General features: G+C 40.4%; 1 protein-coding gene and 1 non-coding gene across 2 annotated transcripts; one reads left to right on the plus strand and one right to left on the minus strand.

Moving 5' to 3' along the window:
* Positions 1-12858: 12858 nt before the first annotated feature.
* Positions 12859-12965, plus strand: LOC127088554 (small nucleolar RNA R71). The gene has a single exon (XR_007790385.1). It is a non-coding gene; the product is annotated as a small nucleolar RNA R71 (small nucleolar RNA).
* A 15201-nt stretch (positions 12966-28166) lies between these two features.
* Positions 28167-28550, minus strand: LOC127079266 (uncharacterized mitochondrial protein AtMg00810-like). Its single transcript, XM_051019674.1, has 2 exons — positions 28385-28550; positions 28167-28312 (listed from the first exon to the last, which is right to left on the minus strand). Exons 1-2 carry the CDS (start codon positions 28548-28550, stop codon positions 28167-28169), a joined length of 312 nt encoding a protein of 103 aa, XP_050875631.1.
* Positions 28551-72089: the final 43539 nt, after the last annotated feature.

Below are 72089 nucleotides of genomic sequence, written 5' to 3' on the forward strand. Positions count from 1 at the left end.
TCCTAGGGTATTCCTCTTGGTTACCTTCTTTAAATGGTCAAGTCCCTCGAAAATAGGGGTGTCTTAAGCAAAGTCCCTTCAAACAGAAAAATCATCAAGTCCCTATAAACTTAAAAGATCAAGTCCCTACGAGGTTGCCTACGATATAATGATCTTGTCCCTTCGGTAAATATGATGATAGTCCCTACGAGTTGCTAAAGACACCCCTTATGTTGCCTTCATTGACCATACGATGACCCTACGCATGTCCCTTAAACACATCCAAGGTAATGACTACCTATTCCTTAATAATAGGGACGGTCTTACCATTGAAAGAATATACGAGAACACGAAAGACTTAATCTAGGGTAGGTATCTCATAGTTACTTGCTCACACTTTTCAAAATTACTTTTACACCTCACAAATTCTAAATTAGGCTTTGTATACACCCATACGAGGGTTATTACAAAGTACTTAAAGAAATTTTTCTAATCACACACTACACTCTTGCAAACAAACAAAGTGAGCTAAGTAACTAAGAGCCCATGGATAACCATGGATATAAAGGGTGCTAATACCTTCCCTTTGTATAACCTACCCCCCGAACTCAAAATCTTTTTAAGGTCTTTCCTGTTCTTTTATGTCCTTTCCTTTTGGATAAAATAAAAGTCGGTGGCGACTCTTGCTATCCGCAACATTTAACTAAAGTCAGTTCTCCCACCGTGTTACAGCAGGGTATGTCTCAGAAGCCGAATGAAGGGTTTAAAGAATACGCACAGAGATGGAGGGAGTTGGCTGCCAGAGTTCAACCTCAGCTGGTGGATCGGGAGATGTCTGATCTGTTCATGGGTACCCTGCAGGGGGTTTTTGCTGAAAGAATGGTTGGATGCCCAGTTACCAATTTTGCTGATATAGTAGTGGCTGGTGAGAGAATCGAAAGCTGGCTGAGAATGGGGAAAATACAGGGAAATGCTCCGTCGTCTGGAGTAAAGAAGCCATTTGGGAATGGTCAGCGCAAGAATGAGGGTGAATCGAGTGCTGTGTATGCCCAAATGGGACACGGTGGGGATCGTTACTACCAGCACACTGCTGCGGTAACAATTCCTGCTGGTAATCAATCGGTACAACAGCAACGTCAGCCACCCCAACAGAGAGCACAGAGAGATGGGTATCAAGTGAGAGGAAAGGGGATTGATCGTCAGTTCGATAAGCCGCCCGTGACATATGCTGTTCTGTTTAAAAAGTTGATGGATCTTGGGTTGGTTCAGCCGAGGACGATGGCTCCAGTAAGATCAGATCAGAGGCCTCTTAATTATGATGAGAATGCCAAGTGTGAATTTCATTCTGGTACGCCAGGGCATAACATCGAGGGTTGTAGAGCCTTTAAGCATGTTGTCCAGGATCTGGTAGACTCCAAGGCCATCAATTTTGCACCATCTCCGAATGTTAATGCCAATCCCATGCCGGCACATGGTTAGGCGTTGGTGGATGCAATTGCTGAAGATTCGGATCACGCCTGTGCGGTAGGTGAAGAGACTGACAGTGACTGCGAGTTTGATGGTTGGATAAAACCGTGCGTACCAGGGATGGAGATCCAGAACTGGAGGGCCTAACAAGATCATCACTGTCACTCTACTTGAAGAGTAATATTTCCTGTTTTCAATTTTGTTTGCATGAAAGCCATACGTTTTGCCCGAAACGTAATGGTCCATTGTAAGGGCCACCTCATGTGTTTCATTGTGCAACATTTTGCATCATTAATAAATGGATGTTTTTCACATTAAAAGTGGTGTTCCCTGTTTTTCATTTATTTTTGCAGTTTAAAAACAAATAAAAATGGCAATGTTTGTTTTCATTTTTTCCCCTTTTTGATTTGTCTCGTTCCGACTTCAAAAAAAAAATTCTCCTGATCTCGTTGATAACAATTTGGTTACACCTCTGTATGACTTCGACAATCCGATCTATCATGCCGAAGAAGAAGGCGAAGAAGATTGTGATCTGCTGGAAGATTAGCCAGGTTGTTGAAACAAGAGGAGAAGGTGATTCAGCCGCATGAAGAGCGAGTTGAGATCGTTAATCTGGGTACCGACGAGGTCGGAAAGGAAGTGAAAGTTGGTTCCGCCTGGAGGCGAGCGTCAAGAGCGAAGGCGATGCCAATCGGTCTCAAGAACGCCAGTGCCTGCCAAAGGGCTATGGTGACTTTGTTTCATGATATGATTCATCATGAAATCGAGTGCTATGTTGATGACATGATAGCAAAGTCCCAAACAGAAGAGGGGCATTTGGTAGATCTGGCCAAGTTGTTGGACCGGGTGAGACAATTCAAACTGAGGTTGAATTCAAATAAGTGCACTTTCAGAGTGCGGTCCGGTAAGCTGTTGGGGTTCATTGTAAGAGAGGAATCGAGGTTGATCCTGCTTAAAAAAAAAAGGGCCATACAAGAAAATGCCTGAACCGAAAACAGAAAAAGAGGTTCGTGGTCTCTTAGGTAGATCAAACTACATTTCATGGTTCACATCTCATCTAACAGCCACGTGGGAACCTACTCAAGTTGTTGAAAAAAAAAAGAGATCAAACGGTCAGGTGGAATAATGATTGCCAAGCGGCATTTGAAAAAATAAAAGAATAGTTGCAGAAACCTCTGATTCTGATGCCTCCTGTGGAGGGACGACCGTTAATTCTGTATTTGACGGCCCTCGAGGGGTCTATGAGGTGCATATTGTGTCAGCATGACGAGTCTGGTCGAAAAGAGCATGCAATTTACCTTAGCAAAAAGTTTACCGACTGTGAAACAGTACATTCACTGCTCGAGAAAACTTGCTGTACTTTGGCATAGGCTGCTCGCCGACTGAGACAGTATATGCTGGTTCGTACCACTTTGTGGATTTCCAAGATGGATCCGATCAGGTATGTGCTTGAGAAGCTAGCATTGACCGGACAGGTTGCAAGAGGGCAAATGATTTTGATTGAATATGATATTCAGTATACCTCGTAGAAAGCAATTAAGGGGAGTGTATTGTCTGATTACCTCGCCCAGCAACCCATTGAGGATTATCGACCAAGGAAGTTTGAGTTCCCTGATGAGGACATCTCGAGGTGCTCAAATCGAAAGATTGTGAGGAACCGATCCCGGAGGAGGGGCCTGACCCTGAATCCGAACGGATTCTGATGTCTGATGGGGTTGTTTATGTGAATGGTAACAGAGTTGGTACCGTTTTGATTGCGCCGAAAGGACCCCACATTCCTTGTGCTGCTAGGCTAACATTTGAATGCGCCGACAATGCGGCAAGTATGAAGCTTGTATCCTGGGTATTGTACCTCGGTGCATCTACTGGGGCAAAGCCTTTCTCACTCGTGTATGGAATGGAAGAGGTGTTACCGGTTGAGTTTCAAATTCCCTCTTTGAGAGTCCTGATGGACGTGAAATTGCAAGAGGCTGAATGGGTAAGGACTCGATATGAAGAGTTGAGCCTGATTGAGGAAAAGAGGCTGGCGGCCATCTGTCATGGACAGTTGTACCAGCAGCGGATGAAGCGTGCTTTCGACCGAAAGGTACGACCTCGTGTGTATCACGTAGGTGATATGGTGCTGAAAAGGATCCTTCCTCCTCAAAACGATCGTAGGGGCAAGTGGATACCCAATTATGAAAGTCCGTTCGTGGTCAAGAAGGTTTTCTCTGGCGGAGCCTTGTTGTTGACGACCATGGATGGCGAGGATTTTCCATCCCCTGTGAATGCGGACGCAGTTAAAAAATACTTCGTATGAAGAGACCCGCTGGACGAAAAGAATAAAATAGTCCAGGCAAAAATGGGCATCCCGGCGAACCGAAAAAAAAATGAAAAAAAAGTTCGGGCAAAAATTAGGGATAAAAAGAAAGAACTGTACACCCGGCAAGTCGAAAACCTGAAAAGGCGGCTTGGGCAAAAAGGGGTATCCCGGTGGACTGAAAACCCGAAAGGGCGGTCCAGGCAAAAGAGGGATTGAAACAAACAACTGCGTCTGGCATGATCGTTTACGCTTTGGATATGACACATGGATAATCCCCGGTAGGGATCAGTCGGAAGCGTCTTGTTCAGAAGGCAAAGAGCACGGAGAGTCTTGAGGACATATGGGGTGTAACCGAGTTGGAACTCGATGAGATCGTGGCTTCACATTGCCGTTAGGATAGATTTTTCCTTTTGTGCGCAATTACCTCTTTTCAGGAATTGCTTCCTTTGTATTGCTCAATTTGAGCCACACTTTTTCAATCAATAAAATGCATATTCAGTCAAATAATTTTGTTTTTTTGTTTTCATTACCGCTTTGATTGCAAAAACATCCAATTATTTTTGATAAAGAATCTTGCATTTTAAGACATATAGGTCCCTTCCAATGCATGTTTATAAGATTGAAAATGTGAAATCTTATTCTGAAGGTTGAGTGACCCAAGTGTTGAAATTTTGGCATACCTGGGGCATGTTTTTATCTGACGATCTCTGTTGCAGGTACTGTTAGATGTTTTCACTCACTTGCAGGTTGTGATGTGGAAGCCTTTTGACAAAAGATCCCCACAGAGTCCAATCAGGGACGGAAGAATTGAAGAATGGTGAAAAGACGACGACGAAAGATGTCCGACGATCCTGGATATTAATCAAGAAGACTCTTCAAAGTCTGAGGACTGAGAAGTTTGTATGAATCCACGGAGTTCGATCTCCGTCGAGTACGAAGAAGGCGAGAATACAAGGTGATGAATCAGAAAAGTCCAGACGAGTCTGGGAGTTCTCAAAATTGGAAAACTGACATTGGATTTGGACGATGAATACCAAGGTTCGACGAGTCGACGGGTGTTCAGCACCAGGCTTTCCTTGCTTCCCCAAGCAGAATTGGGATTGTTACCTCCTCGACAGATTCAAGGTCTGTGTTTCCCCTAGCAGGGTCGGGATGGTTATCTCCCTAGCAAGTTTGAGATCGGTATTTCCTCAGCAACCAGGCCTGAAGGTTGTTACTTCCCAGCAGAGGTATCTGTTGGTGTTGGTTTCTCCAAGCAGAGTCGGGATTATTGTATCCCCAGCAAATCAAAAATCGTTGTTTCCCCACAGAGTGCGTTGGTGGTTTATTCCCCAGCGAAGTCCCCAAGCGGATCGGGTGCAGAGGAGGTTATTCCTGGTAAGGGTGGCCTATTTCCCAGCAGCAGTGTTATTCCCCAGCAGGGTGGAGATCGGAGTGTTGGCAAGTTCCTCAGCAGAGTGCCTCGAGCTCCCCAGAAGAGTCCATTGAGGGGGATACCTTTTATGCATGCATCATTTAGGAGATCATAGCATATTGCATAATAAATTGCGTAGCATTTCCATAATTATGGAGCATTGCGCTAAAAAATCATGCATCATCATTGTAAGCATAAGCTAGTCTCAAGCCGTGGTTACCGTTTGAGAAGTGGTTTCGCTAGTTGGAAGAGCAACATCAGCATTGCAAGCATAAGTTAACCCCAAGCCGTGGTTACCATCCAAGAATGGGTTTTGCCGGTCAGTGAAGATGATACTCTGAGGAGTTTGGCATTGTGACGTTGGGTCAACGGTATTCCCCAGTAGCGCGATACTGGAGGAAGATTTTTGTCGTGCGAGACGGAAGTTTGAAGATGTTACTCTGAGGAGTTTAGCATTGTGACGTTGGGTAAATGGTATTCCCCCCGGTAGTGCGATATTGGAGGAAGATTTCTGTCGTGCGAGATGGAAGTTGGAATGTGTTACTCTGAGGAGTTCAACATCGTGATTTTGGAGCAACAGTATTTCCCAGTTATTCCCCGACAAGCGTCTGCCTGGTTTTGACATATGTGGATGTCATCCTTGCGATACCAGTAAGTGTCATGTCGATCCCTGTAATATCCTTTCTTTGGTGTCAGTAAACATCATTGTTCGATGTCAAGTAAACGTCGAGTTCCCTCCCAGTCATTGGTCAATGTTTGGTCGAGTTTTCTTTGGTGTCAAGTAAACATCATTGTTCGATGTCAAGTAAACGTCGAGTTCCCTCCCAGTCATTGGTCAATGTCTGGTCGAGTTTTCTTTGGTGTCAAGTAAACATCATTGTTCGATGTCAAGTAAACGTCGAGTTCCCTCCCAGTCATTGGTCAATGTCTGGTCGAGTTTTCTTTGGTGTCAAGTAAACATCATTGTTCGATGTCAAGTAAACATCATTGTTCGATGTCAAGTAAACGTCGAGTTCCCTCCCAGTCATTGGTTAATGTCTGGTCGAGTTTTCTTTGGTGTCAAGTAAACATCATTGTTCGATGTCAAGTAAACGTCGAGTTCCCTCCCAGTCATTAGTCAATGTCTGGTCGAGTGTCCTCTGATATGTCGCCATCGGAGTGGTGTTTTGGTGTTATTTCCGGCGTTGCCAGCAGGATTATCACAAGTTTCTGGAGAGCGGGGTTCAAATGGAGAAAAGGAAGTGATGAGGCATTTTCTGGAGAACGGGGTCCAAATGGAGAAAAGGAAGTGTTGAGGCATTTTCTGGAGAACGGGGTCCAAATGGAGAAAGGGAGACACGAGGTGTTTTCTGGAGAACGGGATTCACAATGGCGATCGCAAGTTATCATCAGGCGACTGGGGTTCAAAATGGAGAGTGGGGTTCATTATTTGGAAAACAAGACTACTATGAAGTTGTCGGGGTTCAACTGCGGTGATCCGGGATCATTCGCGCAAAAGAAAATATTTGTTCGGGGTTCAAGAAAACGAAAAGGAGGAAATCATCAGAAAGTTCCGGGGTTCAAGAAAAAGTAAAAAAATAATAATCCCCAGCGGATAGGTGGTGTTCAGGCCATGGTTATCCTTGTGTTACCATTTATTTTGGTATACAGGTCGACATTCTGTTCCGGTGTTCAGGCCGACTTTTCTCCGTGCCAGACGGATTCTTCTTTGAGATTGCTTCTTTGCCAATTCTGACAGGCATGGTTAATTATTTTCCCATCAGAGTGCAAATTGTTCGTCTGTTCTTGGTATTCAATCACTCTTCACCCTGATCATCTGAAAGCCGAGGCTATTCATATCGACAGGTTCATAGTAGATTGAATAGGGGCAGCTGTAACACCTCAAAATTTTCCCTCCTCTCCTGGGACTAGCTTAGCATATTGCATTTCATTTTTTAGGACATTAGGCATTACATCTTTGCATATCATGTGGAAGCAATAAGCAAGTCATCCTCCTAAGTCTTGCTCAGAAGATAAAGAGGTTAAAAGATTCAAGCTTGAGGGTCTCATGGATTGATCATTAATCATCTGAGGATTATGCTTCAATTAGGGTTTCTTGGTTCCTCAAGGAGATTGGTCATTATCTTGGTTGAATTGGTACATCAACATCATCATGGTCTTATCATCACCAAGAGGTTCATTGTGCCTGATCATGTTCCTTGGGATTAGGGTTTTGACCTCTGGTCAACCCTAATCAGTTGTATTATGCCAATCAGGTTTTTTTGCAAGGAGATGGGGTCTTTCATGGAGATGGGGGTCATTATCTGGTTTTTTGGAGCTTGTGTAAGCTAGGGTTTCATTTTGGAGCCATTTCATCAGGAGATTGAGGCTCAGATTCATCTGTGCATGACCAAGTCATCTATCAGTCAACAAAAGTCAACCAAAAGTCAACTGTTGGATTTGGAGGTGGGAAGTGGTTAGAAATACTTCATTCATGTTCAAACAAGTCTCATTTGACATTTCAAACATCAACATTGAGGAAAATAAGGTCAGGACAAAACTTTCCAAAAATAGAAAGTGACTTGTAACTCAAATTTGCCAAAAATGGAAAGGTTTTCTCCTCAGGATTACATCATCAAAAAAGCTTCAAATGAAATTTTGTTGAACATGAAAGTTGTAGATCTTGTTCTCCCATTTCCAAAAAGTCCAAGATCATGAATTTCTCATGTGTGGTTGAAGAGATGTGGTCAAATCTTGGTCAAATGAACATGGAACTTCAAAGGAGCATAACTTTCAAACCATAAGTCCAAATGAGATGGTTCTTTTTGCAACATTCTCCTTTTAACTTCTAGTTTCCAAAATTGGCTTTACATGGCATGCATTCCATTCACATAAAAATTTGGAAATTCAATTCATTTTGGAGGGAAAAAATCAAGTTCAAAAATAATGCATTGTTTTCACATTTTAACATTTCTATTGGTCTTAAAACATTATTTTGAGTGAAATACAAGGCAAAAACGTGCACTATTCACATGCCATGCCATGCATAAGGTGAAAAAATAATTTTTGCAAAACACCTCCAAATTAACCATTTTTCATTAGCATTTGATTAGAACTTAATTAAACATGATTAAGAGAGCATATATAATACAAATCATAACAGAATTTTCACAATTTCCAATTCTAGATCTAGAAATTCTCAAAGTCTCTCAAAATTCTCTCTCACTTTTTCTCAAAATTTCTTCAAACACTTTGCATTTTTCTTGGTTGATTCATCATCCAGCATCATTGTGGAGCAAGATTGAAGCTAGAATCACAGCAATTCGTGTAGTTTGAAGCATGTCCATAGCTTGAGGTCATCAATGGTGGAATCAAAATTTTGTTAAATCAAGTGCAATCAAGCCTCAAGACTTCATCCATACACTCATACAAGCTTGCTAGAACACATTGGAAGCATTGCAAGGCGCTGAAACACGTGGATTCAAGAACTGCACTTCAAGAGGTCACTTTTTCGATCTCTTTAATTCATGAAATTGTTGATATGTTCTTGTAGATCTTTTAATGGTGATGATTCTGCAATTTGAATCGAGTGATTTGGTGGAATATTCATGAAGTTACATGTGTTTAAAGTTTTGATAATGAAACTTGAAACCTTCGATTCTTGCATATGATGTTGTTTTTGGTTAAATTAATTGTGGATTATTGTTATATGATGCAAGATCTAGTTATTCATGTGCTTAATTTGAAGAACTGAGAATTTTGTTCTTGAGATGTTCTTGCTGTTACTGTTCATGGCACGGGTTTGATGAAGAAGATGATGGAAGCTTTTAGGCCACGGTTTCAAAACCGTTGCCTTAGGATGATGGAAGCTTTTAGGCAACGGTTTCAAAACCGTTGCCATAGGTTTAGCTAGGGCAGCGCTGTGATTGGCTGCATGCCAATGCCATGCAGCACACCATTTCCTCATTTGAAAAGGCAGCATGTTCGAATCCTGCCTAGGACAGTTTTCCAAAGCTCATTTCCTTTATTCCTCACATGTTCATCTATGCTCTTCATGCTTATTTTTAATTTTTCTTTAACTTTCAAAAATCATAACAAATAGAATAATGATCAAAAAAATATGTGGTTTTTTTTGTTATGTCACATTTTGTCTCTAGTTTTTTTTTGAATATTATTTTACAAATTGTGCATGGCTGTATAATTTTTTGTGCTAGGGAATGTTAACATGTATGCTTTTTGAACCTTGCCTTGATATATCAATTGTGAAATGCTCAATTCTTATCCAATGCTCATGAAATTTTACATGCTTAAACTAGACATCTTGCTGGACATTTTGGTGTTGAGTTTGCATTTTTATCAATTGCCATTGCTGAGTTATGATTTTTCTAAGTTAGGTGTGACAATGTGTGTCACACCTTGTGATGTTCATCTTGTGCTATGTGTTTACCCTATCAAATGAATTCCAAATGTCCTGATTTTTTGTATGGTGCTTGATATGAATGTTGTGAATGCTCATGATATTTTATGGAATTTTTGGAATCATTTCTGATTTGATTGAGAATTGTCTTTCTGGATGATCATTTGTGAACTTTTGAAGTGTCTTGAACTTCCATGATTTGTGAAATGCTTGTTGTTTATCATATGAATGTAAAATTTTGCACATTGGTTCTAGACATGTTGAAGTTTGTTTTGGCTTTGATTTGAAGTTTTTATCATTTGCCAATTCTGTTTTAGGCTTGTGCTAAGTTGATGTAGCATTTGGTGCTTCATTTGAGCTTGTTTTAATTGCCTTGACTTGATGAATTTGATTACTATGCCTAATCATGTTCAAATGCTCTAATTTTTTGTGTGATGATCATGTTGTGTGTTCTGTTTACCCTTGATTTTTGCCAAAATTAATTGAATCATTTTTGAATTAATGTGCATTTGTTCATTCTGTTGTCACAATGTGGTTACAATGTGCATACCTTGCCATATTTTGTTCATGAAATGAAATTGGTAATTGACATTGATGTGGGATCTTTTGGATGATGTTCTTGATTGTTTGAAGTTGATTCATGTCAATTTTCATGTTCTGTTTTGAATTTTTTCTTTCTCTTTGACCCTAGGCCTTGACCTAGTGGTTTGCCTCTCATGTTTGAGCTTTGATTTCAGGTTGAGCACTCAAGTCCCATAGTTCATGATGCAACTTCACTTGAGCATTTGATGCTTGTTTTTGACTAAATTTGTGTGTTTTGTAGGATTGTTAACTCATTTGAGTTTGACTTGTGGCTTATGCCCTTGATCATTGGGATTGACTGTTGATATTCATGTTATCTGTTTGTCTGTATAATTTAACTGATTTGTGTGATGTTTCAACAGGTACATAAGTTGCTTAAGTTCATTTTGAACTTGCTTTTGCTTGGTTGCTTAACCACATAGGTATGATATTTCTGACTCCATGTAGTCTGGAAGACCTGTCCTGTTACTTGGGCAGGCACCTGTCTGAAGCCCTCCTTAAGAGGCAATGCTTGTGATTGTTTATCTTTGTGCCAAGCAGGAAAAGTCCTTTGATAAGGCAATTGGCAGATAAAAGAGATGTGAAATCCATCTCCTGCTATTGAGTGTGTCATCCACTTTGCTCACACACCTTGTGTTGATGCATTGTGGATATTAACCCAAGATCTTTGTCGTGTCAGTCATATGTGGAGAAGAGTTTCAACTTTCTGAACTCCCACTTTCATGTGTCTGAAGCTCTCCCAGGCCAGGGATAAGAGCTGTGAGGCATACCCCTCACTTCCCATTTCATCTGCTTCACCCTAACTCTCAATGTTAGGGTTAAGAGCTAATTACACCCGATTCCAGTTGGCTTGTGTTTCATAGCCTAACCTTGTGTGAGCCCACTTTGTTTGTATATAGTGTGTGCTAATTGTGCGTATGTTTGCTTTGCTTTTCCTGTTTAGGATAACTTGCTGCCTGTGCAAGTTAGATAGAAAACTCAACCTAGGACCATGGTGGATTACATGATAACTATTAGGCTCGAGTCAGTCTCCCTTCTAGTTTGTCATTTCCTAGTCTCTGGTTAGGAGAAAGTTTCTCCCCTATTAAGGGGAACTACGTTGCCCTGATCCTCATACCAGATGAGGTACGTAGGCAGGAGGTCGTACGAGATCTCTCCGGGCACCCTTTTTCTTTTTGTGTGTGTTTGCTTTACAGTTGCTAGGCTCGAGTTCCAGACTCCCTAGTAACTTGTTTGTGTGTCAACCTTCTTGTGTGTTAGGAGATGGATGTAAGACCAGCGATTGGCATTCCGTATCCTATTGTTGTGTGCTTGGAGTCCGATATAAGTCCAGCAATTGGCATTCGGTTTCCATGTTTGCCTGTTTGTGTGGAGTCTGACATAAGCCCAGCGATCGGTTTCCTGCGTGTGTTTTGTTTAGGCGTGCGTGAGCCGAACTACGGTAGCTCTGATTCTCATTCCAGATGAGATACGTATGCATAGGATGCAATATCCTAGCGAGCCCGTTCCCCTCTTCTTCCACCTGTGTTGTTTCCAGTGCGTGTGTGTGCATTCTTTTGAGCAGTGTTTAGCAACCTTTCTTCTATTCTTTTGAGCGTGGATCCCGTCGAGTACGACGGACGTGAGGGGTGCTAATACCTTCCCCTTGCGTAACCGACTCCCTTACCCTGTAATCTTCGGTCGTAAGACCATGTCTTTTCCAGGTTTACTTCGAGCGTTTCCTTTCCATCTTTGGGATAAATAACGCACGGTGGCGGCTCTATTTATTATGTTTTAGCCCGCCGGTTGTTTTTCGCGGATGCGACAGGGTTCCACCGGTTCCTCTTCTTGGTTGTTAGGTATATTTTCTTTAGAAGCTTTGGACTCGCTCATTGCTGGGTTGTGAGGCCCTTCGTAAGCGGTTCCACTTCGTAATGAGATAGCGTTAGCTTGCCCTCGAGGGTTGAGTTGAGGTTGTCCAGGGAATTGTCCTCTAGGTGTAGTTTGTGGAGGCTTGGTTTTGTGCTACCTGTGAGATATGGGTTTTAAGCATCTTGTTGTGAGTGATTATCTGATCAACCTTGGTCCCTAATTGCGTTATCAGTTTGTTTACGTGAATGTTCTGGTTTAGGAATTCTTTATTTTGCTGAGTCTGGCCTGATATAAAGTTCTCCATGATCTTCTCAAGGTTAGACTTATGGGGCACAGCTTGCATAGGTTGATTTGGTTTTTGGGCTTGATAACCTTGTGGTCTTTGAGGTGCATAATTTTGGATAGGGTTCTGGTTTTTATAGGAAAAATTCGGGTGATTCTTCCATCCAGGGTTGTAAGTGTTTGAAAATGGGTTACCTTGGGCGTAATTCACTTGGTCGGTGTTCAAGTCGTTCAAAAGGTTACATTCCACCGATTCGTGTCCTTTAGATCCATAAAGTTCACACTCTGTGTGGACTACCGCAGCGGTGTTAGTGTTTGTAGAAATACCTTAAGGGCTAAAGCGTCCATTTTCGGCTGCATCATATGCATAGAGCTTATCTCATGTATTCCACCTTGTGTCTCCTTTTTCTCTACTGATGCTCGTTCAGTTCCCCGTTGGTAATGCTTTGGGCCATATCCTCAATTAGGTCACAAGCTTCAGGGTAAGGTTTGTTCATCAACGCGCCACCAGCGGCAGCGTCGATGCTCATCTTTGTGTTATAATGGAGTCCATTGTAGAAGGTATAAACGATCAGCCATTGTTCTAGGCCATGGTGTGGACAAACTCTTAACAGCTCTTTATATCTCTCCCAAGCTTCAAAAAGTGATTCTCCTTGGTTTTGAGTAAATCTAGTTATTTGGTTTCGAAGAACAGCAGTCTTACTGGGGGGAAAATATCTAGCAAGGAATACTCTTCTAAGGTCTTCCCAGGTAGTTATTGAGTTAGCTGGAAGTGAATCCAACCATGAACGTGCTCTATCCTTGAGGGAGAAAGGAAATAATCTTAAACGGATCGCATCAGGTGAAGCACCATTGGATTTAAAAGTGTCGGCCAGTTGGATAAAGACTTTTAAATGTTGATTTGGGTTCTCAGTAGTGAGACCCGCGAATTGGTTCTGTTGCACTAATTGCAGTAAAGATGGTTTTAGTTCGAAATTGTTGGCAGGAATGAGGGGGTTTACTATACTAGAACTAGGTTCCTCGTCAGAGGGTTGGGCAAATTCCTTAAGAGGTCTTCGATCGCGATTCTCGGCTATAGCTTTCTTAATTTGGATGAGTAAGAGGCGTGTACGAGTGTAACATTCGGGTTCCGCTAAAGGATCTACTAAATTTCCGGTACTACGGGTTCTTCGCATTTACCGGCTAATAATGCCTTAGTCTAGACAGTGTAACAATAGGGTACGAAATTTGACGAAGTTGGTCCCCGGCAACAGCGCCAAAAACTTGATCGCTCTATTCGCAAGTGTACGAATCGCGTCAGAGTAATATAAAAGAATATCGATCCCACAGAGACCAAATCGTCAATCTATCGATTACTATCATTACGATGTTTATCTAAGGCGGTATAAAAGAGATATTGATGTTGCAAAATAACAGTAAATAAAGAAAATAATAAATATAGTGCAGATAAAGACAGGTTTGAATGTATTTCACGTCAGTTAAACGATGTTTCGATTGTCTAAATATAACTACTTATGGGGCAATATATTCTACTCTTGAAAAGAATCCATTTAACAGGACTTGTCGCTTTCGTGTATTCAGAACCGAGTTTACCCTTAAATTAAGGCCTTTTATTGTCACTTATAAAAGGTGCGCATAACGCTAAAGTAGTAAACTTATTTTTAAGAAATAAGACTCGTAAACTTAGTTGAAAAATGATTTTGATTTGGAAAGTTTACCCAAGGAGTTTCCTGATTTTAAATCTATCAACGCGTCCGAAAACAGTTTCAAAAATCGTTTTTCCTTAAAGTGATAAAAATTCCTAGTTAACTAAGCCAGGGTGCTTTCGCACTCCTTGAGTAGTTAAAACTAACCAAGTTTGTTTCAGAAAACTCGAATTAAAAATCAAAACATCCTTTAAAGCATTTCTATAGATGCAATATGTGAAACATCTCTTTAACCGCGATCCTTACATTCTAACCTTTGAAAGATTTAGCGAGACATGGTAATACAAACAAACACAACAATATTGATCATGATGAAAAGTTGTTTTAGAATGTAAGGCGTAAAGAACAAGTAAAACGTGTAAAATAATTAAAAACGAGCAATAAAGATAATGGCGAGAAATTTAAATAAAGTAAAGACAATGGCAGGAATTAAATAAAGTAAAGCATGACAAGAAATTAAATAAAGTAAAGCATAGCAAGAAATTAAATAAAGTAAAGCATGACAAGTAAAATAAATAAAAGCGATTAAATTAGAACCTGCTCCAAACGGAGGCTTTAAATCTGGTACAAGGAAGTAAATGAACCTTTGACTTTGAAAATAAACATGACTGCAAAATCAAAGTGATCCAACTCAATATCACTAAGGTGCGATAACCCCTCGATGTGATGGATTACCGCTTTTACAGATGATAATATAGTCTTAGTGTTGTAAACTAAGTTGGATGATTTGGAAATGAACTAGAACGACCTATTTATAGAGGAATTTAGCATCTTGCAAAGACCATGATGCCCTTCAACTTCTCCTTAGTGGGAACATGAAATGCAAAGGTGGCGCCCGCCACCCCTTCATGGCGCCCGCCATGTGTGTGAATGGGAAAGTTCATGGGATCGTGGCGGTTACCTCCTGGTTGAGGGCTTATGTGTCATAGCTTCTCCTATAGCGGCCGCCATGCATAACGCCATGTGTACAATATTTGCCGAAAACCCTAATTTTTGGTCTTTTTGCTTCGTTTCTTCTAAAAGGGTCCCGAAAGAGCTAAATATCTGAAAAAACATAAAAGAGAGCATAACACAAGAAAAATGGTAATAAATACCTAATAAACATGTGAAATCCGAGTCAAAAACGCGGTGTGACTCAGTGTGATCAATACTATACCACTCAGTCACGCCCGGTAGCTTGCGGGGCTTTTCTGATCGAGAGTCTCTATCTTAATGCTCGCTCCACTGTGAGTCCTATACATGTTGGAGGCACGGTAACCCATATAGCCTCCGCCCTAGGACTTGATAGAAAACTATTTCACCTAACATCTTACTGCAACTATACTTTGATGGATATTGACTTCTGTCTGGACCGTGGTCTCATGAGGAGATCTTCCTTACACCCGGATCAATACAGGCTCTTGATCGAGGGTGAGACTATCCACTAATTTACTTTACCGTACCCTCAGGTAACTTGTGTTTATGATCAGGCCAACTGGGCTTATGCCATAGAAGGTCAAGGCGAGACAGTAGATGAGCAGAGAATCGCACCTACCAGAATCAAAGTCCTCACCAATAATCCAAATCTTCAGAGTCCAAGTATGCATTCTGAACTTGTTAAGCTTCGTATGGAGATAGCCTAGCTCCGTCAGGAGCTCGCTGACGTTGCTTTGCAGATCGAAGTATCAGATGTCACACATGCCACTGAAGCCGATATACTGAATAATGAGATTGCTGACCTTAGACACCAGATTGCGGAGCTCCGAGGATCCGAAATTGAGGAGACTCCATTATTCCCTGGACATTGATGATATCATCGACCGAGAGATGCCGTTTGCTTTACTTATTTCCCATTATTAGACTTATTATTTATGTTTGCTTTACTTATTGATTTTATGCTTACATTTCCTTTCCTAGCATCTCTCGACCCGTGACTTATTACTAACTAACTAACTAACTAACTAACTAACTAACTAACTATATATATATATATATATATATATATATATATATATATATATATATATATATATATATATATATATATTATGTTTTTATTTCCTTTTTATTTTTATTTTATTTTACTTTAATTTTTTTTATTTTATTTTATTTTGTTATTTATCAAGCTTAATAAAAAAGACAGCATGTTATAGAATCCTATGTGCACCTCTGTCATACGGTGAACTGACTTTGGAGTTTTTGCTTTGGAAAGCAAATGTCGCGGATAGCAAGAGTCGCCACCGACTTTTCTTTTATCCAATAAGGAAAGGCGGAAAAGAACAGGAAAGACCTTGATTAGATTTTGGGTTCGGGAGGTACATTATACAAAGGGAAGGTGTTAGCACCCTTTGTATCCATGGTTATCCATGGGCTCTTAATTGCTTGATCACTTATGTTTTTCTTGTCCGAAAAAGTGTTTGAGAACTGTTTAGAAAATGTTTTGAAAAGAGAGTTTAACTTTGTAATGATTCTTGTACGAATGTATACAAAGTATTTATCTCGTTTAATTTTGAAAGCTGTTTAGAAAAATATAACTTGGCAATGATTCTAGCATAAATGTATACCAAGTGGTGATTTTCTAATAGGTGTTTTGCAAAGTGTGAGGTGTGAAAAGTATTTTAAGTTGTGAGTCAGCATTTAAGAGTTATACCTACCCAAGGTCTTTATGGGTATTTCCTATCCTTATGAAGGTAAAACTGTCCTTACTATTGAGAAGTAAGTAGTCTTATCCTTTGGATGTAAGGGACATCGTAGGGTCATCGATTGGTCATGGAAGGCAACATTTGTAAGGATACCTTAGCATTCGAAGGGACGATCATCATTTAACCGTAGGCTACCACGAAGGGTCATCGAGGGACAAAATCATGTATTCGAAGGCAACATTCGAGGGACTATGATGATTTAACCGAAGGGTCTTTGCTAAGTGTATCTCCACATTCGCGGGACATGGCCATAATATCGTAAGGCAACAAAGAGAGGGTCAAGATCATATATTCAAAGGCAATATTTTATAATCAATTAGGTAATTAGGATGAATCTCCACAGGGGTATCCCACAAATAAAGTGGAATACCTAGCAAGCTACCTTTTCCAGGAGTATGTGAGCCCTTACAATATTCAGCAAACAGGTCAGAATACCAAATCAGGATGCAATCGAGAGTTGCACCAAACCAAAAGGAATCACAACAGTAATAATGTCAGGTAAACCATGCATGGTTACAATAAAACATGTCAGATTAGCAAAAATCAGAACAGAAAAATCAGCGACTGTCATGTTCGCTGCTACCTCGCCTAGCGAGGGCCTGGCGAACCCTCGCTACATGTTCGCTTAGCGATGTGCTAGCGAACGGCTGCGGGTTTTGAATTTAAGAACAGTGCGATTTCAGCATGCTCCACACCCTATGGCATCTATTACAGAAATTTTATGGTTAAACATTCAAGATATCCATACATATTTAAATCCACATGCAAAACCTAAGATATATTTATAAATTCAATCACATGTAAATTGGAAGCATAAAGCGGCAGTGGTAATGCAAACCTGTTGGCAATTAAATTGCAACGTTGAATTGGCAGATCACTCTTAGGGTTGGTACCGAATCGAGTGGGCGGAGGTAACCTTTGTGCAGATGAGTTTCCTTCAGGGTTTCCTTTAGGGTTGCTCTGAATTCTTTTGGTTAGCCTCCAGGGTTTGCTCTCTGTGTGTGTTTGTGTTCTCCTTTTCCGTTCAAAAGATCTCCCTTTTTCTAAATGAGGTCTTGGTATTTATAATGATTTTTCTGTGACCTGATGGGCTCAGAATGAAGCCCAAAATTTCTGGTATTCGCAAGCTTCGCTAGGCGAGTGGTGCAGCGAAGGGTTCGCTAGGCGAAGGATTTGCTCGCCTAGCGAGCATGCCAGTTTAAGTCCTTTTCTGGATTGGGCCACCTGTGTGCTGGGCCTTTGTTCCTTTAAGATCAATGTCTTGAAAAATGTGTTGAAAGATTAACGGGAAAATTTTGGGGTATGACAACCTCCTTTGCAAAATAAGAAAAAAATTGAAGCCCAAGAAGCAAGGAACAAGCCCGACCCAAACACCAATTCCGAAGCCATGGCGGGCGCCATAAGCCTCATGGCGGGCGTCATGGGGTCTGAACATTTAACGGGACAGAACCCCTAAATTCCCCATTTTTGCCTTCTTCAACCTCTCAAAACCCATTTTTTCCTCCTTCCAACTCCATTGAAGTCCACGAAAAATCCCAACTTTATCATCCTAACTCCAACCCATTACCATTCCCAAACTTCACCCATCAATTTCCTCCACCAAAACCCACTAAAATCCCATTTTCACTTCCTTACCATAAAAACCCATTTTCTCTTCACTCACCATCAATGGCCGGAATGGACTTCGACAACATCATCCTTCGCGGAGGGAAACCCGGAGAGCGTCAGAGCAAAATTTTGCAGAAGTTGCAAACACGGGAAATTCTTGCTACCAGGTATGTAGATGAGGATTGCTTGTATACTTTAGGGACGTACCATAGTATTTTTCATATGATAGATAACTTAGGATTACATGATATTTTTTCTAATAAGGAACCCACCTATGATAGGCTGACTAGGAAATTTTTGAGTTCCCTAATTTACACTGTTCATCCTGGCACTGCTAGCACGGTTGGTACTGTATGTTTTAGAATGTTTAATGTTGAATATGAGTACACTACCGATGCCTTAGTAGGTTTGTTAGGAATGCCTTATGGAGAGGGTGCCATTTGTGAGACACCCTTAGATGCTGAATGGGCACTCGAAGCATTTAACTTTTGGAATAGATTATCAAATGTGGCTATCACTTCTTTGAAGGAATTTTAGCCTCCATTATTCATAACCCGACCATCCGTAATTTTCTATATCTTTTGGCATGTACTATATTTGGTCGGGAAAATTCTAACAAGGTAAATGCTCGCGAGTTGCTATTTTTACAGGGTTGCCTTACTAATGAAAGGATCAACCTTGTTCCTTTTATGCTTGCACATATGTCCGCCATTTTGAAAAAAGGAGGAACCATTTCTTTTGGTGGATTAATTACTTCTATTGCTAGAGCGCTTAATCTCAACGTTGAGTTAGCTACCTTAGAACCGCTCCCTCACCGCACCATTAACTTGAAATTTTTGAAGGATATGAAATTATGCAAAGTGTGGCGAGCGGGCGGTTATAACCTCATTATCCATGGTGTAGCTATACTGAGTGTTGTTTTACCTTGCTCTTAGTGTACAGATGTGTGACATGCAAGGAACTGGACATATGATCTCGATGCTCCACCTTTTACTGGTCCTTTGCCACCTAATGTCCATATGGACGGTGGGAAAGGAACTGATAATGAGTATGACCGGCACGACCAGTCCCCTACTCATGATATTCCTACACACACTGCATCACCTGCACACACTGCACCTTCTTCTTCTGACCATTTTGCAGGTACCACTCCCAGCTTTTACATCACTGAGGAGATGTGGCGTGAGCACCTGGCTCGGGAAGAAAGGCGTGACGCCCTTCTAAATACCATAAACCAACAATTGATAAATAATATGAGCTTTATGGTAGCCTCCCAGCAGCGCAGTGAGCAAGCACATTGGACTATCACTGAGTCCTTGCTTGCGATCACTAATGAGCAGCATCGCCAGCGATAGGCTACTGAGCGTCACTTCTCACTTATCGAGGCCAACCAAGGGTCTCTCTTAGGTCGTTCTAGGCAGCTGCAGGAAGGTCTTAGTACTCGTAGCAGGAGTCATCGAGCCAGGCATCCTGACCAGGGCGGTGACGGTACCGGTGATCAGCCATAGTTCTCTCTCTCTCAGGTTACTCCTACCCTATCTCATATCGAAACATTGAGGACCTTCTTCTTCTGACCATTTTGCAGGTACCGCTCCCAGTTTTTACATCACTGAGGAGATGTGGCGTGAGCACCTGGCTCGGGAAGAAAGGCGTGACGCCCTTCTAAATACCATAAACCAACAATTGATAAATAATATGAGCTTTATGGTAGCCTCCCAGCAGTGCAGTGAGCAAGCACATTGGACTATCAATGAGTCCTTGCTTGCGATCACTAATGAGCAGCATCGCCAGCGACAAGCTACTGAGCGTCACTTCGCACTTATCGAGGCCAACCAAGGGTCTCTCTTAGGTCGCTCTAGGCAGCTGCAGGAAGGTCTTAGTACTCGTAGCAGGAGTCGTCGACCCAGGCATCCTGACCAGGGCGATGACGGTACCGGTGATCAGCCATAGTTCTCTCTCTCAGGTTACTCCTACCCTATCTCATATCGAAACATTGAGGACCTTCTTCTTCTGACCATTTTGCAGGTACCGCTCCCAGTTTTTACATCACTGAGGAGATGTGGCGTGAGCACCTGGCTCGGGAAGAAAGGCGTGACGCCCTTCTAAATAGCATAAACCAACAATTGATAAATAATATGAGCTTTATGGTAGCCTCCCAGCAGCGCAGTGAGCAAGCACATTGGACTATCACTGAGTCCTTGCTTGCGATCACTAATTAGCAGCATCGCCAGCGACAGGCTACTGAGCGTCACTTCTCACTTATCGAGGCCAACCAAGGGTCTCTCTTAGGTCGCTCTAGGCAGCTGCAGGAAGGTCTTAGTACTCGTAGCAGGAGTCGTCGACCCAAGCATCCTGACCAGGGCGGTGACGGTACCGGTGATCAGCCATAGTTCTCTCTCTCCGGTTACTCCTACCCTATATCATATCGAAACATTGAGGACCTTCTTCTTCTGACCATTTTGCAGGTACCGCTCCCAGTTTTTACATCACTGAGGAGATGTGGCGTGAGCACCTGGCTCGGGAAGAAAGGCGTGACGCCCTTCTAAATACCATAAACCAACAATTGATAAATAATATGAGCTTTATGGTAGCCTCCCAGCAGCGTAGTGAGCAAGCACATTGGACTATCAATGAGTCCTTGCTTGCGATCACTAACGAGCAACATCGCCAGCGACAGGCTACTGAGCGTCACTTCTCACTTATCGAGGCCAACCAAGGGTCTCTCTTAGGTCGCTCTAGGCAGCTGCAGGAAGGTCTTAGTACTCGTAGCAGGAGTCGTCGACCCAGCTGTCGCATCCGCGAAAAACAACCGGCGGGAAAACAAACAAACAGAGCCGCCACCGTGCGTTATTTATCCCAAAAGAGGGAAAGGAAACGCTCGAAGTAAACCTGGAAAGGAAATGGTCTTACGATCGGAGATTACAAGGATCGGGAGTCGGTTACGCAAGGGGAAGGTATTAGCACCCCCTCACGTCTGTCGTACTCGACGGGATCCATGCTCAAAAGAATAGAATAAGGTTGCTAAATAACTACTCAAAGAATGCACACACACTGGAATCAAACACGGAAAGAAGACGGAAGAAGGTAACTCGGCAGAATGTCGCATCCTGGGCCTACGTAGTCTGTCAGACACAGACATCAGAGTCGACGTAGTTCGGGGAAATGGGAACGGGCTCGATAGGATATCGCATCCTATGCCTACGTATCTCATCTGGAATGAGAATCAGAGCTACCGTAGTTCGGCTCACGCACGCCGAAACAAAACCACACAGGAAACCGACTGCCAATCGCTGGACTTATGTCAGACTCCACACAAACAGGCAAACTTGGAAACCGAATGCCAATCGCTGGACTTACATCAGAATCCGAACTAACAAACACACACAGGAAACCAACTGCCAATCGCTGGACTTACGTCAGACTCCAACAAGCAAACAAGGCACAGGAAACCAACTGTCAATCGCTGGACTTATGTCAGACTCCAACACACACAAAGGGGTTGAAAAAGAAAAAGGGCGCCCGGAGAGATCAGCTCATCTTCTGCCTACGTACCTCATCTGGTATGAGGATCGGGGCGACGTAGTTCCCCTTAACAGGGAAAGAACTTCTAACCTAACCAGAGACTGGGAAATGACAAACTAGAAGGGAGACTGACTCGAGCCTAATAGTTATCATGTAATCCACAATGGTCCTAGGTTAAGGTTTCTATCTAACTTGCACAGGGAGCAAGCTATCCTAAACAGCACAGTCAAACAACACAAGCACAATAAACAATCACACACACTATATGCAATCAATTGGGCTCATACAAGGTTAGGCTGCAAAAGCAAGCCAACTGGAATGGGGGTGTGGTTAGCTCTTAACCCTAACATTGAGAGTTAGGGTGAAGCAGATGAAATGGGAAGTGAGGATAAGACCTCACAGCTCTTATCCCTGGCCTGGGAGAGCTTCAGACAAATGAAAGTGTGGGAGTTCAGAATGTAGGAACTCTTCTCCACATATGACTGACACAACAAAGATCTTGGGCTATTATCCCCAATGCATCAACACATGGTATGAGCAAAGTGAATGACACACTGAATAGCAGGAGATGGATTGCACATCTCTTTTATCTGCCAATTGCCTCATAAGAGGACTTTTCCTGCTTGGCACAAAAGTAAACAATCACAAGCATTGCCTCTTAAGGAGGACTTCAGACAGGTGCCTGCCCACATAACAGGACAGGTCTTCCAGACTACATGAAGAAGAGATATATACCTCAATGGTTAAGCAACCAAGCAAAGTAAAGTTCACAATGAACTTAAAGCAACTTATGTACCTATGGAAACATCAAGCAAATCAGTACAATACTCAGACAATCAAACAACAGACAATAAGCAACAAACAATCCCAATGTACAAAAATGTGTAAGCCAAAGGTCAAACTCAAATGAGTTAACATCAACCTACAAAACACACAAAGATTAGTAATCAAAGGCAAACATCAATGCTCAAATGATGGAGCACCATTAACCGTGAAACTTGGATGTTCAACCGGAAATCAAAACCCAGAGATAAGCAACAAACCACTAGGTCAAAGCCCAGGGTCAAAGATGGAGAAAAAATTCAAAACAGAAGCTGAAAATTAACATGAATCAACTTCAAACACATCTTGAAACAATCCAAAAGGTCTCACATCAATATCATATACCAAAAGCATTTCATGATCAAATGAAGTTCAAGGCAATTTTAAAGCTCAAATGTGATCAACCAGAATGAAAAATCTCAATTAAATCAGAAATGATTCAAATAATTCCAAGAAAATTCATGCTCATTCACGACATCCATAACATATATCACGCAAAAAATCAGGGCAATTGGAGATCATTTGGCATGGCAAACACATCATATAAGTTGAACATCAAAAGGTGTGACACAAATTGTCACACCAACTTAGCATGATCATAAAACAGAAATGATAAATGGTAAAAATACCAAATCCACACCAAAATGTCAAGCAAAGTGTCTAGTTTCATCATGCAAATTTTCAGATTCATTGGATCAAAGACCAGCATTTCACAAATGAATAAGCAAGGCAAGGTATCAATAGGACACATGATCAAATACCCTAGCACAAAACAAAATCCAGCCAAGCACAATTTTGGAAAAAATGGTCGAAAAATAATAGACAGAGCAAGAAGCAAGTAGGAAAAAATTGGGATCAAATTGATGCATTTTTCTATTCTTTATGATTTTATGAAGTTGGAGAAAAAAAAAACATGTGAAGCAAGCATATGAAATAAGGAGGAAAAATGGAAAATATGCATGGCATTTGAAATAATTCCCATCGCTGGGAATCGAACTCAGTGTGAGTTCAAATTATGAAGCGCGCGCCAGGCCAAAACGACACCGTTTTGCCTAAAATCCAGTCCTTCGCTAAGCGAACATAATCCTTCGCTAAGCGAGCATTCATCTTCTCCAGTCCTTCGCTAAGCGAACATAATCCTTCGCTAAGCGAGCATTCGTCTTCTCCGCGAAAAAGACGACGAACAGTAGCATGAACACCAAACACTTTCCAGAAAATTTCTCCAAAAATACAAAACAGATACATCAACATGTAGCATATTCAATGTAGATCACAAATCAATGAACATTTAAACATGAATCAAACACATCAAAGAGAATCGAGCAAATCAAATTTCATGCATGGAACTTTAATCTACCATAACTCATTCAATATTGCACTAAAATTCGCGATTCAAAGCTCAGAATCATCAGCACAATAAGATCTATAACATCATGGCAAGAAAAATCAAAAATAAGAGAGTTGATTTGTAACCTCTTGAAGAGCAGAACTGGAAATCTCGAGCTACAGGCCCTGGCAATGCTTCAATGTTCCTCTAGGATGCTTGGGTAAGTGATTGGAAGAGAAAATGAAGCTCAATTGTGCACGAATCCACCAAAATTTGAAATCACCATTGTTGCTTCAAGCTTCAAGAATGCTTCAATGCTGCACCAATTCTCTTGATTCCACGTGCAAAGTTACTCCACAACACTTCAGGATTAAGGATCAAGCAATGGCAATGGCTTCAATGTGAAGAAATTTGAAGAAAATTTGAGAGAAAAAGTTTTGAGAATTTGATCTAGATCTGAATTTTGTGTTCTTAATCTGAAAAACAGTTAGGGTTTTGGTTTATATAGGTCATGTTAATCACCCTTTAATAATGTTTAAGCCAATGCAAAGTGAGTTTAGCAAAAAATGAGGTGTATGTGCAAATGTGATTTTTTCACCCTTATGCATGAAAATGCATGTGAACAGTGCACGAATTTCCTTCCAATTTCACTTAAAATTCTGTTTTGGAGCTAATGGTAATGGTAAAAAGATCAAGCCATGCACCAATTTTGAATTTCATGTTTTCCCTCCAAAAATCCAATGAATTACCAAATGCTCATGTGATGATAATTTGTGAAATGTAATGCATGGTTTGGAAACTAGAGATCAAGAGGAGAAGAATGCAAAAAGAGCCATCCAAATTGGAGTTTTGGTTGAGAAGTTATGCCCATTTGAATCTTCATACATACTTTGCCATGTTTTGATCATATCTCCTTATCCACACATGAGAATTTGATGATCTTGGACTTTTTGGAAATGGGAGAGAAAGATCTACAACTTTCATGTTCAACAAAATTTCATTTGAAGCTTTCTTGATGATGTAATTTGAAGTTGAAGCTAGGCTAAAACCTTTCCATTTTTGGCAAATTCAAATTATAGGTCACTTTCTATTTTTGGAAAGTTTTGACCTGACTTTAAATTCTTCAATGTCAATGTTTGAAATGTCAAATGAAGTATTTCTAGCCACTTCCCACCTCCAAATCCACAGTTGACTTGGCAGTTGACTTTTATGGTTGACAAATGACTTGAACATGCACTGATGATTTTGAGCCTCAACCACCTGATGAAATGACACCAAAATGAAACCCTAGCTTATACAAGCTCAATAAAATCACATGATGATCTCCATATCATTAAAGACCTCATCTCCTTGAAGATCCCTGACCATTATAATGCACTGATTAGGGTTGACCAGAGGTCAAAACCCTAATCCCCAGGAATCCGATTAGGAATAATGAACCATGATGATGAAGGTGTACCATTTCAACCAAGATAATACCCAACCTTCTTGAGGAACCAAAAAACCCTAATTGAAGCACAAACCTCAGATGATTAGTGATCAACTCATGAGACCCTCAGGCTTGAATTTTTTAACCCCTCTATCTTCTGATAAAGACTTAGGAGGATGACCTGCTTATTTCACATGATATGCAAAGATGTAATGCCTAATGCCCTAAAAATGAGATGCAATATGCTAAGCTAGTCCCAAGAGAGGAGGGCAAATTTTGAGATGTTACACCAGGCATCCTGACCAGGGCGGTGACGGTACCGGTGATCAGCCATAGTTCTCTCTCTCAGGTTACTCTTACCCTATCTCATATCGAAACATTGAGGACCTTCTTCTTCTGACCATTTTACAGGTACCGCTCCCAGTTTTTACATCACTGAGGAGATGTGGCGTGAGCACCTGGCTCGGGAAGAAAGGCGTGACGCCCTTCTAAATACCATAAACCAACAATTGATAAATAATATGAGCTTTATGGTAGCCTCCCAGCAGCGCAGTGAGCAAGTACATTGGACTATCATTGAGTCCTTGCTTGCGATCACTAATGAGCAGCATCGCCAGCGACAGGCTACTGAGCGTCACTTCGCACTTATCGAGGCCAACCAAGGGTCTCTCTTAGGTCGCTCTAGGCAGCTGCAGGAAGGTCTTAGTACTCGTAGCAGGAGTCGTCGACCCAGGCATCCTGACCAGGGCGGTGACGGTACCGGTGATCAGCCATAGTTCTCTCTCTCAGGTTACTCCTACCCTATCTCATATCGAAACATTGAGGATAATGTTCAGTTTAAGTGTGGGAGGAGATTTTTATCGCTTTCCTTTCTTTTCAGTAAGTTTTATTTTAGTATGTTTTTGTGTGTTTTAGTTGTTTGCTTTTTCTTTCAATAAAATAACATGTGTTTGACGAGTCATCTGTGTGGTGTATCCGTACTTCTCCCATTTCTTTAGCCTTACCAAAAATTTTGTGAGCAAAGAAAACAATGTATTTTGAATATTTAGGCTATAAGACAGGTTTATGACAGGATGTAGAAGACTTGGGAAAACTTTTTCTAAAAATCGATATCGACTTGACACCGTAGACTTCATGATTATAAGAGTCGATCCTGATACCCCATATGTTGTGGCCCTAATTTTTGTTTCAAATAAGTCCTTAAGTAGTTTATCCTTGCAGTCAGCTCCGGCTTAAGCCTGCTCTACGTAGGGGACCGATGAAAATAAGTGAATGATCATAAAATTTTCTGCTTTGTTCTCTAATTATATGAAAATTCCGGGCTAGGTGACTCTCCAATGGTCATTTAACCCAGCAAAATAAAAAGATTTGCGAAACATGGAGAAGAAAAATAAAAAATATATAATAATATGCCTATTGTTGGTTGGTTCAGAGGTATCTGGTGTTGGACTTGGTAGGGTGGATTACGATCCAATCCCCCACAACTACAATCGGGTTGAATAAAGGGGCTACACCAATTTATGTACCAGAGCCCCATGCTTAAAGATCATAATCACTAACCGGTCACCTTACTATGAGTATGTATGGATAACGAGATTAATGTTATTGCACCTGAATGAAAAGGACTTGAAGAAGATGAAAAGAATGCCTAGGTATGGTGGGGTGATATGGATTGATTTGTATAGGAATGAAGCCTATGACCGCATTTGCGGGAAGTGTCACTACAATATCCTTAGTTCGATTCGTTAGTACCTATCGATACATTCCTTGAATGAACTTATAAGCCTTTTTGCCTTGAATTAACTCTGGTTGATACTGTTTTTTTGCATGAGCTATAAAGAGTTTTGCTTGAGGACAAACAAAGGTTTAAGTGTGGGAGAATTTGATCACGCTGAATCATATCATGTTTTTTACTCGGATTTCACATGTTTATTAGGTCTTTATTATCATTTTGCTTGTGTTATGCTCTCTTTTATGTTGTTTTTAGGTATTTAGCTCTTTCAGGACCTTTTTCAATGCTGATGGGATCTGGATACAAGATAGTCATGGGCATGGGTTTATTCACACCAGTAGGAGGTTCAATATCATTCATACTTCTTGCAGTTATGGAGGGAGTGGAAGAGGTACTTACTTTAGTAGGCTTGCTTTTTCTTGAAGAAGTTCTGGCCTTTCTTATGGGGGTTGTATGGAAGAGGAACAACATCAGTGATGACATTAGAGAGATTAATCTCAATTTCAAGATTATTAGGGGTTGCTTGCTCTTTGGAGGATTTGCTTGGAGTGGAGACAGAAGATTGTGACATTTTGGATGATTTTGGTGGAGAGGTGATAGAAAGATGAATATGTCTGAGAATGTGTTTGAGAGAGAGAATGCAAAGGTTAGCGTGAGGGTGTCGTGTTGGGAAAATAAGAAGGATGTGTAATGATGGATTTTGAGTTTTATGCACACTTAAGTGGAGGGAAGATAAAATTTGATTTATTTTTCCCTTCTTCAGTAATTGCTATATATCTGCAAGCATACAAATGCCCAATTCTCCCCTTAGTTTTTCAAACTTATTTGCATCTAGAGCTTTTGTAAAAATGTCTGTCAGTTGCTTTTCAGTAGTTACATGCTCAAGAGTGACAATTTTCTCTTCCACCGAATCCCTAATAAAGTGATGTCGGGTATTAATGTGCTTAGTTCTGATGTGCTGAATAAGGTTCTTGGAGATGTTAATAACACTTAGGTTGTCACAGTACAATGTCATGTCATCTTGCTGGACATTGTATTCTTCTAACATTTGTTTCATCCAAATCAACTAAGAGCAACTACTTCCTACAGCAATATATTTAGCCTCAGTTATGGATAAGGACACACTATTTTTCTTCTTACTGAACCAAGATATTAGATTATTTCCCAAAAAGAAACACCCTCCAGAAGTGCTTTTACTATCATCAGCACTACCTGCCCAATCAGCATCACAATATCATGTTAGTAAAGAGTTTGCATTATAAGAATACAACATTCCATATTCACTGGTTCCATTGATATACTTCAAAATCATTTTTACTTGAGTAATGTGACTCATTTTGGGTTCAGATTGATATCTAGCATAGACTCCTACAACAAATATAATGTCAGGTCTGCTAGCTGTGAGATAAAGCAGACTACCAATCATACTCTTGTACATGCTTTGATCCATATTTATTACTTTAGGTCTAGGTACTAAGTCCCATACTCCATTTCTTATAAATTGAACTAATTCCTCTTACATTGCATTGATCCAGAATTCGTCAGTCAAAGCTTCCTTCACATTTTTTGGTTCAAACTTAGAAACAAAACATGCATTTGAGATCACATCTCTAGATCTAGTGGTGACTCCTTCATTAAGGTTTCCAATTATGAGATCTGTTGGATGGTATTTCGGTATTCTGATGGAGGGGCCTTTTTTGACTTGAGGGTTATCAAGTTCAACACCTCTTGATTCACTATCTGATTCAATCACTTCCTCATTTTCAGTTGGGTTGATCTGCTGAAATGATGTCTCGACATCAGATTCAAAATCTGTCCCCTTTTTTGAGATATTGTCATCCACTACCATATTGATGGATTCTATCATGGCTTTAGTTCTGGAATTAAATACTCTATAGGCTCTACTGTTTGTAGAGTATCCCAGAAATATACCTTCATCACTCTTGGGATCCATCTTTCTTCTTTGTTCTCGATCAGCTAGCATGTAGCATTTGGTTCTAAATACGTGAAAGTATTTGACAGTGGGCTTCCTTTATTTCCATAATTCATAGAGAGTGGACGAGGTACTGGTTCTTAGGGTGACTTTATTATTGATATAGAAGGCAATATTCATTGCTTCAGCCCATAAATGATAGGGAAAATGCTTGGCATGAAGCATGACTCTGGTTGACTCTTGGAGAGTTCTGTTCTTGCATTGCACAACCTCGTTTTAATGTGGGGTGATAGGAGAGGAGAACTCATGCTCAATGCCTTCATAGGAGAAAAAATCAGAAAATCTGTTGTTTTCAAATTCTTTCCCATGGTCACTTCGAATCCTGATGATTTCACTTTCCTTCTCTCTTTGAATCCTTTGACATAGATCTTTGAACACTTCAAAAACATCAGATTCTCTTTGATGAAGTTAACCCATGTGAACCTTGAAAAATCATCAACAACAATATATACGTACCTTTTCCCTCAAAGGCTTTCAACTTGCATAGGTCCCATTAGGTCCATATGAAGGAGTTCCAGAACTTTCGTAGTCGTCTGACGTTGTAACTTTGGATATGAAATCTTGGTTTGCTTTCCAATTTGAACCACACCACATATTTTACCTTCTTCAATATTGAGTTTTAGAATGCCTCTGATGGCTTCTTTTGACACAATCTTTTTCATCCCCTTCAGATGCAGATGTCAAAGTTTATGGTGTCATAGATTAACTTCATCTTCTTTGGATATCAGGCATGTAGGAGTGTGGTTTGTTTCTTTAGAGCACCATAAGTAGTAGTTGTTCTTAGACCTGTCTCCCTTCATTAGCACTTCATTTTTCTCATTTGTGACAAGACACTTTGATTTTGTGAATTTAACTTTAAGACCTTCATCACATAGTTGATTAATACTAATCAGATTAGCAGTCAAACCTTTTACCAGCAGGACATTATTGAGACTTGGAAGTCCAGTACATGCTAGTCTTCCAACCCTTTTAATTTCACCTTTAGCCCCAACTCCAAACGTGACATGGTCGGTTGAGTATGGCATGATGTTTTCAAGGAACTTCTTGACACATGTCATGTGCCTAGAACAACCACTGTCATAATACCAGTCTTCACGAGTTGAAGCTTTTAGAGAGGTGTGAGCTATAAAGCTGGTGTTGACAGTCTTAGGTATCCACTCTTTCTTTTGATTGGCCCTGAGTTGTGTTGGGTACCTTGGATAACCATACAATCTGAAACAGAAGGGTATGATATGGCCATATTTTCCACAGTAGTGACATCTCCAGCAAGATGATCTTCCTTTAGTTTGAAGGTTCTGATGATTGGCGTGATGTTGAGACAGATGTTTTGATATGACGAGTTTAGACTCCTTCCCTAGAAGAACAAAGTTAGCCATCGATGATTCTCCTTGGCTATGAAGAGATTGATTTTTAAAGCCAATCCCTCTTAGATCTCCAGTTGCTTTTCCAATTTGCATAACTTCATCTAACATGTTAGATCCCTTGTTTAGCATTCTAACAAATTTTGTCATGTTGTTAAGTTTGGAAGACAACAATGTCACTTCATTTTGGAGCTCAGAAATTGTGAATTGAAATCCTTCTTTTTCAGCATGTAGTTGAGATATAATGTTCTTCTGTTTTTCTCCCAGCAGGCACACTTCTTCACTTCTGATGCAGAGCTCTCTATATGAAGTAGCTAGTTCCTCATAGGATAGTTATTCAACACATGAATCTTCATCAGATTCCCATCTTCCAGATAGAGCAGTAACATGTTTATCAGCTTCCTCCTCAGGTTCACTTTTAGAATTGTCCTCATCAGACCAAGAAACAGATAATCCTTTTTTGTTTCTTGAGATAGGTAGGACATTCAACTCTAATGTGTTCAAAGCCTTCACACCCATGCCACTGGATTCCTTTACCTTCATTTGATCTCTCTTCAGTTCTTGATCTTCTCTGGAAGTCATTATTATTCCTGATGTCAAAAGGGATGTTCTTGACATTGGGTCTTGACTTCCTGTTAATTCTTTTAAGAACCTTGTTGAATTGTCTTCCTAGAAGCACTATAGCGTTGGTCATTCCTTCATCAGTATCCAAGTCACATTGGTTTTGTTCATCTTCAATGTTGGATACAAATGTTATGCTCTTGGTTTTCTTTTCAGTTCTGTCACTAATACCTAACTCAAAAGTTTGGAGAGATCTAATAAGTTCATCTACTCTCATGGAGATGATGTCTTGAGCTTCCTCAATAGTTGTGACCTTCATGTCAAAAAATTTAGGTAGAGACCTTAGAATTTTTCTCACCAGTTTTTCTTCTGACATCCTTTCTCCCAAAGCACTAGATGAATTATCTATTTCAAGAATACTCATGTGAAAGTCATGGATATTCTCATCATCTTTCATCTTTAGATTCTCAAATCTGGTAGTGAGAAGCTGAAGTCTAGACATCTTTACTTTGGATGTGCCTTCATGAGTGGTTTTGAGGATTTCCTAAGATTTTTTAGATACAATACAATTATTAATCATCATGAATATATTTTTGTCCACACCATTGAATAGTGCATTCAAGGATTTGGAGTTTCCAAGAGCCAATTCATCTTATTCCTTGGACCAGTCCTCTTCAGGTTTCAGTTCAGTAGTTGCCTTTCCATCCTTTCCATTCACAACAGGATGTTTCCATCCTCTAATAACAGCTTTCCATGTCTTGTTGTCCATAGATTTTAAAAAAGACACCATCCTTGCCTTTTAGTAGTCATAGTTGGATCCATCTAAGATAAGGGGGCCTGTTGATAAATCCTCCTTCCTTGTCCATGGTGCCAAAAAATATCTTCCCTGAATCTCACCCAGAGACAGAGCAGGATGCTTGCTCTGATACCAATTGAAATTCTGGAAAGCAAATCCCTGATGTCGAACACGATGTCACGACCTCAGGGTTTTCACATTATCGCACAACAAGCTATAACAGCATAAATAAAACAGTAAATAACACAAACAGTTGTTAACCCAGTTCAGTGCAATGTCATTTACATCTGGGGGCTACTAAGGCAGGAAGGAAATCCACTATCATAGAATTAGTTTGAAATCCTGAATAACCTCGGTGTTTACAGACTTCTCTCATAATCTCTACTTGTGGACGTTTCTATCTAAGGCAACCCTAGATATGAGACCCCTCTCACTTCCCTCAATCACAAGATAACACACAACGGAAAAGCACAATTCACTTTTGCTTAAAAGCTTATGAGGGATAGTAAATTACAACTCAATACACCCAGTCCAATTCAATTATCAATGTGATACTCGAATGGCTCACATAAAACACACATGAAACCTTAATGATAACACAATATTGCACTGCTTCGATGCCTTCCTAGGTTAAGAACTCCTCTATATAAAGCAGTGGTACACATGGGCTTTAGTTTTTGATATGAAGCAGATCCAATATCTCTTCTCAATCTTATGAAAATATTATTCTCATTAAATCAAATGTTTCCTAATATGTCTTGACATGGTTCCTTCGTGTACAAGTCAAGAAACGACATTCGTCAGTCACAGGGAAACACACAAAATAAAACAATAACTAAATATTTAGAGAATTTGTAGGAAGCACAATTAAGAAGACTAAATCTCACAATTAAAGCAAGCTGGATTATGCAGAATGTTGAAGCAACATGTCAGGACATCTTGTTCAACATCTGGCAAATACTTGTTTTTCCAAAAAGCAACCAATCACCAAAAGACAAACCTAACACGAACAACCACCAAAGAAGAATACTCTCGAAATTTCAAAAGGAAAAGAAGTTGTAGGATCAAGGGAAGGACCTTCCAAGAAGGGCGTGCCACAAGAAGAAGCCGAAGAATTCTTGAGGCTTATCAGAAAGAGTGATTATAAAGTGGTGGACCGGTTAAATGAAATGCCTTCTAAAATCTCTATACTAACTCTTTTGCTAAGTTATAAAGCTCATAGAGGATCTCTATTGAAGATCTTGAATGACGCGCATGTCACCCATGATATAACAGTAAATTAATTTGATGAAGTAATGACTAACATCACTTCCAGCAGTTGCTTAGGGTTCAGTAATGACAAATTACCGCCAAAAGGAAGGCATGCAACAAGGCCTTACATATATCAGTCAAATGCCAGGGGTATCCTCCTTTTAAGGGTATTAGTGGATACATGATCATCCCTGAATGTCTTGCCTAAAAACACTCTCAGGAAGTTGAATATTGTGAGAACTTCCATGAAAGCTGGCACGTTGGTAGTCGGAGCTTTTGATGGATCGAAGAGAATCGTAATTGGAGAAGTCAACCTACCAATAATGGTGGGGCCACATACATTTTTTATTACTTTCCAAGTTATGGACATTAACCCATCTTACACTTGTCTTCTAGTACGACCTTGGGTCCATGTTGCAGGAGCTGTCACCTCCACCCTTCACCCTAGGTTGAAATTCAGAGTAGTTGATAATCTAATAATTATCGAAGGAGAGGAAGACATGTTTGTTAGTCACCTTTCATCATTCAGATACATAGAAGAAGATGGAGAAACATTGGAAATACCTTTCCAAGCTTTGTAAATTGCAGCGGTCAGTCGATAAAAGGACATTTCCAAGAAAGAAAAGTCAGTCTCGCCATGGGAGAAGATGTCAGAGTTGATTAAAAGTAGAGATACATTGGGCCGGGGAAAGGGAATGGAGATACCTGAGAAAAAGGATCAGTTCGAGGTGGATTACAAACCGGATAATGAAGAGTCTTAGAAGACCAATCAGAAAAAGTTATGCACTCTCCAAGACACTTCCCACAATGCTTGGTACAAAAGTGAAGACTGTGTGGTTGTAACTGAAGAAGAAGATGAAGAGATATCCAATTTGGCATGTTGCTGCTTACTGGATACCACTCTCAGCTATTGGAGGGCCGTCGAGATTCCTAAGATGATTTTTATTTCAAAGTAATTCATTATTTTCTAGATAATAATAAGTCCCTTGCTCTGCCCAAGGCAAACAGACAAGCTTTGTAGGGCCCCTCTTTTTGTTACAATGACTTATTCTACGAATAAAATTGCATTTTGTTTTCAATTAAAATCTTTTTTTCTTTCTTTTCAAGATTTCTTTTCAAAAGTGACAATAAGTCTTTCATATAATCTCATTCCTAGCACATCATTCTATAAAATAAATGATAAGAAAAATATTTCTCATGCAGATTAATAAATGAACCTATTGAAAACGACACTACTATAATCTCTTACAACTTTGAGTTCCCGATTAACCAAGCAGAAAAGGGTGATGAGGACGGTTGTGAGCTTCGTGAATAGTTAGCCAGACTGTTGAAACGAGAGGACAAATAAATCAAACCCCATCAGGAACTGGTGGATGTGATCAATCTGGGAACTGAAGAAGAGAAGAAAGAAGTCAAGGTTGGTGTTGCCTTAAATGATGAAATCAAGAAAAGATTGGTCGAGCTCCTACGTGAGTATGCAGATGTGTTTGCTTGGTCATGCCAATATATGCTAGGACTAGACACAAACATCGTCATACATAAGCTTCCCGCCGGTCATGCAGAAATTGAGGAGGACTAGACTGAATATGCCCCTAAAAATTAGGGAGGAAGTCAGAAAGCAGCTCAACGCAGGATTCTTAGCCGTTGCAAAATATCCACAATGGGTTGCTAACATCGTACCAGTCCCAAACAAATATGGAAAAGTCAGAATGTGTATGGACTACCGAGATTTGAATAGAGTCAATCCTAAAGACGACTTCCCTCTGCCACACATTAACATATTGGTAGATAACACTGCTAAATTCTCGGTCTTCTCATTCATGGATGGATTCTCCGGTTATAACTAGATAAAGATGGCTCACGCAGACATGGATAAAACCATGTTTATCACCCCTTGGGGCACCTTCTATTACAAGGTAATGCCTTTCAGATTGAAAAACATTGGGGCAATGTACCAAAGGGACATGGTGACTCTCTTTCATGACATGATACAAAAAGAGATAGAGGTCTACGTTGACGATATGATTGCCAAATCACAGACTGGAGAAGATCATATAGCCAACTTGCAAAAGCTGTTTGATCGTCTGAAGAAGTTCAAGTTACGCCCGAATCCTATGAAATGCACCTTTGGAGTCAGCTTAGGGAAATTATTGGGGTTCATAGTCAGATAGAGAGGGATCAAAGTTAATCCTGACAAAGTCAGGGCCATCCAGGATATGCCATTTCTGAGAATAGAAAAAGAGGTTTCTGGATTCCTTGGGAGATTAAACTACATTGTTAGGTTCATCTCGCATCTTACATCCACTTATGAACCAATATTCAAGTCTCTCCGGAAAGATCAAGTCATCGAGTGGAATGAAGGTTGTCAAAAGGCCTTCGAAAAAATCAAAGAATATTTACAAGAGCCACCTATACTAATACGACCAGTTCCAGGAAGACCACTAATAATGTATCTAACAGTACTTGACGGTTCAATGGGTTGCATGTTGGGGAAACAAGATGTGATCGGAAAGAAGGAACATGAAATCTACTACCTGAGTAAGAAATTCATCGATTGTGAATTCGGATATTCACTCTTAGAGAAAACTTGTTGTGCCCTAGTATGGTCTACTCGACGTCTGAGACAATACATGGTGTGTCATACTACTATGTTGATATCCAGGATGGACCCTATTAAATATATTTTCGAAAATCTGGTAGTAACTAGAAGAATAACCCAATGGCAGATGTTATTGACTGAGTATGACATCCAATATGTCACACAAAAAGCTACCAAAGGAAGTGTGTTAGCAGATCACCTCGCTCATCAGCCAATGAGAGATTATTAAACTATACAATTTGATTTCCCGGACAAAGATGTTATGGTGATAAAGGATTGTAAGATCCCAGGTCCAGACGAAGGACCTGAACCAGGATCACGATGGAAACTCATGTTTGACGGTGCCTCAAACGCAGAAGGAAAGGAAATCGAGGTCGTCATAACTTCTCCAACATGTTACCATATCCCCTTCACAACTAGGTTATGTTTCACCTGCACTAATAACATGGTCGAGTATGAGGCATGCATCCTAGGAATCGATGAAGCCATCGACCTAAGAATCAAGATCTTAGAAGTATATGGAGACTTTGCTCTTGTTATTAATCAAATCAAAGGAGAATGGGGGGCACACAATGCTAAGCTAATTAGGTATCGAGACCACATCTGGAAGATGATCGCCTACTTTGAAGAGATCACTTTCCATTATATTCCTCGAGAAGAGATTCAACTAGCAGACGCCTTGGCCACTTTAACATCCATGTTCAAAGTTAAATGGCACAATGAAGCACCTTCTATAAGGATTCAACGTTTGGATGAACCAACATATTGTGTGGCAGTTGAAGTGGAAATGGATAATAAACCTTGGTTTTACGACATTAAATTGTTCCTTCAGAAACAAGAGTACCATGCAAATGCTTCAAGCAGAGATAAGAAAACACTCAGAAGATTGACATCCCAATTTTTCCTCAACAGTAATGCACTTTACAAAAGAAATCACGGCATGGTCTTTCTCAGATGCCTGGATGGATACGAAGCAAACATGCTTATCAAAGAGATTCATGAAGGATCCTTTGGAACTCACACCAATGGGCATACAATGGCTAAGGAAATTCTCAGGATAGGGTATTACTAGTTGACTATGGAGCCTAATTGCTTCAAATACGTCAAGAAGTATCATAAGTGTCAGATATATACGGATAAATTACACGTACCACCAACTCCCTTAAACGTATTAACTACTCTGTGGCCCTTCCCCATGTAAGGGATAAACATAATTGAGATAATCGAGCCAAAAGCTGTAAACGAACACCAATTCATTCTAGTTGATATCGATAACTTCACCAAGTGGGTAGAAGTTGCTTCTTACACCAACGTGACGAGACAGGTGATCACACGATTCATCAAGAAGGAGATAATTTGTCGTTATGGTCAGGAAGATATTACCCATCCACAAAGATCCCCGTGGCAAATGGACCTCAAACTATGAATGGCCATATGTCGTGAAGAAGGCCTTCTCTGGCAGAGCCTTAACTCTCACAACCATGGATGGAGCGGAGTTACTACGACCAGTGAACTCCGACGCACTCAAAAAATAATATAAATTGAAAAAGATGATAAAAAGCTCGCTAAGTCAAAAACCCAAAATGGCGGCTGTAACACCTCAAAATTTGCCCTCCTCTTCTTGAGACTAGTTTGATACATTGCATTTCATTTTTTGAGCATTAGGCATTGCATTTTTCATATCATCTGAAAAATAAGAAAGTCATCCTCCAGAGTCTTTTCAAAGATGGAGAAGTTACATGATTCAAGCCTGAGGGTCTCTATAAATTGATTGTCAACCATCTGAGGGTTTGCACTTCAATTAGGGTTTTACTGATTCTTCAAATGTTGAGCATAATTTTGTTTGCAAGGATATATTACCATCATCATGGTTTTAGCATCATCAAGGGTTTCAGAGTTTATCCTCAAGTTCCTTTGGATTAGGGTTTTGACCTCTGGTCAACCCTAATCAATGCCAGTCTTACTACCAGGGCTTCTCAAAGAGATGAGGTATTTGCTGATGATGAGGATCACATGATCATTATAGTGGGCTTATATGAGCTAGGGTTTCATTTCTGAGCCATTTCCTCAAGTGGTAGATGCTCAAGTTGATCAAGGCATTTCAAGGTCATCTGAGGACCACAAAAAGTCAACTGTGCAAGAGATGAGGACTTTGAGGTGGGGAAATGAGTTGAGACACCTCAATCATGTTCAAAAGAGGTCCATTTGTCATTCTAAACATCTATCTTGAAGATTTTGAAGTCATGGCAAAAGTTTCCAAAAATGGAAAATGACCTGTAATTTCAAGTTTTCGAAAATGGCAAGTTTCTGGTCCACATTCAATTTGATTTTTCAACATCAAAGAAGTTTCAAATGGATTTTTGGTGAACATGAAATTTGAATATCTTTCTCTCCCCTTTTCAAAAAGTCCTATTTCATGATTATCTGATGATGGGTTGAGAAATTATGGCCAAATGATCACAAACTATACATGGAATTTCAAAGTGGCGTAACTTTTGATTCAAAACTCCAAATTGGTCCATTCTTTTTGCAAAATACTTCTCATGACCAATACTTTCCAAATGAATCATTGCCTTGCATGAAAGAAGCTCATATGACCACTTGTTCACACATGTGTATTTTGGAGGGAAATCTCACAATTCAAATTTGGTTCAAGATATGAGTAAAATACCACTTCCATCATGTCTATTGGTTGATTTTAAGTGACTTCAAGGTTTTGCATGGGAAACTCACGTGTTGCATGGGCATAATGGTGCATTATTCATTTTTTTGCAAATACTCCATATTTCACTAATCATGTTTAACAAGGCCTAAATTGGATTAACATTGTGATTAGTGAACCATATAAAAGCCAAATCCTAACTGTTTTTGCTCATAACTAACTTTTCAGATCTCAAATTTTCACTCTCCCTCCAAAATTCTCTCTCTTCGAATTTCACTTTTCTTCACACAAACCTTCAATCTCTTGGCATATTCATGATCCTTGTGGAATTCTGAGCAGGATTCATCTATTGTTTATTGGAATTGAGCTAGTTTTCAGGCAGATTGAGCACATGAACATGTTGATAGAAGCTTGAAATTGAAGTGGATCTAAGAGGTTTCAGTTAATTCTTTGTACACAAAGCTTCTAATCAAGCATAGAGAAGAGGATCTGGAAAGTTTGATAGCTGGAGGACACGGATTCATAACACTGCAGTTCAAGTAAGTGAAAAATCGATCCTCTCATTTTGCCAAATTCTTGATGTGATTGTGTAGATCTTGCTTTGCTGAACATGCTGATAGGTTTAGATTTAAAATTGGATGAGAAATGAGCATGTGGTGATGAATTGAAGTTTTGATGTCAATTATGTTTCTCTTCGATCTGGAAATGTTAGGGAGAATTAGGATTAATGAATAGGATATTCGAGTTCTATGTTGCAAGGCGGTTCTATTGGTGTATCATTTGCCAATTTCTGGAAAAAATTCATGAATCTCCGCCGTGGATGTGGCCGGAGAAGACGGTTGTTACCGCCGTCTGCCACCGTCTGGTTTGCTAGGGTTTTTAGACCACGTGTGCCTCCACGTTTTGCTTGCTTGTCTGAATGATTGGCTTATGTGCGCTTGACCATGCCACGTTGTTTATTGACCACTGATGTGTGCGTCCACATCACTTAATGAAACACATCGTTTCAACGATGCTTACTGGATGCTTAGGTGTGCGCCTCCGTGGGTAAATGATTGGTTCATGTTCGTTTGACTGGCCTATGTGTACCTTTGACTGCTGATTGTGCTGCCAACGCATTAATGATGCGCAACGTTTCATATTAGGCGCCAATGACTGTGCTTGCGTGAGTTCGATTCTTGGCGTATGCATGTTCTCTGAATTTAATTGTTGAATTCTCATTTGACTGTAGATGCGTGTGTTCGAACCTGGCCTCATGCATCTTCTGATTTGTTTTCAAATAATATTTTCCCTCCATATTTCATTTCATTATTCCATTTATTTCATTCATCTTTAAAAAAACTTATTAAAAATTGAAAAATGCTTCAAATTGATCCCAATTTTTTTCCACATTCTTGTTTTGATCTCTAGTTTTTTATAGGATTTATTTCATGAATTGTTTGTTTCTGGATTTTTAATGTGTGATTTTAGATTGAACCTTATGCCAAATTGACACGTTGCATTCAATGCCTTGTGAAATGCTATGTGTTGATCCAATTGATCTGAAATTTGGTGTGCTTAATCTTCACATGTGATATGATTTTTGAGCTTTGGTTTGGAATTTTTATCTTATGCTATCGTTGTTTTGGACACATGAAGATATGTTGTGACAATTTGTGTCACATTTTTGGTATTCAATTTGTGCATTTTTGTTTACCTATCATTTGAGCTCTTCTGGATTTGATTTTTTGCATGATGTTTGTTCATAACATGAGTAACTTGCATAAAGAATTTCATGTCCATTGGATGCATTTCTGTTTTGATTTGGAATTTCTAATTTGATTGTCCATTTTGTGTACACTTGCTTGCCTGTGCATTACATGAATCATTTGAGCCACTTGCCTTATGAATTGATGCTGGTCCTGTTGAGGACATTTTGTTGATTGTTTGAATGTGCAATATGTGAAAGATTGACTTCTGTTTTGATCATTTGGTTTGGTTTTGGACCTAGTCTTTGCACTAGTGTTTTTGTACATAACTAATTGTGCTTTGTGTTTCAGGTTTGGACATTTAGCATTGATGTTGGGTTTGGTCTCACTTTGTGAGATGAAAATGATTTGAATTCTAACTTTGGTTTGTTTTGTAGGATTCTAAGTGATAAGCTTGAGCTCATTTGAGTCCTTGAACATTATTCATTGAGTTGTAAATATTGGAAAGTTCCACTGTTTGTCTGTTGGTTTTCTGTCTGAGATATTAACTATTTAAGCTTTTGTACAGGTACATTAGTTGCTTGCTAGCTTTGCTTTTGCTTAAGCCTTGGATTGTGGTTGATACACCACTGAGGTAGTTTAGCCTTCTTACTCCATGGAGTCTGGTAGTCCTGTCACCTTTTTGGCAGGCATTTTGGCTGAAGTCCTCCTTAAGAGGCTCTGATTGTGTTTGTTTACATTTGTGCCAAAGACCTCCAAGTGAGGCATGCTACTTGATAAGTCCTCCTAAGTGAAGAGGCAATTGACAGATAGAAGGGACTAGTAGCCAGTCCCCTGTTATTCAGTGAGTCGTTCTTTATGCTCGCACTACGTGCTGATGTTCTAGAACATGTACCCAAGATCTTTGTATAGAGTCAGTCAAGTGGAATAGGGTCCCTCTTTCTGGATCTCCACGCTTTCTTTGTCATTGAGGTCACCCTAGCCAGGGTTAAGAGCATGAGGTCTCATCCTCATTACCTTTTTGATCTGCTCAACCTAACTCTCAATGTTAGTGGTTAAGAGCTTCTGTTTACCCTTACAGTTTGGCTTGTTTGTCGAGGTTGATATGACCCCTCTTGACTAAAGCCTACCCATTGTTTGGGCCTCTTGTACGGATATAGTGTGTGATACTTATTCACTGGTGTTATTTTTTTTGAGATGACTTGCTTCCTGTGTGAGTTAGGTTCTGATTAGAGACCTCAACCTAGGGATTTGTTTGCATGACAACTATTAGGCTCGAGTCAGTCTCCCTATTAGTTTGTTGTTTCCCTGGTCTCTGGTTAGGAGAGTTTCTCCCCTATTAAGGGGAACTACGTCGCCCTGATTCTCATACCAGATGAGATACGTAGGCAGGAGATTGAGCGAGATCTCTCCGGGCACCCTTTTGTTTTTTTGTGTGTGTTCAACCTTTTTGTTTCTTTTGACGTCTCAACGTCTCTTTGTGTTTGTGTGACAACTATTAGGCTCGAGTTCCAGACTCCCTATTAGTTTGTCAATCCGATAACCTTTTCCTTTGGTGTTCGCTGGTTAGCGTGTGCTGTTTGTTTGGAGTCGGATGTAAGTCCATGTATTGGCATTCTGTTTCCTTGTTTGTGCTATTTGTTTGGAGTCGGATGTAAGTCCATGTATTGGCATTCTGTTTCCTTTTTGTTATCAGGAGTCGGATATAAGCCCATGTATTGGCATTCTGTTTCCTTTTGAGTGTTTCTTTTGACGTCTCAGCATCTCCTTTTGGTGTTTTGTTTCGGCGTGCGTTAGCCGAGCTACGAGTGCTCTGATTCTTCCTCTGGATAGAGAAGATACGTAGGCATAGGATGCGATATCCTAGCGAGCATGTCTCCCTTTTCCCCGAACTACGTTGACTCTGATGTTTGTTTTTGACAAACTACGTAGGCCCAGGATGCGACATCCTGTCGAGTCGACTTCCTCCATCTTCTTTCACCTGTTTTATTATTCCAGTGTGTGCAATTTTTTTGAGCAGTTTATTAGCAACCTTTTCCTATTCTTTTGAGCGTGGATCCCGTCGAGTATGGCGGACGTGAGGGGTGCTAATACCTTCCCCTTGCGTAACTGACTCCCGTACCTTGTAATCTCTGGTCGTAAGACCATTCCTTTCCCTTCCTTAGGTTAGTCCTGCGCTCCCTTTCCGTCATAGGATGAATAGCGTCGGTGGCGGCTCTGTAAACCTATTTTTTTTTCTGCCGGTTTTTTTTCCGCATTGCGACAGTTGGCGACTCTGCTGGGGACATAAGTTGACCTCTTGCTGGTCCATCTTCCCTAAGCGAGTCAATCCTAGCGCTCTCTAGGGTAGTTTGGGTTGCTTTTACTATTTTATTTATTGCATTTATGATTATTATACTGTGATTGTATATATTTGCATATATGTTTGCATGCATCATATTATTACTGTGCTGGATTCTGGACAAGTTTGGTTCCTATGATTTGGGGTGGGTGTTCTGAGTAGGGCTAAAACCCAGGCCCGAGTATACACCTAGGATTAGCGTGGTCTCACGTCTCCTCACATGTTGGATCAGCATGTTGTTGCGACGTGACATACCACAGCCGGACGAGGTTGTTTGAGAAGCCTTCCTTGTGGAGTATCCACTATGGTTGGGTTATCTCTTTTGAGCTGTTGACTTCGGTGACCCTTCTTTCCCGGATCTTTGGTTTAGATGATTTTATGAGAACTGCAACGGCACACCCGAAAGGGCAAACCCGTTGAGTATCTTGTCCGATTGTCGAGACCATTATCCGCCTTAGGATGTCCTTATTAGAATTCACCTGTGAGGGGAGGGGTTTGATTCTGGAAAACACAGGTTCTGATGGTGACTCTTTGGTGGTGACTAATGGTCCAGTTCTTGATCTGAGTTTAATTTATGAGTTGGATTTATGGATTTATTTCTGAGACGCCGGAGTTCTGTCCGTGGTATTTATCAGCGGGTTCTGTTTACTTCGGATCCCGGGGTTGGATTTGAAGTTATTTGTTCAGAGGATCTTGTTGTTATCCGATCAGTGGCTTCCATGTGATGATGGTGATATATCCTTCGGTTCCGTTTATTTCAGAATCCCCGAGTTGGATTTCTGGTTACTCAGTCCCTCAGATGGTTGTGATCAGTTCAGAGACCGGAATCCAGTACAGTGGATGTTCAGATGACTTGGAGGATGGCACTATGCATTGCATTCATGCATCAGCATCATTCCCATTGTGCATTTATCCGCATCTAATTCATGTTTATCCATATGCAGGGAACATTCTTGATTAAGATCCTGGTTGAGAGACATTCTTGTTCCAGATATGAGGACCGGCCTGAAAGCTGATGTTGTTTACAGTTTCTTTGATCCAGAGATTGGTGTGCTGAAGGATATGATAGCATTGATCACGCCTGACCATGTGGGGATGTTCCGTGAGGCTTATGGTGGTTTTTTGAAGATGGTTTTCAGGCTTACAGATGAGGATAAGAGTGCCCTCCATACTCTTCTCCAGTTTTATAATCCTGGTTTGAGATGCTTTGTCTTCCCAGATTATTTGTTGGGACCTTTGATGGAGGACTATGCTGGTATCCTGGGTATTCAGATCAGAAACCAGATTCCTTTCTATGCCACTAAGGAAGAACCTGATGTTGGTGAGATCTCTCGTGCTCTTTATTTGTGCCCTGAAGTGACTAAGGGAGGTTTGAAGGAGAAGGGAAAGTTGCCCGGTTTTCATCTGAATTTCTTGGAGGCTAAAGCCAAGGAGCATGTTGTTTTGGGTAATTGGAAGGTCGTTTGTGCTTTACTTGCTGTAAGCATCTATGGAATCATCTTGTTCCCTAATCAGAAGAACTTTGTGGATATTCATGCCATCTAGGTGTTTGCTCAGAGGAATCCCATTCCTATCTTGGTGGGGGATGTTTATTACTCGGTCCATAATCGGAATGAGAAGCGGCGTGGAGGTTTGGTTAGATGTTGTGCTCAGTTGTTATACAAGTGGTTTATGGGGTATTTGCCTTCCAGAGGTGCCTTTGTCTCTCTTGATCATACTGTCAATTGGGCAACCAAGTTGATGGGTTTGCGAGCCAAGGACATAGCTTGGACTCACAGTGGTGTGACTGGACGAGATTTCATTTGCAGTTGTGGGAGTCTTCCCAGTGTGCCTCTTATAGGAGTTCAAGGTTGTATTAATTACAACCCGGGGCTTCTTAAGAGACAAATGGGGTTTGCTATGGAAGTTCCTCCTCTCGATTGTGAGATTCAGGAGTCTTTCTACTTCCCGGCTGAGGGTAATCAGACATTTTTGAGGCAAGTGTCTGGGGCATGGCGCCACATTCAGAGGAAGGGCAAGGTTCCTTTTGGTAGAGCTAACAATAGGTCTTTTCCTCCATTTGATGATTGGCTCAGAAGGAGGGTTGAGCTCACTCGTCTGCCATTTCCTGTGGGTGATCTTTGGTACCCGGTGATTGAGGAGCCACGTTCTTCTGTCAATATGGAAGAATTTCTTGAGATGAAGAGGGAGAGAGATCAACTGCAAGCAGAGAAGACTGAGTTGGAAATGAGTGTTGCTAGAATTCAAATGGCTAATCAGGAAGTCAAGGGGAAAGCAGAAGACCAGGCTAAGAGTCATGCTCTGGAGGTGAAGCGCTTTGAGATAGACACCGCCTATTACTGTAAGATCAACCAAGCTTTAGAGTCGTCTACGAAGGAGCACGACCGCACCAAGGAGAAGTTGGCTAGAGCTTTGAGGACTATTGAAGATGAGAAGAGGAGACAAATCCTTGTGAAGACTCAGAGGGAAGCTAGAGCCAAAGCCCTTACCGCCGAGTGGGAAGCGAAGCTGAGGGTTAAGGAAGAAGAGAACGCGAAGATTATGGCTGAGAGAGATCATTATCTTGCGGAGAGGGATCATTATTTCCGACAGATGAAGATTCATCAGAAAGAGGTAGGAAGACTGCAGCTGGAGAACACTGAGTTCAGGTTCGCCGTGAAGTTTACCAAGATGGTTGATGATGCAGAGCCTTCTGTGAGACCTTCTTCAGATTGACTTTTGTTGCAGTTGTCATCATGTGTTGGATTACCGTCAGGCATGTTGACGGAATTCACTTGCTTTTATTTTCTTTCTGATTCTGGAGAATTGTAAATTGATTTGTATCAAGCTTGATGTATGACTCTTACATGTGTGGCGCACTTTTGATATACAGTGGTTATTATCATTCAGTGATTGATCTTCAAGCTTTATTTGCTTTTCTGTGCGTACTCACATAACACACACATGGTCGGGTGATATCTTTGCTAAATCATAACTTTCTATTTTGTATGGGAAAACCAAATGATTGACGTCAGAACGTTGCTGTCGGATTATTATCTGTCTCGATGAAACCAGGATCGAAAGACAGAGTGTTCCTCATATGGATAGACATTGCATCCATGCATGAATCATAATAACTTGTCTTCTATTTTGCAGGTGTCGGTTTCTAACGTGTTTGATTGTTACAGGAATCATTGCTCGCGGACGTAGAATCATTCCTTTGCACGTAGCTCGTCCGCATAGATACCCTACCAGGCGCAACAAATCCAAACTGATGGATCCACCCAACGCAGACATTCTCGAGCTGAAAGAGAAGATGGGAGAGCTGATCAACGTCATGCAAGGGTTCGCCTTGGGGCAGAAAGCACTTGTTGAGAAGGTGGAGAAGCTTGAGCGGGCTTCGACTGCCAATAGTGGCAATAATCATGAGGGTGTTTCCAACAATGGTCTTGGTGGTTCTAGGGATGGTGGTGATCCCAGAAGGAAGGCAACTACTGCTGGTGTAGTTATCAATAATGGGGGAGGTTTTTGTTTCGCTACAGGCGGTGGGCCAGGTCCTGTGAAGGATAATCAGTTTCCTCCTTTCTTTGGGGCTATGGAGGATAAAGAGGAAGTTCATTTCTCCGTGCTGAACGAGCAATTTGGTCAGTACGGTATTCAACCACCAAACAAAGAAATTCAGGTACTGGCAGAGAAGATCAGGGCTCTGGAAAGCCATACCTCTCCTGGGGCTATCAACATGACAAACATGGGGCTAGTTGAGGGGATTGTGATCCCGCAAAAGTTTAAAGTGCCCACGTTTGATAAATACAATGGGAGTTCTTGCCCGGAAACTCATCTCCAGGCCTTTGTCCGGAAAATATCTGCCTACACCATGGATCAAAAGCTATGGATGTACTTCTTCCAGGACAGCTTATCTGGTGGGTCTCTGGAGTGGTATACCAAGTTGAGATCATCAGATATCAAGAGCTGGCAGGATTTGGGAGATGCTTTCTTTAAACAGTATCAATTCAATGCTGACATGGCACCTAGCCGTACCCAGTTGCAGGGTATGTCTCAGAAGCCAAATGAAGGGTTTAAAGAGTATGCACAAAGGTGGAGAGAGTTGGCTTCCAGAGTTCAACCACCGTTGGTGGATCGAGAGATGTCTGATCTGTTCATGGGTACCCTATAGGGGACTTTTGCTGAGAGAATGGTGGGTTGTCCCGTCACTGGTTTTATAGATATAGTGGTGGCAGGTGAGAGAATTGAAAGCTGGCTGAAGATGGGAAAGATACAGGGAAATGCTTCATCTTCTGGATCGAAGAAGCCCTTTGGTAATGGTCAGCGTAAGAAGGAGGGTGACACGAGTGCTGTGTATTCCCAGAGAGGACATGGTAGGGATCGTTACTACCAGCATATTGCTGCAGTAACAATTCCTGCTGATAATCAACCTGCACAATAGCAACAACAACAGCAACAGCCACAGCAACGACAGCCGTTTCAACAGAGAGCACAACGGACCGGGTATCAAGTGAGAGGAAGGATGACTGATCGTCAGTTTGATAGGCCACCCGTGACGTATTAATTTCTGTTAAAAAAGCTTAAAGATCTGGGGTTGGTACAGCTGAGAACGTTGGCTCCGTTGAGACCAGACCAAAGGCCTGCAAATTATGATGAGAACGCCAAGTGCGAGTTCCATTCTGGTGCCCCTGGACACAATGTTGAGAATTGTAAAGCCTTCAAGCATGTGGTCCAAGATTTGGTAGACTCCAAGGCCATCAATTTTGCACCATCTCCGAATGTTAATGCTAATCCCATGCCGACGCATGGTCAGATGGGGGTGAATGCGATTTCGGAGGATAGGAGGACAATTGGGGTGATGGATGTAGATTAGTTAAGGACTCCATTGGCTGAGGTCAAGAGACAGTTGTTGAAGAATGGAGTTTTTTCGGGTTGTGATAATTGTTGTGCCGCTTGCACCGTTGCTCCAAATGGATGTGTGATGTTGAGGGAGGCTGTCCAGAGAATGATGAATGGGGGAAGTCTCAGGTTTGAGAAAGTTGGTTTGGAGAGGGAGGATGTTTCCACCATAACCATTTACTTTGACCCTATCAACTTGTCAGCGCCGGCAGATGCAGCTCCAGTTACCATCACGGTACCGGGGCCTATTCCATATGAAAACGATGATGTTGTGCCGTGGGATTATGGTGGGGAGGTATATTGCAATGGAGAGAAGCAGGAGGGTCAGGCTGCAGGTGAAACCACCGTTTCAAAGGTGGATAATGTCGGACCTAGTGGTTTCACTCGTAGTGGAAGGTTGTTTGCACCGGACACATTAAGGAGTGGGGAGGCAGAAAAAGAAAAGAGAGATAAGGCCGAGGCTTTAGCCAGGGCAAGAGGTAAGCAGGTGGTGAGTGAGGGTACTCCTATAGCTGCACCGGCGCCTATTGGGTCGAAAAAAGAACTTGATGATGAAGCCGAGGAGTTTCTGAGGATCATCAAGAAGTCTGAGTATAAACTTGTTGACCACTTGCAGCAGACTCCGTCTAAGATTTCAATCTTATCATTGTTGTTAAGCTCCAAAGGGCATAGAGAGGCTTTGTTGAAAATCTTGAAGAGGGCCTATGTCCCGCAGGAGATAACGATCAATCAGCTGGAGACAGTGATGTCTAATGTTAATGCCAGCCATGGGCTGGGTTTCACTGATCTCGATCTTACTGTGGACGGGCGTAATCACAATAAGGCATTACACATCTCGATGGAGTGTAAAGGAGCAGTGCTCTCGCACGTTCTGGTGGATACCGGCTCGTCACTCAATGTGTTGCCTAAGAAGGCCCTGGCAAAGTTGGATTGTGAAGGGTTGATCTTGAGGCTGACGGACCTGGTGGTTAGAGCATTTGATGGCTCTAAAAGGGCTGTGTTTAGGGAAGTGGAGCTCCCTGTAAAGATCGGGCCCGAGGGGTTCAAGTTTGTGTTTTATGTCATAGATATTCAGCCGGCATACAGTTGCTTGTTGGGTCGACCATGGATACACGCTGCGGGGGCAGTGACTTCGACTTTGCACCAGAAGTTAAAGTATATCTGGGACGGGCAGGTCGTAACAGTTTGCGGAAAGGAGGATATTTTCGTCAGCCATCTGTCGTCGTTCAAATACGTAGAAATGGACGGCGAAATATTTGAAACACCAAGCCAGGCGTTCGAAACCGTCAAGGTGGAGAATGCCATTTTTACCAAGGAAGAGAAAAAACCGTCCATTTCTTCTTACAAACAGGCTGCGGAGGTGGTGAAGAATGGAGAAGCCCCAGGTTAGGGAAGGATGATAGACATCGTGGCAAAGGAAGACAGGTTTGGGGTTGGTTATCAGCCGGGCCGAGGCTCGTTTGGACAGAATAGAGACCGTCGTCAGCCGTTCACGTTCACCAGTGCTCGAATGCTAGATCCAGATCACGTCTGTGCGGTAGGTGAAGAGATTGACAGTGACTGCGAGCTCGACTCGTGGATAAAACTGTGCGTACCAGGGATGGAGATCCAGAACTGGAAGGCCGAAAAGATCATCGTTGTCACTCTACGTGAAGAGTAACATTTCTGTTTTTCAATTCTGTCTGCATGAAAACCATGCGTTTTTCCCGAAACGTAATGGTTCATTATAAGGGCCACCTCATGTGTTTCATTTTGCAATATTTGCATCATCAATAAAAGGATGTTTTTCACATTAAAAGCGGTGTTCCCTGTTTTTCATTTATTTTTGCAGTTTAATAAAATAAATAAAAATGGCAATGTTTGTTTTCATTTTCCTTCTTTATTTGTCGCGTCCCGGCTCTAAAGCAATGCATGAATCAACATTCATGCAGATGCGATCATTCTCCGGATCTCATTGATAACAATCCTGTTACACCCTCATATGACTTCGACAATCCGATCTATCATGCCAAAGAAGAAGGTGAAGAAGATTGTGAACTGCCCGAAGAATTAGCCAGGTTGTTGAAGCAAGAGGAGAAGGTGATTCAACCGCACGAGGAGCAAGTCGAGGTTGTGAATATGGGTACCGAGGAGGTTAGAAAGAAAGTGAAAGTCGGGGCCGCTTTGGGGGTGAATGTCAAGAGCAGAATGGTAGCCTTGTTGAAAGAGTATGTTGATATCTTCGCCTGGTCTTATCAAGATATGCCAGGGTTGGATACCGATATCGTTGTGCATAAGTTGCCATTGAGAGCAGATTGTCCTCCAGTGAAGCAGAAGTTGCGCAGAACTCGACCCGAGATGGCCATGAAAATTAAAGAGGAGGTACAGAAGCAGTTGGATGTTGGTTTCCTAGCTGTCACTAATTATCCGCCTTGGGTCGCAAACATTGTGCCAGTGCCGAAGAAGGATGGAAAGGTGAGGATGTGTGTGGACTACCAGGATTTGAACAGAGCTAGCCCGAAGGATGATTTCCCGTTACCTCACATCGATGTGTTGGTAGATAATACGGCTCAATTCTCGGTGTTTTCCTTCATGGATGGCTTTTCTGGCTATAATCAAATTAAAATGTCGCCAGATGATATGGAGAAAACAACGTTCATCACACTGTGGGGCACTTTTTGTTATAAGGTGATGTCATTCGGTCTCAAGAATGTCGGTGCCACGTATCAAAGAGCTATGGTGACTTTGTTTCATGATATGAATCATCATGAAATCGAATGCTATGTTGATGACATGATAGCAAAGACCCAAACAGAAGAGGGGCATCTGGTAGATCTGGCCAAGTTGTTTGACCGGTTGAGACAACTCAGATTGAGGTTGAATCCGAATAAGTGCACTTTCAGGGTGCGGTCCGGTAAGTTGCTGGGGTTTATTGTAAGTGAAAAAGGAATCGAGGTTGATCCTGCTAAAGTAAAAGCAATACAAGAAATGCCTGAACCGAGAACAGAAAAGGAGGTTCGTGGTTTCTTAGGTAGATTGAACTACATTTCATGGTTCATATCTCATCTAACAGCCACGTGTGAACCCATATTCAAGTTGTTGAGAAAAGATCAAACGGTCAGGTGGAATGATGATTGCCAGGCGGCATTTGAAAAAATAAAAGAATATTTGCAGGAGCCTCCGATTCTGATGCCTCCTGTGGAGGGACGACCGTTAATCCTGTACTTGACAGTCCTCGAGGGGTCTATGGGGTGTGTACTGGGGCAGCATGACGAGTCTGGTCGAAAAGAGCATGCAATCTACTACCTTAGCAAAAAGTTTACCGACTGTGAAACAAGATATTCACTGCTTGAGAAAACTTGATGTGCTTTGGTATGGGCTGCTCGCCGACTGAGACAGTATATGCTGGTTCATACCACTTTGTTGATTTCCAAGATGGATCCGATCAAGTATATATTTGAGAAGCCAGCATTGACCGGACGGGTTGCGAGATGGCAAATGATTTTGACTGAGTACGATATTCAGTATACTTCTCAGAAAGCAATAAAGGGGAGTGTATTGTCTGATTACCTTGCCCAGCAACCCATTGAGGATTATCAACCGATGAAGTTTGAGTTCCCTGATGAGGACATCATGTTTCTCAAATCGAAAGATTGTGAGGAACCTATCCCGGAGGAGGGGCCTAACCCTGAATCCGAATGGATTTTGATGTTTGATGGGGCCGTTAGCGTGAATGGTAGTGAAGTTGGTGCTGTTTTGGTTACGCCGAAGGGATCCCACATTCCTTTTGCCGCCCGGCTAACATTTGAATGCACCAACAATGTGGCTGAATACGAAGCTTGTATCTTGGGTATCGAAGAGGCGATTGATTTGCGGATCAAAAACCTTGTTATCTATGGAGATTCAGCTTTGGTTGTGAACCAGGTTAACGAGAAATGGTATACGCATCAATCTCATTTAATTCCATACCGGGACTATACGAGAAGATTGTTGACGTTCTTCACCAAGGTGGAATTACACCATGTGCCGAGAGAAGAGAATCCTTTGGCAGATGCTTTGGCTACTCTGGCTGCCTTGATTAAGGTGCAGCGGTGGAATCAATTCCCTAGTGTTGAGGTGGGACGACTGGATAGACCGGCTTATGTGTTTGTTGTTGAGGCAGCGCCTGATGATGAAAAGCTGCGGTATTATGACATCAAGCGCTATCTAGAAACCCAAAAGTATCCCGAGGGAGCGTCTAAGAAAGACCGAAAGACTCTAAGGAGGTTGGCCATGGTATTCTATCTAAATAAGGATGGGGTTTTGTACAAGCGGAATTTTGATTGGGTTTTGCTTAGGTGTGTCGACGACAAAGAAACAAGCCAATTGATGAAAGAGGTGCACGAGGGGTCGTTTGGTACCCACGCCTGTGGGAATGCAATGGTGAAAAAGTTGTTAAGAGCTGGTTATTACTGGATGACAATGGAGGCTCAATGTTTCAATTTTGTGCGAAAATGTCATAAATGCCAGATTTATGCTGACAAGGTGCACGTGCCTCCAAATCCGTTGAGTTTGATGTCGTCTCCGTGGCCGTTTGCTATGTGGGGCATTGATATGATCAGAAAGATTGAACCTACGACTTCGAATGGGCACCGGTTCATATTAGTGGCTATTGATTACTTCACCAAGTGGGTGGAAGCAGCGTCTTATGCAAACGTGACGAAACAGGTCATGGCCAGGTTCCTGAAAAGAGACATCATTTGCAGATATGGGGTTCCCGAAAGAATCATTACTGATAATGGTTCTAATCTCAACAACAAGATGATGGCAGAACTGTGCCGGGAGTTCAAGATCGAGCATCACAATTCTTCTCCTTATCGTCCAAAGATGAATGGGGCGATCGAGGCAGCTAATAAGAATATTAAGAAGATTGTGCAGAAAATGGTCGTGACCTATAAGGATTGGCATGAGATGTTGCTGTTTGCGTTGCATGGGTATCGAACCTCGGTGCGTACATCTACAGGGGCAACGCCTTTTTTCGCTTGTGTATGGGATGGAAGTCGTGCTACCAGTTGAGGTTCAGATTCCGTCGTTGAGAGTCCTGATGGATGTGAAATTGGAAGAGGCTGAATGGGTAAGGACTCGGTATGAAGAGTTGAGCCTGATTGAGGAAAAAAGGCTGGCGGCCATTTGTCATGGGCAGTTGTACCAGCGGCGAATGAAGCGTGCTTTTGACCGAAAGGTACGACCTCGTGCGTACCATGTGGGAGACATGGTGTTGAAAAGGATCCTTCCTCCTCAGAACGATCGTCGGGGCAAGTGGACACCCAATTATGAGGGTCCATTCGTGGTCAAGAAGATTTTCTCTGGCGGAGCCTTGTTGTTGACGACCATGGATGGCGAAGATTTCCCACCCCCTGTGAATGCGGACGTAGTTAAAAAATAATTCGTATAAGAGACCCGCTGGACGAAAAGAATAAAATATTCCAGGCAAAAATGGGCATCCCGGCGAACCGAAAAAAAATGAAAAAAGGTTCGGGCAAAAATTAGGGATAAAAAGAGAAAAAAACTATACACCCGGCAAGTCGAAAACCCCACGAGGGCGGCTTGGGCAAAAAAGGGTATCCCGGTGGACTGAAAACCCAAAAGGGCGGTCCAGGCAAAAGAGGGAATGAAACGAACAACTGCGTCTAGCATGATCGTTTGTGCTTTGGATATGACACATGGATAATCCCCGGCAGAGATCGGCCGGAAGCGTCTTGTTCAGAAGGCAGAAAGTGCGGAGAGTCTTGAGGACATATGAGTTGTAACCGGGTTGGAACTCGATGAGATCACGGGTTCACATTGCCATTAGGATAGATTTTCCTTTTGTGCGCAATTACCTCTTTTCAGGAATTGCTTCCTATGTATTGCTCAGTTACGAGCCACCTTTTTAATCAATAAAATGCATATTCAGTCAAATAATTGTGTTTTTGTTTTCACTACCGCTTTGATTACAAAAACATCTGTTTATTTTGATAAGAATCTTTGCATTTTAAGACATAGGGGTCCCTTCCAATGCATGTTTATAGGGTTGAAAACTTGAAATCTTATTCGGAAGGTAGAGTGACCCAGGTGTTGAAATTTTGGCACGTCTGGGGCACGTTTTTATCTAACGATCTCTTTTGCAGATGCTGTTAGATATTTTCACTCACTTGCAGGTCGTGGCGAAGCGTTTCTTTTCGACAAAAGATTCCTTCGAGTCCAATCAGGGACAAGAAATTGTAGGATGGTGAAAAGACGGCGAAGGAATGGCGACGATCCTTGGGGGTTAATTAAGAAGACTCTTCAAAGTCTCAAAAGTGGAAAGTTAACATTGTGGTTAGATGGTGAATACCAGTGTTCGACGAGTCGACAGGTGTTCCGCGTCCAACATTCCGTATCTCCCCAGCAGGTTCGAGTTCGGTATTTCTTCGACAACCAGGCCTGAAGGTTGTTTCCCCTAGCAGGGTTGAGATTGTTATTTCCCCAACAGGTCTGAAGGTTGCTGTTTCCCCAGTGGAGGTGTGTGTTGGTAGTTGTTTCCCCAGCGAATTCCCCAAGTGGATCGGGTTCAGCGGAGGTCATCCCTGGTAGGGATTGTCCTTTCCCCAGCAACGGTGTTATCCCCAAGCAGGGTGGAGATTGGAGAGATATCGAGTTCCTCAGCAGAATGGCTTGTGTCGTCCCCTGAGGGGGATGTTTCTTATGCATTCATCATTTAGAAAATCATATTGCATTGCATTCTCCCAAATTGCGTAGCATTTCCATGGTTATGGAGCATTACGCCATTGAAAAATTCAAACATATGCATTGCAAGCATAAACTAGTCTCGAGCTGTGGTTACCGTTGGAGAATTGGTTTAAGCCGGTTGGTGAGGATGTTACTCTGAGGAGTTTGGCATCATGATTTTTGAATCCACAATATTCCCTAGTAGCGCGATATTGGAGGAAGAGTTTCCGTCGGGCGGAGATGGGAATGAAGATTGAAGAACGTTACGCGATCAGCGCGGAGATCGGGGTCCATCAGGAGAAAAGGAGACGCAGAGTGTCTTTTGGAGAACGGGGTTCATTGTTTGGCAGTAAAAATCAAAGAAGTTTTGGGGTCCAAGAAAAGCAAAATAATCATAATAAAGAGAAAATCCCCAGCAGAAGTGGCATTCAGGCTGATTTTCCCGATGTTCAGATCGAAGAAGTTTCCGACGTTCAGGTCGAAGTACTTGTGGCATTCAGGCCAGTTTTCTGATGTTCAGATCGAAGAAGTTTCCGACATTCAGGTCGACACAACTTGTGGCACTCGGGCCAGTCTCTCGGTGTTCAGACCGATGTTAATAAATTCATATCTTTCGATGCTCAGATCGAAGTCGTTTCCAGTATTCAGACTGATGAGCGGCATTCAGGCCATGGTTATTCTTGTGTTACCATTTATTTTGGTATCCAGGCTAACATTCTGTTTCGGTATTCAGACCGACTTTCACCGTACCACACGGATGTTTCCTTTTAAGATCACCCCTTTGCCGATTCTGACAGGCATGGTTACATAATTCCCAGCGGAGCGCAAATTGTTCGTCTGTTCTTTGTATTCAATCACTCTTCACCCTGATCATCTGAAAGCCGAGGTTGTTCATATCGACAGGTTCACAGTAGATTGAATAGGGGCAGCTGTAACACCTCAAAATTTGCCCTCCTCTTCTTGAGACTAGTTTGATACATTGCATTTCATTTTTTGAGCATTAGGCATTGCATTTTGCATATCATCTGAAAATAAGAAAGTCATCCTCTAGAGTCTTTTCAAAGATGGAGAAGTTACATGATTCAAGCCTGAGGGTCTCTATGAATTGATTGTCAACCATCTGAGGGTTTGCACTTCAATTAGGGTTTTACTGATTCTTCAAATGTTGAGCATCATTTTGTTTGCAAGGATATATTACCATCATCATGGTTTTAGCATCATCAAGGGTTTCAGAGTTTATCCTCAAGTTCCTTTGGATTAGGGTTTTGACCTCTGGTCAACCCTAATCAATGCCAGTCTTCCTACCAGGGCTTCTCAAAGAGATGAGGTATTTGCTGATGATGAGGATCACATGATCATTATAGTGGGCTTATATGAGCTAGGGTTTCATTTCTGAGCCATTTCCTCAAGTGGTGGAGGCTCAAGCTGATCAGGGCATTTCAAGGTCATCTGAGGACCACAAAAAGTCAACTATGCAAGAGATGAGGACTTTGAGGTGGGGAAATGAGTTGAGACACCTCAATCATGTTCAAAAGAGTTCCATTTGTCATTCTAAACATCTATCTTGAAGATTTTGAAGTCATGGCAAAAGTTTCCAAAAATGGAAAATGACCTGTAATTTAATGTTTCCGAAAATGGCAAGTTTCTGGTCCACATTCAATTTGATTTTTCAACATCAAAGAAGTTTCAAATGGATTTTTGGTGAACATGAAAGTTGAGGATCTTTCTCTCCCCTTTTCAAAAAGTCCTATTTCATGATTATCTGATGATGGGTTGAGAAATTATGGCCAAATGATCACAAAGTGTACATGGAATTTCAAAGTGGCATAACTTTTGATTCAAAACTCCAAATTGGTCCATTCTTTTTGCAAAATACTTCTCATGACCAATACTTTCCAAATGAATCATTGCCTTGCATGAAAGAAGCTCATATGACCACTTGTTCACACATGTGTATTTTGGAGGGAAATCTCACAATTCAAATTTGGTTCAAGATATGAGTAAAATACCACTTCCATCATGTCTATTGGTTGATTTTAAGTGACTTCAAGGTTTTGCATGGGAAACTCACGTGTTGCATGGGCATAATGGTGCATTATTCATTTTTTTGCAAATACTCCATATTTCACTTATCATGTTTAACAAGGCCTAAATTGGATTAGCATTGTGATTAGTGAACCATATAAAAGCCAAATCCTAACTGTTTTTGCTCATAACTAACTTTTCAGATCTCAAATTTTCACTCTCCCTCCAAAATTCTCTCTCTTTGAATTTCACTTTTCTTCACACAAACCTTCAATCTCTTGGCATATTCATGATCCTTGTGGAATTCTGAGCAGGATTCATCTATTGTTTATTGGAATTGAGCTAGTTTTCAGGAAGATTGAGCACATGAACATGTTGATGGAAGCTTGAAATTGAAGTGGATCTAAGAGGTTTCAGTGAATTCTTTGTACACAAAGCTTCTAATCAAGCATAGAGAAGAGGATCTGGAAAGTTTGAGAGCTGGAGGACACGGATTCATAACACTGCAGTTCAAGTAAGTGAAAGTTCGATCCTCTCATTTTGCCAAATTCTTGATGTGATTGTGTAGATCTTGCTTTGCTGAACATGCTGATAGGTTTAGATTTAAAATTGGATGAGAAATGAGCATGTGGTGATGAATTGAAGTTTTGATGTCAATTATGTTTCTCTTCGATCTGGAAATGTTAGGGAGAATTAGGATTAATGAATAGGATATTCGAGTTCTATGTTGCAAGGCGGTTCTATTGGTGTATCATTTGCCAATTTCTGGAAAAAATTCATGAATCTCCGCCGTGGATGTGGCCGGAGAAGACGGTTGTTACCGCCGTCCGCCACCTTCTGGTTTGCTAGGGTTTTTAGACCACGTGTGCCTCCACGTTTCGCTTGCTTGTCTGAATGATTGGCTTGTGTGCGCTTGACCATGCCATGTTGTTGATTGACCACTGATGTGTGCGTCCACATCACTTAATGAAACGCATCGTTTCAGCGATGCTTACTGGATGCTTAGGTGTGCGCCTCCGTGGGTAAACGATTGGTTCATGTTCGTTTGACTGGCCTATGTGTACCTTTGACTGCTGATTGTGCTGCCAACGCATTAATGATGCGCAGCGTTTCATATTAGGCGCCAATGACTGTGCTTGCGTGAGTTCGATTCTTGGCGTATGCATGTTCTCTGAATTTAATTGTTGAATTCTCATTTGACTGTAGATGCGTGTGTTCGAACCTGGCCTCATGCATCTTGTGATTTGTTTTCAAATAATATTTTCCCTCCATATTTCATTTCATTATTCCATTTATTTCATTCATCTTTAAAAAAACTTATTAAAAATTGAAAAATGCTTCAAATTGATCCCAATTTTTTTCCACATTCTTGTTTTGATCTCTAGATTTTTATAGGATTTATTTCATGAATTGTTTGTTTCTGGATTTTTAATGTGTGATTTTAGATTAAACCTTATGCCAAATTGACATGTTGCATTCAATGCCTTGTGAAATGCTATGTGTTGATCCAATTAATCTAAACTTTGGTGTGCTTAATCTTCACATGCGATATGATTTTTGAGCTTTGGTTTGGAATTTTTATCTTATGTTATCACTATTTTGGACACATGAAGATATGTTGTGACAATTTATGTCACATTTTTGGTATTCAATTTGTGCATTTTTGTTTACCTATCATTTGAGCTCTTCTGGATTTTATTTTTTGCATGATGTTTGTTCATAACATGAGTAACTTGCATAAAAAAATTCATGTCCATTGGATGCATTTCTGTTTTGATTTGGATTTTCTAATTTGATTGTCCATTTTGTGTACACTTGCTTGCCTGTGCATTACATGAATCATTTGAGCCACTTGCCTTATGAATTGATATTGGTCCTGTTGAGGACATTTTGTTAATTGTTTGAATGTGCAATATGTGAAAGATTGACTTCTGTTTTGATCATTTGGTTTGGTTTTGGACCTAGTCTTTGCACTAGTGTTTTTGTACATAACTAATTATGCTTTGTGTTTCAGGTTTGGACATTTAGCATTGATGTTTGGTTTGGTCTCACTTTGTGAGATGCAAATGATTTGAATTCTAACTTTGGTTTGTTTTGTAGGATTCTAAGTGATAAGCTTGAGCTCATTTGAGTCCTTGAACATTATTCATTGAGTTGTAAATATTGGAAAGTTCCACTGTTTGTCTGTTGGTTTTCTGTCTGAGATATTAACTGTTTAAGCTTTTGTACAGGTACATTAGTTTCTTGCTAGCTTTGCTTTTGCTTAAGCCTTGGATTGTGGTTGATACACCACTGAGGTAGTTTAGCCTTCTTACTCCATGTAGTCTGGAAGTCCTGTCACCTTTTTGGCAGGCATTTTGGCTGAAGTCCTCCTTAAGAGGCTCTGATTGTGTTTGTTTACATTTGTGCCAAACACCTCCAAGTGAGGCATGCTACTTGATAAGTCCTCCTAAGTGAAGAGGCAATTGACAGATAGAAGGGACTAGTAGCCAGTCCCCTGTTATTCAGTGAGTCGTTCTGTATGCTCGCACTACGTGCTGATGCTCTAGAACATGTACCCAAGATCTTTGTATAGAGTCAGTCAAGTGGAATAGGGTCCCTCTTTCTGGATCCCCATGCTTTCTTTGTCATTGAGCTCACCCTGGCCAGGGTTAAGAGCATGAGGTCTCATCCTCATTACCTTTTTGATCTGCTCACCCTAACTCTCAATGTTAGTGGTTAAGAGCTTCTGTTTACCCTTACAGTTTGGCTTGTTTGTCGAGGTTGATATAACCCCTCTTGACTAAAGCCTACCCATTGTTTGGGCCTCTTGTACGGATATAGTGTTTGATACTTGTTCACTGGTGTTATTGTTTTTGAGCTGACTTGCTTCCTGTGTGAGTTAGGTTTTGATTAGAGACCTCAACCTAGGGATTTGTTTGCATGACAACTATTAGGCTCGAGTCAGTCTCCCTATTAGTTTGTTGTTTCCCTGGTCTCTGGTTAGGAGAGTTTCTCCCCTATTAAGGGGAACTACGTCGCCCTGATTCTCATACCAGATGAGATACGTAGGCAGGAGATTGAGCGAGATCTCTCCGGGCACCCTTTTGTTTTTTTGTGTGTGTTCAACCTTCCTGGTTCTTTTGACGTCTCAGCGTCTCTTTGTGTTTGTGTGACAACTATTAGGCTCGAGTTCCAGACTCCCTATTAGTTTGTCAATCCCCGATAACCTTTTTCTTTGGTGTTCGCTGGTTAGCGTGTGCTGTTTGTTTGGAGTCGGATGTAAGTCCATGTATTGGCATTCTGTTTCCTTGTTTGTGCTGTTTGTTTGGAGTCAGATGTAAGTCCATGTATTGGCATTCTGTTTCCTTTTTGTTATCAAGAGTCGGATATAAGCCCATGTATTGGCATTCTGTTTCCTTTTGAGTGTTTCTTTTGACGTCTCAGCGTCTCCTTTTTGTGTTTTGTTTCGGCGTGCGTTAGCCGAGCTACGAGTGCTCTGATTCTTCCTCTAGATAGAGAAGATACGTAGGCATAGGATGTGATATCCTAGCGAGCATGTCTCCCTTTTCCCCGAACTACGTTGACTCTGATGTTTGTTTCTGACAAACTACGTAGGCCCAGGATGCGACATCCTGTCGAGTCCACTTCCTCCATCTTCTTTCACCTGTTTTATTATTCCAGTGTGTGCAATTTTTTGAGCAGTTTATTAGCAACCTTTTCCTATTCTTTTGAGCATGGATCCCGTCGAGTATGGTGGACGTGAGGGGTGCTAATACCTTCCCCTTGCGTAATTGACTCCCGTACCTTGCAATCTCTGGTCGTAAGACCATTCCTTTCCCTTCCTTAGGTTAGTCATGCGCTCCCTTTCCGTCATAGGATGAATAGCGTCGGTGGCGGCTCTGTAAACCTGTTTTTTTTTCGCCGGTTGTTTTTCGTGTTGCGACAGCGGCTTAGGAAAAAATTAGGGCTTCCATGTGGATTGAAAACTTGAAAGAGAAATCCAGGAAAACATTGGGGACTTGTATAAAAAATAAAACTCGATAAGTCGAAAACCCAAAAGGGAGCTTAGGCAAAAAAAGGGTATATCATCCCAGTGGACTAAGACTCGAAAAGAGCGGTCCAGGAAAAAAATAGGGATATCCAGAAGGCATATGATTGTAGCACTTGAGCCATACTATAACAGGAACTTAGGTGGAAGCAATCAATTCAATCATTGTCGTCATAAGAAAAGTATTGCGACCTCGAAGAAGTAGGGATAATAGCATGTGTCAGGTTCAATAGGAACATGAATAAATCTATTTTCATTATCATTTTTTCTTTATCATCTCTTTGTAATCTCCTCTTACAAGAATTATTTCCTTATGTACTATCGGCCATTCACGGGTCAAATTCAATAAATAAAGCTTTGGTTTCTTCAAACCTTATTCTTCATTCTTTCTGCTTGATTACAAAATATTGTTATGTTTTTGATAATACATTGAAACATTGGGTATAATGAAAAGCGGTCCAAAATGTATTTTACTTGGATATCGAAACATCGAAGGGACCGCAGGCTCCCGACACTACATCCCAAGCAAGACATGAGGTCTCTAATTAAACGGTCATAACTTAACCAGCACAAAATTTTCTTCCATTCAAGTAATATGGCACAGTCCCAAATATCAAGAGTATCATGGCCCGTTCCATGGACATAATAGAGTCCCAAAAGGTCGAGAGTCGGGATGCTACATAAGCATTGATTCTCGCAAATTCACATATTCATCATACATATAATAAAAGAGGCATCGGCCTAAATAAATGCATCATGCATAAACACATACATCGACTCAAAACATGCATCCACGTGAACATGCATAACATGACATCATATTTGTGACCTCTCTTAGGAGTCCAATTTGTAACCATAACAGTACAGTTCCTCAAGTAGGGATCCTTATTGGACGCCCCTAGTAAGTAACCTCTCCACATAACCTTTTAACAAAGGATTTCCCTAACAAACTTGTAATAGGGGCGTTACAAAACTCACTCACCATGAGTGTTCAAGAGAACACATCCAGTAAATTGGTCATCCTAAATGATCGTTATCAACTAGTGAGCAGATGTATGTCTCTCACATCCCTAACTTAGCAACCAATCCCACGTATGGGATAAGTTCCATTAAATACACATGGTTTCAGCATGCAACAACCGGAGGATCATCAGAGTCCTACCAAAATTCCAAATGATCGGATGATCATAGGAATTTCAACGACCGGGGGATCGTTAGAGTCATACCAAAATTCCAAAATGATCGGATGATCATAGGAATTGCAACGACCGGAGGATCGTCAGAGTCCTACCAAGATTCCAAAATGATCAGATGATCATAGGAAGCAACAACCAGAGGACTGTTAGAGTCCTACGAAGATTCCAAATGATCGGATGATCATGGGAATTGCAACGACCGGAGGATCGTCAAAGTCCTACCAAGATTTCGATAAAAATGATCGGATGACCATAGGAATCATATGCAAGTTTCACCCGGATGGGCTGAAATTAATCAATATTGTATCATCATGGTTTCATCAAAGGTTAGTTTGGATACCAACAGAGCATCAAAGATTGTTCAATCCTTGCGCACCCCCAGAATCTAATAATTATGTGGTCAAAATTAGGGTCCCTCTCTATATTTAATCATCTCCTCTCCGAGAGGATAAAGGCTCACCGTTATCATCCTTCCAATTTGAAACTGATTAAATATGGGCAGTTGTCATACCTGATAACGTGAAATTATATCATATTTTAGGACTTAATTCAATTAAATTATATTATTATTTATTTCAATTTACTTCATTTTATTAGATATTACGCGGTATTTCCTTTCTATTTGTCTCAGGTGATCTATTTGAAGCAAAAGTAAAAAAAGGAAGAAAAGGAGGTGCAAAAAGGAATGAAAAGAAACAAATAGCAAAAGCCAAGCCCAGCCCAAAGAAGACACAGGCGTTGTGCCTGTGACGAGCGTCACGCCTTGCACACTCCTGTAACGAACGTCACACATGGTGTGACGGACGTCACACCATCCCCCTACATTTCTGCCTTCAGAGACGTTGAGTCCTATATACACGCTGAATCCTATTTCCACGCCTATGCCTCCGTTACGTGAAGACCCCTTGACGCGGACTGCTTTGAAAACCGTTACGGAAAGCACCAATATAAATAGCTACTTTCAAAACCTGCAGAGGACACGCTTTTTTCCAGATTTCGGCAGTTTCCGATTTTCTTTTTCTCAGCAGCTTAGGCATACCTTTTACATACTACTTTTGCAACTTTTATTATTTTCTTTTGGCAATTCTATTTTCTTCTCTAGCACTTAATTAGTTTTTCACATAATAGTTTCTACACCGGAAACTATTGTGTACCTTTTCACCGGATCTAACCTTACGTTAGAATCTAGTTTTTTATTCCTTCGTTTTAATTTGTTGGTTAATTGAAGAATTCAAGAACAAATCCTACCGGCTTGTGGTGGAGTGTTCAAGACTACTGTTTAAATTATTCAGGTTCTTTAATTATTGTTTAATGCTTTGTTTTATTATTTATTTATATTATTTGCTTGAGATGAGTCTGTTTATGCATGATAGTTATTTAAGTTTGTTTAGCATGTCTGGCTAATTCGCTTAGATATCGGTATGTAAAGTAAGCGGAATAAGGAATTAAAACTAAGTCGGTTTAATTAAGTTTAAAATAAAAATCACTCTTTTTACGGTCTCAATTTACAGGTTTAATAACAAGGTTTTTGTACGAAAGTAAAAGACATAAAGAAGTTAAAATCAATAGAGCGAGAGTTTGAGGTTTTAACTGGACAGTGTAAATTGGACATTAATTCTAGATCAGGGCGAGAGCAATTTTTAGAGTTAATTAAATTCTAATCTTTTCCAAAAAGTATTTTTAAAGATTGAGTGTGAGGACGAGAGTTAAGCATTCGAATTTAATTATATAACCTAAATCAACAGAGCGAGAGTTTGAGATAAGGGTGTTTAAACGGTTAGTGTTTTCTTAAAAAGAGTTTCTACGGACTTTATTGCTTTCAAAAAATGGTTTTTGACTTAATTATAAGTGACAGCTACGTTAACATAAAATCATGGTTTATTCAACAGAGCGAGAGTTTGAGATAAAACTTTTAATCAATAAAGTCAACTGAAAAGATTTGTTTTAAAACCAAGGGACCGACAAAGAATTGATTCCTTAATTACGACGAATTGCATACCGATATCCGCTTTATTAATATTTAATCTAGATCTTAGTTTAGTTTTTAGCTTTTCCCCAAACAATCAAACATTATCCACCTTAGCTTTACGAAGTAACCTTAGATAACGGTATATCGATTCATAAGTCCCTGTGGGATCGATATCTTTTAAAACTACGCGATAGAACTGTGCACTTGCAATTTGTACCCCAAATTCGACTCATAAAGTCGAGCGATCAAGTTTTTGGCGCCGTTGCCGGGGACTTTTATTTAGTCGATATCGTAACTCTTCTGTTACGTTGTAGAGACTAAGGTAATTTTTCTCTATTACTATGTATCACCCAAACTTTCTCTACGATTATCACTCCCAGTATTTTGAGGAATCGCAAGATTCCTATAAATCCAACCTGGAAATATTAATGGAGGATTTCATTGAGACGCAAACTCACTCAAGGATAGAATCTATGATGGAACGCTTTGTGGCTACACAAACTCTTCAGAATGAAGAATTTAGAAAACAAAGTCTCTATACCAATGAAACCCTTACGCAACTGAACATTGTGGTCGAGTCCCTCGTCACTCACAACGAGGCATTGGAGACTCAAGTCTCCCTACTTGCGCAGACACCTCTAGGACCTTTCCCTGAGAAACATGCGGATATGGTAACAACCACCAGTGAAAGATTTACCGAAAATCCTAAGGATAGTGATAATGAGGAGGGTTCAGGTGAGAAAAAAGTAGAGATTGAGAAAGTTCCACAAACACCACCTGAAAGGGAGGTTGTCAAAAAGGTAGAGAAGGAAGAGCTATGTGTTGTCCCTCCTCCCTATAAATCACCAATTCCTTTCCCGCGAAGGTCTGTGGAAGTTAAGGTAGACCCCAAATCCGAAAGAAATGAGGAGCTATCAGAAAATATCCACACCAATGCACCTTTATCTGCCACCCTGAACAAGAAGAGAGAATTTGAAGCCCATGAAATTAGGGAACTAATTAGTATAAAAAGGGGCAAACCAGACTTTGAGGTGGTGTTTTCAAAAATTGAACCTAAACCTGAAAAGCTAGCTCCCATAATAGAGCCAGAACCACCACCACAAGCTCAGGAGGATAAACTACCTCGCAGAAGAAAAAGAAGAAAAAGTGACGGTTATGAGAGATGGATTGATAAGTGGCCATGGAAATCAAGGATAATTAAAAGTTTGACCGAGGATTCATCCTCGAAAGAACCACCATGAGTACTTACACTCCTGAGTCGCCGCGCTATCGACGTAAAACATAGCGAATATTTCCAGTTCTATTAATGTCAATTTTTCTCTCTATCCATTTTTTTTCTTCCCTTTCATAAAGTCAATCCGTATTTTTCTTTAATAACCATTACTGACTTAATGCCAGTATCTACTTGAATTCATCGAGCTACTGACTTTCATCATGCAACCAGTAGATACCATTTTCAGAGGCAGTGTTCAGAGAAGGCGATATGATTATCTAGCCCAGAAGGATATGGCACTGACCATATATTATGATGGACCGACCATGGATAAATTAGGCATCTGAGATATCATCCTGTTTATGTTTAACCAGCTTGGGTGGGAAAATGCAGCCATTAAGAGACTGTTTGTCACGTACCGTGAGCTAACCTTAGAGTTCCTGATTTCCCTTGTATACATCCCTGAACATGGTTACGGACTTAACAAAGGGTTAATATCCTTTAGGTTATTTAGCATGGACTTCACCTACACCCGTCGAGACCTTGCTGACCTCTTAGGATTCCCTAGCGGCCCTTTCGTCTTTAATACCCGTCAGGAGGACCTTATTGATGACATTGATCTCGATGACTTCTGGGGTTGCATATCCGGAGAATCCAACCCAAACCCGAATGAGATGCACTCACAAAAGATCCATAACCCTGCTATCCGATATTTTCATAAAATACTAGCCCACACCTTATTTGGTAAGGAAGAGAATAACACCTTAGTGGCCCGACTATTTACCTTGCCTAACCATGAGAGAACGAGTGTTCACAACCACAATAGTTGACTTTATGACTTAGATGAACACCCTATTGATCCACCTCCATCCTCCCGACGTCGTCGCAGAAGGAGGCCAGCAACTAATGAGGATATCATGGACGCCATTGATACCATGCAGGCGCAGAATGTCGAAGTGATGCAACTGATGCGCCAAATGCAAGAACAACAGGAAGCGAGGACTACAATTACTGATCAGCGGTTCGCTGATTTGCTTAGCAGGTTTGACAACTTAGAGGTACACCAACGATCACCAGGTCCAAGAACCAGAGGCGGAAGGCAACCTTAGTTGTAGTTTCTTTTCCCTTTCCGTATTGTATTTCATTTCCTTAAAACATTGGGGACAATGTTTAATTTAAGTATGGGGGGAAAACTTGTTCTTTCTATTTCCATTTTTTTCAAGTATGTACCTTTCCTTTCATTGTTATTTCCCTTTTAGATATAAAAATATATATATATATATATATATATATATATATATATATATATATATATATATATATATATATATATATATATATATATATATTTAGATTTATTTTAAGTTAAGTCCCGAGTGTGAACAATTTCTATTATCTATTCCCTCAAATTTTCATGAGCCACAACAAAAATTCAACACCCAATAAGTATAAAGGTTGCTCATTTTATCGAACTTGAGACGAATTAAGACAAAAACTACTACCGCCAAACACTCTAAACAAACCTCAACACGTTAGATCAGGATAAGTACCTATTATACCAATCCCTTGAACTTTTAGTTTTATAGTAACCCCGAGTAGTTTATACAAGAAGTCAGCACCATCTTAATAGCAAACTACGTGGAGGGCCGATGAAAATAAGTGGATGATTCCCAAAGTAACATAAAAAAAATATATCAAGAAATGCACTAATTAAGTTAGGTGATCCTTACCAGATCATTTAATCTAAAGGTTGCAGATCATACAAAAGCATAATATGAAAGATCCATTATGAGTTGGTTCAGCAGGTATCTGGTACTGAACTTGGTAGGGCAGACTACGGTCCGATCCCCCGCAATTTGCAATGGACTGAATAACGAAGTTATCCGACTTATGTACCAGAACTTCTAGCTAAAAGGGGATCAGAATCACTAACCGGTTACTCCACTATGTGCGCGAAAAGATAAAGGGCTTAATGTGATTTCGCTAGAATGAAAACGGGTGAGTTTGATAACGTGAAATTATATCATATTTTAGGACTTAATTCAATTAAATTATATTATTATTTATTTCAATTTACTTCATTTTATTAGATATTACGCGGTATTTCCTTTCTATTTGTCTCAGGTGATCTATTTGAAGCAAAAGTAAAAAAAGGAAGAAAAGGAGGTGCAAAAAGGAATGAAAAGAAACAAATAGCAAAAGCCAAGCCCAGCCCAAAGAAGACACAGGCGTTGTGCCTGTGACGAGCATCACAGAGGCTTTGACGAGCGTCACGCCTTGCACACTCCTGTAACGAACGTCACACATGGTGTGACGGACGTCACACCATCCCCCTACATTTCTGCCTTCAGAGACGTTGAGTCCTATATACACGCTGAATCCTATTTCCACGCCTATGCCTCCGTTACGTGAAGACCCCTTGACGCGGACTGCTTTGAAAACCGTTACGGAAAGCACCAATATAAATAGCTACTTTCAAAACCTGCAGAGGACACGCTTTTTTCCAGATTTCGGCAGTTTCCAATTTTCTTTTTCTCAGCAGCTTAGGCATACCTTTTACATACTACTTTTGCAACTTTTATTATTTTCTTTTGGCAATTCTATTTTCTTCTCTAGCACTTAATTAGTTTTTCACATAATAGTTTCTACACCGGAAACTATTGTGTACCTTTTCACCGGATCTAACCTTACGTTAGAATCTAGTTTTTTATTCCTTCGTTTTAATTTGTTGGTTAATTGAAGAATTCAAAAACAAATCCTACCGGCTTGTGGTGGAGTGTTCAAGACTACTGTTTAAATTATTCAGGTTCTTTAATTATTGTTTAATGCTTTGTTTTATTATTTATTTATATTATTTGCTTGAGATGAGTCTGTTTATGCATGATAGTTATTTAAGTTTGTTTAGCATGTCTGGCTAATTCGCTTAGATATCGGTATGTAAAGTAAGCGGAATAAGGAATTAAAACTAAGTCGGTTTAATTAAGTTTAAAATAAAAATCACTCTTTTTACGGTCTCAATTTACAGGTTTAATAACAAGGTTTTTGTACGAAAGTAAAAGACATAAAGAAGTTAAAATCAATAGAGCGAGAGTTTGAGGTTTTAACTGGACAGTGTAAATTGGACATTAATTCTAGATCAGGGCGAGAGCAATTTTTAGAGTTAATTAAATTCTAATCTTTTCCAAAAAGTATTTTTAAAGATTGAGTGTGAGGACGAGAGTTAAGCATTCGAATTTAATTATATAACCTAAATCAACAGAGCGAGAGTTTGAGATAAGGGTGTTTAAACGGTTAGTGTTTTCTTAAAAAGAGTTTCTACGGACTTTATTGCTTTCAAAAAATGGTTTTTGACTTAATTATAAGTGACAGCTACGTTAACATAAAATCATGGTTTATTCAACAGAGCGAGAGTTTGAGATAAAACTTTTAATCAATAAAGTCAACTGAAAAGATTTGTTTTAAAACCAAGGGACCGACAAAGAATTGATTCCTTAATTACGACGAACTGCATACCGATATCCGCTTTATTAATATTTAATCTAGATCTTAGTTTAGTTTTTAGCTTTTCCCCAAACAATCAAATATTATCCACCTTAGCTTTACGAAGTAACCTTAGATAACGGTATATCGATTCATAAGTCCCTGTGGGATCGATATCTTTTAAAACTACGCGATAGAACTGTGCACTTGCAGTTTGTACCCCAAATTCGACTCATAAAGTCGAGCGATCAATACCCCAAATTTTGACCATCTTTTTTTTCTAGAGTCCCATACAAGTCATCTGCTCGACCCCAATGACGTAAAAAGTCAAAGGGGGGTCATTTTGACTTTTTAGGAGTCTTTGATCCCATCATAGTTAACTTCTATTTTAGGACATTCTAGGGAAATTTAACATTTTTAGGATAATTGAAAATTAAATTTTAGGACTTTTTTAGAACAGGTCATTACTATTAATTTGTATTATTACCTTTGGTTAAAGATTATTATCTTATTAGTAAGAAATAGTGTTCATTAGGCTTAGATAAGAAATTTGTTAATTTTATTTAATTAAATCTCAGGATATTATAGTTATATTGTATTATTAATTGAATTAATTAAGTATTGATTAATTTATATTATTATTAACTATGATTAGATTAATATTTTATTAGTCGGAATTTATTTTTAAATTATTAAATTAGTGGTATTATTAAGATTAGTTATGTTAGGTCAAATAATATGTTTTCAGGTTTATTATAAGATTATTGTTAAAATGGTTATTGTATGAGTCTGGTCAAAATGTCGACCGGATTAAGTCAACTCCAGGCCCATCACCAAACTGGGTCAAGCTCATGACCCATGTCCCTCCCCAATTCACCTCATCCTCAGAAACCCTAAACGCGCCAACATAGTATCATAAATGGATCAAAACTTTCAAATTCGAAAATCAATCAGAACTTTCAAAATTCATTCACAGATACACTACACAATACAATTTACAAAGTAATTTGGACCATATATAATTAAATCTCAAAACCCTAAAAATCTCTAAATCTAATCAGATCAAATTACAATCAATCATACAAAAAAAATCCTATTACAATCTATCTAATTAAAGTGCAAAACCCTAATTTAATCTATATAAACCTAAGTCTAAATCAGAATCAAGGACGACAAAAATAAGAACCTTAAGCATACTATTACTTCTGCAATTTCCAACCTCCACTTAAAGTTGAAATTGAACAGTGGTTAGGGTTTCACATTGAAACCCTAATTCCTTCTATCTCGAACCCAAGACAACGCCATCAGTACCTCACACAAAAGAAATAAGAAGTGGTCAGAAGAAGAAGAAAGGATCAAAAGGAGTACTGACGAAAACGAAAGAGATTGAATCGAATTATTACCTTACTAGAGAAAGTCTCATCTCTAAGGGTTGGTACCTTTAATACTTCTCCTTGATCATTGCTGAATGTTTATGTTTAATGTTTGATATCAATGTTTGGTTTGTATTGTTAAATAGGGTTAGAGCTCAAAATAAAAGGATTCAGGGTTTGTAATTTTTGTTGTTTGATTTGTTTATTTTGATGGTTGATTAAGGTTGAGGGGATCGGGGTCTATGATTTGATGTATGTTTGAGTTAATTTTGGGTAGTTTTAAGTTTAATATGGGTTAGGCTTGGGTTTGGCTAAAGGAAGAAGATGAAGATTCATCTTCTTCAGGGTTATTACTCCTCACTTTAAGGTTAGGGTTCATCATAACCCAATTAGGGTTCATCTAGGTATAATGTTTAAGGTTAGGGTTATTGAGAATAGGGTTAGGGTTCTTAGACTTAAAGGGTTTCTGGGTAGGTGTTAATCATTTGGATGAACATCAGTTGAATGTTTGAAGGTTCCGGTTGAGTATCAATCGAAAACCTAGATAAGATGGTGGTTTATATGGTGGCTACTAGGTGTTGGGTAATCAAAGTTGGTAGGCTGAGAGGGAGACAACAAGAGACTGTAGAGATAGGTAAAGAGAAGAGACAGAAAGAAGGATCACAAATGATCCATTTCTAAAGGGGGTTGGGATCTTATACCCATTCCATTAGGAACGAATAAAAGATGATGACGACTCTTTAAATTTTCCAGTCGTGACACCGGAGAGCTTCCTTCTCCGGTGTGTGATACGATATCTAGGTAAGATTCTTTTCCCTCTTCTCTTTTTCTATTCCTCTTCATCTCCTTCTTCTTGTGCTCTTGTGTACTGGTTACTTTGACTTAGTGGGGTCAAGCTCCGCTCGTTTCAAAACTCAGTGTGAAGTTTGAAGAACATGATGGTATGCTTTTTTAGTGTAGGTTCTGAGATTTTTTAGACAGAGTAATATTAGGGTTCTTGTATGCGTGAGAATGAGTTAAATTGAGGGTTGCTTTATAGTGGAATAAGGTCATGATTTTGGGGGGGGAATGGTGAGTTTTTATGTTATTTTTGAGGGAGTTTTGGGTGAGGAATCTGTGTGATTTAGCTTGCAATCCATGTGAACAAATTGGATGGATGGTTAGGATGAGCTTGATTGTGAATTTCATTTGTGCTAGTTGTAATTAATCTGAAATAAGGGTGAAATTAGGCTAAAATTATCATGGCAAAGTAAGTGTGAGGTTTTTATTGCATTGTGGTGTGGTCCCAAAATCCTATTGATGTATGGTTGTATGTTCTATGTATGAGGTCATGATTTTTTTTCCTGAATTGGTGTTTATCTCTTTGCTGAGTTCTTTTGGTCATGGATGTATCTATATTTGTAATGCATTATGTACTCGGTATGTGTATGTATGACATGTTTGATGTTCATTCTTTGTGTTACAAGGGGATACATGGTGATGATGTCTACCCATGTTGATGATGATTAGTGCATAAAGGATGGGGTATGAGGAAGGCGTGAAGCTGCAACAAGAGAACCTTCTTCTCTTTTTTCATTTCATCTTTTCTTGTACTTTTTCTATAAAATCAAAAATAAACTATTTTGTAATTTTCCTTTTTTTTCCTTTTTGTTTGTTTGTGATATATTGCATATTTAATATTTATGGAATAGAATGTAAACAAGATTATGTACTTTTTGTACTTTTTTTTTGTAAAATGACTAAGACTTACTACGTTTATCATTTTATTTACATCATCCTTGTACCAAAGTAAATAACGCATGCCATATGTCAAATTGATGAGAGATTTAGAATAAACAAATAATAATAAAAAGTGCCATTTGAAAAAGAGATAAAGTCAAAGGTTCACCCTATTGACTTTGACTTATTTAGTAAAAAAAACTAGACATTTTGAAATGTGATCTAAAAGTCAACTTATTAATAAAAGTCCATAAAGTCAAATTGTTGACTTGACTCTTAAAAAATGATAATTCAAACTAATGATGCATATGATTTATGACCAGAGAACTAAATGTAAAAGGGTAAACTCTTGAACCTAACACATCTAATACTCAGTCATAAAGGCAGTGATGTTATTCAAAGATCATGGATGAAATCAAATTCTCTTGATTCTTCATCCACCTGGAACTTTTAGTGATGCAAATGGAATGAATAATATCTTGAGACTAGGGAATACTCTTGATTCCTCAGTCCACATATGAATGAGTGCATGTTAATAAGATCAGATGAAATGCTAGAACCCTGACTTTTCACCTACAACCTAATGAGTATCTATGATTGATAGGATGCATGATCAAATGGAATGATCATGCTATACTGATGCTGGTGGAAAACTCAGGGTAAAATTTAGGGTATGACATTATCCCCAGTTGGACTTGAGAAAATTGAACTTCTCTAAAGTTGTCCACAACATCCAGCTGGACTTCAGAAAATTGAACTTCTCTAAAGTTGTCCGCAACATCCAGCTGGTGGACGATGAAACAGTGGCCTCCTCAGAGCTTAAAAGTTCCTCTCCTTCCAAGTGCACTCAAGATGGTGACGCGGTGAAGGAAGGAGGCATTCTTGAAGCTCCCCACCCAGAGGATGCCCTCACAAAGGAAGCGGTTATGGAGGAAGATTAATGGTTTGGTATTCTAATGATGTTTTTGGGCCCCTAGTGGCCTTTTGTTATATTTCTTTGCCCCTACGGGGGCCTTTTGTAATCTTTGAGACATTGGCACCCTTTGGGCGTATTCTATATTAATCACCTTTACTGTTATTTTTCTCCATAGCCATTTCTAAATTATTGTTTTGACCCTAAATTGGGAATATTTGTTAACATAA

Source organism: Lathyrus oleraceus, chromosome 5, assembly GCF_024323335.1.
Source record: "Lathyrus oleraceus cultivar Zhongwan6 chromosome 5, CAAS_Psat_ZW6_1.0, whole genome shotgun sequence".
NCBI lineage: Eukaryota > Viridiplantae > Streptophyta > Magnoliopsida > Fabales > Fabaceae > Lathyrus > Lathyrus oleraceus.

Coding starts and splice junctions, on each gene's coding strand:
- LOC127079266 (XM_051019674.1), bottom strand. CDS start 28,550: ATGGATCAAAGCATGTACAAGAGTATGATTGGTAGTCTGCTTTATCTC. Junction 28,313..28,384: donor GAAGTATATCAATGGAACCA/GTGAATATGGAA, acceptor CTGATTGGGCAG/GTAGTGCTGATGATAGTAAA.